The sequence below is a fragment of the Carlito syrichta genome, unplaced genomic scaffold, assembly GCF_000164805.1.
Source record: "Carlito syrichta isolate Samal-C Ts95f unplaced genomic scaffold, Tarsius_syrichta-2.0.1 Scaffold305719, whole genome shotgun sequence".
Lineage (NCBI taxonomy): Eukaryota > Metazoa > Chordata > Mammalia > Primates > Tarsiidae > Carlito > Carlito syrichta.
Genome location: NW_007249815.1, coordinates 786,270 through 858,358, shown reverse-complemented (window position 1 = coordinate 858,358; position 72,089 = coordinate 786,270). Strand labels below are relative to the sequence as shown.

The 72,089-nt window shown below is 33.7% G+C and overlaps 1 protein-coding gene and 1 pseudogene across 2 annotated transcripts; both read right to left on the bottom strand.

Moving 5' to 3' along the window:
• Positions 1-5,085: 5,085 nt before the first annotated feature.
• Positions 5,086-5,881, bottom strand: LOC103264771 (annotated as a pseudogene).
• Positions 5,882-14,357: 8,476 nt separating this feature from the next.
• Positions 14,358-67,307, bottom strand: GNAT3 (G protein subunit alpha transducin 3). Of its 2 annotated transcripts, XM_008062475.1 has the most exons (9): positions 67,107-67,224; positions 49,489-49,531; positions 43,941-44,064; positions 40,661-40,678; positions 35,783-35,940; positions 29,281-29,409; positions 17,989-18,118; positions 17,652-17,805; positions 14,393-14,583 (listed from the first exon to the last, which is right to left on the bottom strand). In XM_008062475.1, exons 1-9 carry the CDS (start codon positions 67,222-67,224, stop codon positions 14,393-14,395), a joined length of 1,065 nt encoding a protein of 354 aa, XP_008060666.1. The 2 variants fall into 2 exon arrangements, with proteins under 2 accessions (XP_008060665.1, XP_008060666.1); XM_008062474.1 differs by lacking the exon at positions 40,661-40,678 and having other exon boundaries at positions 14,358-14,583; positions 43,923-44,064; positions 67,107-67,307.
• Between the last annotated feature and the right edge of the window lie 4,782 nt (positions 67,308-72,089).

Genomic DNA, 72,089 nt, shown 5'->3' with positions numbered 1-72,089 from the left:
ATGTTCCAAGGAGTATTTGGGGGATCAAGAGCCTGATTTTGTTTAGGAAAAAAAATGAAGCAATGAAAGACTTAAGATGTCTCAGAATGTATAGAAAAATAAAATGGTCTATTAAATATTTTTAGCAATACTAAAATATACAGGGTGATCAGAGAAACTTGAGGAGAAGCAGCTTGAGAGATAAGACAAAAAAATAGGGAAGTGAAGTATGACATTCTGGAAGTCAAGAGAAAAGAAACTTTTCAAGAGAAATGGTAAACAATCATCAGTTCATTTGTTTATTAATTCACAGATATTCATTAAGTTTCCACTTTGTGTCAAGAGCAGTTATGGAAAACTCACATGTAGGCTTTGCTTTCAGGAAGTATATAGTAGAATAGAGAAGCAAATATAAATCAAATAATTAAACATTTTTTTGTAAACGTTAATAAGTCACAAAGAGTAAAATTATGAAGACTTATGAAAATCCATATAGGTGAACTTCTGTTAAGTTTGAGACTCTATCTTAGGAAGTCAACTCCGATCTAAGATTTGAGGACTGAGTAGGAGCCAACAAAGTTTGGGGTGGGAGAAGGCAGTATGGTAGATGAACCTACAACAACAAAGGAGTCAATGTTTGAAGGTCAGGGCCATGTGCCCTGAGTACTAGTATCTCTAACACTTTATTTTATCATAGGAATAAACACAGGAGTTTTAAAAAGTAAAATTTTGTTATTGCTTTTAGGCAACCAACCATGACGGTAGGGTAGACCTATATAAATAGGAACATTGAAACACTTCCATTTCAGACTGAGAGATTACTGCATAACATATAGACTCATTATTTATTAATTTATGGAATGTTTTTAATTCCATTACATATATGAGACACTATGGGGAAAGAATGACTGCCATGTATTCTTAAAAATCAACTCTATTGTGATTATTAATTTTGTTGGCTCACTTACACATTCATACATTTTGAATATGCAATCCGATGATGCTTGGTAACTGTACCAAGTTTCCACATTATTCTTTAATATTTTCCCTGCATTGGATAGCAAGGGGTGATCTACCAGGATTAACAGTTGAAATGTTAGCCGGGCTCGGTGGCTCAGCCTGTAATCCCGCGACTTTGGGAGGCTGAGGTGAGTGGATTGCCTGAGCCCGCGAGTTCGAGACCCACCTGGGCAGTGAGACCTCATCTCTACAATAGATCAAAATGAGCCAGGCGTGGTAGCGCGCGCCTGTAGTTCCAGCGACTTGGAAGGCTGAGGCAGAAGCATCGCCGGAGCCCAGCAGGTCGAGGCTGTGGTGGCCGGGAGCGGGCACTCCAGTCTGGGTGACAAGAGTGAGACAACAACTCAAAAAAAACCAAAACAAAACAACAATTGAAATGTTGCCCTTGTGAAATCTTTACTAGGAAATGTTAGGTTCTTTTTCCCAGGAATAAATAACACCTTTAATCCCTCAATTTATACCTAAAATGAAAAAAAGGAAAGCTTATTTTTTAAACTTTAGATTCATGGGTACTTTAGATTCATGCATGTTCGTTACATGGACGTATTGTGTAGTGGTGAAGATTGGGCCTCAGGTGGCCCATTCCCCAGGGAATGAACATTGTGCCCCATAGGTGGTTTCTGAACTCTAACCCTTTTCCCTGCCTTCCCTCTTATTTGTGTCCCCAGTCTACTATGTTTATCTTTATGACCATTTAGCTCCCACATATAAGTGAAGACATGTGGTTTGGGTTTTCTATTTCTGAGTTAGTTCACTAGGTTGATGATCTTCAGCTCCATCCATGCTCTTTTTTATAGCTGTGTAGTATTTCATGGTATATATGTACCACATTTTCTTTATCCAGTCAATTGTTGGTAGGCACTTAGGCTGGTTCCATGATTTTGCTATTGTGAATATTGTTGCAATGAACATATGAGTACAGGTTTGTTTTTTATATTGATATTTTTTTCCTTTGGTTAGATCCTTAGTAGTGGGATCACTGGCTTAAATGGTAATTCAGTTTAGTTCTTCAATAAATCTCCAGACTGTTTTTCATAGAGGTTGAACTGGTTTACAATCCTGCCAACCGCGGATGAGTGTCCCTTTTTCTCTTCAACTGCATAACATCTGTTGTCCTTTGACTTTCTAATAATGATCGCTCTGACTGGTGTGAGGTGATATCTCACTGTAATTTAAATTTGCATTTCTCTAAAGATTAGTGATGTTGAGCATTTTAAAATATATTTGTTGCCATTTGTGTCTTTTTTTGAAAAATGTCTATTCATGTCCTTTGCCCACTTTTTTGATATGGTTATTTGTTTTTTTCATGTCCAGTTGTTTTAGTTCCTTGTAGATTCTGAATATTTGTCCTTTGTCTGAGGTGTAATTTACAAATGTTTTCTCCCATTAAGCAGGTTTCTATTAACTCTGTTGATTATTTCTTTTGCTGTGCAGAAGCTTTTTAGATTTAGTCCCATTTGTCTATTTTAGTTTTTGTTGCAATTTATTTTGGGGGTTTTTGCCATAAATTCTTTCCCTAGGTCAATGTTTAGCAGAGTGTTTCCTAAGTTTTCTTTTAGGATTTTTATAGTTTCAGGTCTTATACTTAAGTCTTTGATCCATCCTGAGTTAATTTTTGTATATGTTGAGAGGCAACAGTTCAGTTTCATTCTTTTGCATATAGCTAGCCAACTTTGCCAGCACAATTTATTGAATAGGGTGTTATTTCTCCATTGTTTGTTTCTTTTCTTTTCTTTTCTTTCTTTTTTTTTTTGAGTTGGAGTCTCACTCTGTCACCCAGACTGCAGTGCAGTGGCTGCTCCCAGCCACTGCAACCTCGACCCACTGGGCTCCGGCGATCCTTCCACCTCAGCCTTCCGAGTAGCCGGAATTACAGGCATGCGCTACCATGCCCGGCTGATTTTTTTATTTATTGTAGAGATGAGGTCTCACCAAGTTGCCCAGGCGGGTCTCGAACCCGCAGGCTCAGTCAATCCACTCACCTCAGCCTCCCAAGGTGCGGGATTACAGGCTGAGCCACCAAGCCCAGCTCATTGCTTGTTTCCATAGGCTTTGTTAAAGGTCAGTTGATTGTAGAAATATGGTTTTATTTCTGGATTCTCTTTTCTGTTCCATTAATCAATTTGTCTGTTCTTGTATCAGTACCATGATATTTAGTTACTACAGTTTTATAGTATATTTTGAAGTCAGTCAGTGTGATGCCTCCATAATTATTCAATTTACTTAGAATTACTTTGGCTCTTTGGGTTCTTTTTTGATTCCATATAAACTTTAGGATTGTTTTTTTCTCGTTCTGTGAAGAATGAAGTTGGTATTTTGATTGGGAGTGTATTGAATCTATAGACTACTTTGGGTAGTAGGGTCATTTTAACAATATTGATTCTTCCAATTCACGAACATGGAATGTTTTTCTGTTCGTTTGTGTCATCTATGTTTTCTTTCATCCGTTATTGTAGTTCTCCTTGTAGAGGTATTTCACTTCCTTAGTTAGGTGTACTCATAAGTATTTTATTTATTTATTTGTGGCTACTGTGAATGGGATTAAACTCTTGATTAGGTTTTCAGCTTGAGCATAGTTAGGGTATAGAAATGCTACCCATTTTTGTACACTGATTTTGTATCCTAAGACTTTACTGAAGTCATTTATCAGGTCTAGAAGCTTCTTGGAGAAGTCTTTAGGGTTTTTTAGGTATACAAACATGTCATCTGTGATGGGATAGTTTGACTTTTTCCTTGCTGATTTGGATTCTTTATTTCTTTCTGTTACTCGATTGCTCTTGCTAAAACTATCAATATGATGTTGAATAAGAGTGGTGAGAGTGGTGATTTCTGGTTCCTGTTCTGGGGAGGAATGTTTTCAACTTTTCCTAGTTAAGTAAGGTGTTGGTTGTTGCTTTGTCATATATGGCAAATTTATTTTGGGATATATATATTTTAACCAGAAGTAAAAGATTTTTGTTGTTCTATGGACACTTCTGAAAAGAGATCTTATTGAGAAAATATACAAAGCATTTAGGAGGTTCATCCCCAGAGAGCACTTGAGTCTGACTGGAGGCATCACAGCCCTCCTCTTCAAGGCTCAGGGCTGAGAGCAGTTAGCATTTCCAATGATCAGTAAAAACATGCAAAAGTGAGAAGGAAAAGGAAAAAACAGTGCATTCCCTAAGCAGAGGGGGATGGAATTTCAGAAGAGGAGGCAGGGTGTGCAAGTAACATGTAGCTCTCTCCCATTCCTTCCATTTTATCTCTTAAAGCAGCAGCAAGCTTGGAGAAAGCAATGAACTCCACCTACTCCACAGAACCAACAGCTCATCTCCCGTGGACAGGACTCACTCCTCTGTGGCCCACCCTGCTGCCCCAGCCTTGGCTGCAGGGACCCTACTTACACTTCTCCTGGGGGCCAGGGCTGGGGGCCCTGGTTCTTTGCTTTTTTGGTTCCTCTCAGAGAACGATTGTACATGACTGACTTAGCTCCACCCCGCAAATTCCAAACTTCTGCTGGTGAACTGAGGGCACTGACAGGAGACCTGATGAGACCCCCAGGACAGCCACCTTCCCTTGTGTTCTGGTGGGTCCATCCCTGGGCACATCCCCTAAATTCTTAGCCCAAATCCCAGGGCTAGGAAAGGAGACAGCGGAAGAAATGTACCATCCAAGGAAAAAGCCTTTGGGGACCTTCCCAACTGTGCAGATCTTCCTGAAGTCCATGACACTCCTCTCCCAACCTCTCCCATCCTCTCACTCAGGGTCCTCATGTGCGGCCACCCATCCCATGCTTCCCCTTGGGCTGCCAGTGCAGCTGTGGTCCTGAACCTCCACAGACCCAACTCCAAGACAATGGGTCACAGAAACCATCTTGGGGCATCCTCCTTCCCTCCCCCACACCCAGGAGGTCAGCAGAGGTGGGGGTCTCGAGAGGTCACGGCTCTGGTACAGGGAGGGGCTGGAAAGGAACAGAGAGACATGTCACATCTATAGAAAACTTCCAAAGTACAAGCTAAGCAAGAGGAAGGAGGAGGGCCAGAGAGCAGCCAGAAAGAAGAAGAAAGGAAGACGGCAGAGTTGGGGCCTGGGAGGAGAAGGGCTTCACACTGCTCCGCAGATGAGTGTCTCCACCACGGTGTTCTTGCAGTGCTGGATAGCCTTGCAGTTCTTGGCTCCACGCTTGTGGATCCGCCTATCTGTTGCCCGGCGTCGCAGCCGATAGGTGTCCTTCCCGTTAGGGCACAGGTGGTAGATGAAGGAGCCTAGGGACTCCTTGTCACTGACATGCTCCATGACCACCATGTCCTCCTGGACGATGTACGTCTGTGGGAGGGAGGTCCCTCTGTTCATGAGGAGCTCCCAGAAGTTACGAAGGGGCAGCAAGATGGTGGTGCTGAGCTCGATGACATAGCACTTGTCCAGGGAGATGTCGTGGTAGGCGACCAGACCCCGCTGGAAGTCATGGATGATGTCTGCAGGGTCGCCGCCGCCACCCTGGGGCACGGGGACTTTGATGCGTTCATAGTTCTCTTCAAGGTAGCTTTCCACGTCTTCCTCCAGTTGCGTCTGAGTCCGGACTTGGGAGGACAGGGAGTCCTTGTAGAGCACGCCCCAGCGGAAGAATTTATCTCGGGCCAGCTGCACAAGGAAGAAGTATCTGTAGATGTAGACCGAGGCAAACACCTGGCCTATGAGCAGCACGACCAAGTCCATCGACAGGTAACACACGCCACCCGTTGAGCCCCCATTCTTGGAGCGATGGGGGAGGGGCTGCTCCTTCCTAGCCGGCGTCGGCAGGATCTCAGTGGCCAGGGCAGGCACCTGGCCAGGACCCAGGCGTGTCGGCCTTGTAGCCCTTGATGCCGGCCTCCGCGGGCTGGAAACTGATCTTCACCATGGCTGCGCAAGTCTGAGCGTCGGCCCTGCAGCCTCTGAGTTTGCAGCCTCTGCCGGTGCAGCCTTTTGCTGTGCAGCCCGAAATATGTTTTTTCAATGCCCAGTTTGTTGAGGGTTTTTATCATGAAGGGATATTGGATTTTGTCGAATGTTTTTTCTGCATCTATTGATGTGATCATATGGTTTTTATTTTTGCTTTTGTTTGTGTAGTGTTTCAATGTGTATTGATATGTGAATATTGAACCATCTTTGCATCCTTGGAAAAAAAGCCACTTGGTCATGATGGATAGTTTTTCTAATACGTAGTTGAATTTACTTTGCTAGTATTTTGGCCTGTAGTTTTATTTTTTTCATTGTGTCCTTGCCTGGTTTTGGTACCACTGTGATACTGTTTCAGAGAATGAGTTAGGGAGGAATCTCTCCTCCTCAGTGTTCTGAAATAGTTTCAGTGAAGTTTGTACCAGCTCTTCTTCGTACATCTGATAAAATTTGGCTGTGAATCTCGCATCCTGGGTTTTTTTGTTTGTTTGTTTGGAGATTTTTTTTTTTTTAATTACTGATTCAATTTTATTGCCTGCTATTGGTCTACTCAGGGTATCTATTTCTTCTTGGTTAAGTCTTGGGAGGTTGTATGTTTCCAGGGATTTATCCATTTCCTCTAGGTATTCCAGTTGTTTTCATAGAGGTGTTCATCGTAGTCCCTATGATCTTTTTTATTTCCGTGCTATCTGTTATGTCTGTTCTGTTGTTTCTGATTGAATTTGAGTTTTCTCTTTTTTCTTGATTTGTCTAGCTAGTGGACTGTCAATTGTGTTTATCCTTAAAAAAAAAAAAACTTTTTGATTCATGGATTCTTTGAACCATTTTGTTAGTCTCAGTGTCCTCTAAGTTTTGGGCAATCTTTGTTATTTCTTTTCTTCTGCTAGCTTTAGGTTTAGTTTGTTCTGGTTTTTCTAGTTCTTTGAGGTGAAAAGTTAAGCTGTTAATTTCTAATATCTCTATCTTTTTGATGTAGACATTTAATGTCATAAACTTTCCTCTGAGGACTGTTTTGCTGTGTCCCAGAGGTTTTGGTATGTTGTATCACTTTTTCATTTGTTTCAACAATTGTTTTTTTATTTGTTTTAATTTCATTGTTTACCCAAGGGTCATTCAACAGTAAGTTGTTCAGTTTCTATGCAGTGGTATAGTTTGAGGAACTCCTCTTAGTGTTGATTTCTAATTTTATTCCTCTGGGGTCTGAAGAGATGCTTAGTATAATTTTGATGTTTTTGAGTTTATTGAAACTTGATGGCGGCCTAATTTTTCAATATAGAATTTATATTTAAAATGTTCATTAAAAATCCTTTGCATGCAATTTCTCTTTCTGTTTTTTATGTTTGTTTCATTTTAATAATAATTAAGACAGCCGCCTCTAAAACTGGTTTTCTTTTTCTTTTCTTTCTTTTTTTTTTTTTTTTGAGTTGCCCAGGCTGGAATGCAGTGGCATGCTCACAGCAACCTCAGCCTCGACCTGCCAGGCTCACACAATTCTTCCACCTCAGCTTTCCAAGTAGCTGAAACTACAGGCATGTGACACCATACCCAACTAATTTTTTGATTTATTGTAGAGATGAGGTCTCACCAAGTTGCCCAGGCTAGTCCCAAACCCTTGGGCTCAGACAATCCTCTTCCCTTGGCCTCCCAAGCTGCTAGAATGATAGGCTTAAGTCACTGCACCCAGCCTCAAACTGGTTTTCAAAATAAATTGCTGACTCAGAAGCTTACTCTACACTAGTCTGTGGTGGTTGTTTACTCTATTCTTTCATGGGTAAGAAAAATTACCACCTAAAATAAATAAACAACTGTTCACTGTGCTGCAGGGGGTTGATGCTTGAACTGGAACTTAAAATCAAGTCCTCAAGCACAGCCTGGGGTTCCCTACAGTGATTAAGTCTCCTGTTCCAAGGGGGGAAATACAGTTTAGGAAAACTTTTTATCACATATTTACAATGAAGTACCTGATTACTAATTTGCTGTTGAAATCTCACCGTTTAATGTAACCTTCAAAGAATGCAGAGCCCAAAACATAACTTTCCAGATACTTTGCTACTATTTTAAGGTAAAAACATCCCAGGAAAAGTATAGTGGAGCAGCATGGCTCGTGCTTCAGGTTATCAAGCAATTGGGGGGGGAATAATATATTTTCCTCACCCATCCTTAAGTTCAAGGCAAGACCTTTACAACAAATGACAAGTTAACAAAAGAAAGATGTACAAATTTAGTACACATTTTATGTGACACAGAACCTTTGGCAATGAAGACACAAGGAAGCAAGGGAAACTATATTTGTGTGCTTAGATTTAAAGATGACTGACCAGTCACCTAGAAGTATGATGGAGTAAAACAGGTTATGATCTAATTGTAACCCGGAGGCGGGGGGGTGCTTAGTAAAGCCGGTTTGCTCAGATTCTTTTGGAATCTCTAGGACTTCATTTCTTTCCTTTTGATCTAGGAAGGCACCCTCTGGAAAGAGCGTTTTATGACCTGCTTTACAGGAAGGTCAGATAACTCTCTTATTGCCTGTTTCAAGGGAGAATGGTGAGAAAAGGTCGAGGAGACCTTCCTATTACTGCTGTGTTCTCAAATGCCAAGGTTCCACAATTTGGGATACTGAACACTGTCAAAGTATTCCTTTTCATATTTTCAAAAGAACATAGTTATGAAAAAAGAATAAGCATTTGTATCTATTTTTTGTGTAATGTAAAAGGTTTATATTATAATGTTAATAATGAAACTCTCTAGTTTTGGTTTCAAATGGGAAAGATAAATATGCTACCGGCCACAGGTGTCACTGGAGGTGAATCAAAATGTTAAGCGACTGTTTCCTGAATCTAGTAGAGACTAAGCATTTGTAGCCTCATGTGGACTGACAGACTCACTGACCCCTAACTCCTAAGAAAATAAAATTGTTCCTTTTGTTGGTAAATGATTTTATATACCTTGTGTTTTATATAAATGTATACTTGTACACCATTTTTTTATTTTAAAATATGGTATTTGATCTTTATCTTATTCTTTTAATTTTCTGCTTTACATATTTCATAATGCATACGGTGTAGGACAGGCATATAAATCATAAATATATATAATAAAGTTGTATCTTTGACAATATTTTACATATTCATGTATGTCTATATGTATAGGGAGGGTCAAAAAAATGAAATTATTTTTTAGAGGGTGGTGCCCTTGTAGTACAAGCTTCCCAGTAAGTAAGCGTTTCAGGAATCCATTGGTATCAGTGTACCAGCTAGTGGTTGTGAAAGGCTATGTTTGTTGTCAGTTATTTTTAATTTTTTTGGGAGAATCTTTCAACACATTTGCCCATTTCGTGATGGGTGATTTACGAGTACACTTGCCCACACTATGCTGAGTGTTCAGTAGTTTTGGACCAAAAATGGTATGACCTCCAGCCCCACCTGCCCTAGTCACCCAATCTCACCCCAAGCGAAATTTTATGTGGTAGACAAACAAAAGAACAAAAAAACCCTAAAAGGCATCAAAATTGATGAATTTACAAACTGATTTGAGCAGTTTGAGTAGAGGAAAAATTGTCTCGATAGATGTATTGCATCAAACGGGGACTACTTTGAAGGTGACAAGTTTAAACAAATAAGAATAGATACACAGTTTTTTTACACATAAATTCTGGGAACTTTTTGGAGTTCCCCTCATATTTTTTTACAAATAGAGATATTCAACAAAAATATTTTTATTTTTGGCAAATGATATTTTTGGAGCTCAACTTTTTAAAAACTCCTTTTTTGTATAGTTATCCAGTTCTACTTTACTGAATGACCAATGATTGATTCAAAATACCAAGAATTATGCCACAAATCCAATAATTGATCAGAGATGATTTCACTAAAAATTAGGTACATTTTCTAAACTAATCATTTTAAAGTAACATATAAAGAAGTTATATATAAGCTTATTTTAAAGTATCATATAACTGTAATTTAAAATGTTCTTAGAAATCAAAACTCTTATTTTCTATTTATATTTTGTTTATTTCCTAGCAGTGAAATCTCAAGACAATAATCTATTTTATATATAAAATATATCAAATCACATAGCTGATTGGAATATTTATGTCTATGTCAGATGCATAGATTATGAATATTTTCTCCCATCCCATATGTTGTTCTATTTACTCTGCTAATAGTTTCTTTAATAGTTTAATTTGCTGTGCATACCAATATTTTATCTGTAATAACATATTCAGAGTTTAAAGAGTATGATATTTGTAATGTAGATCATCTTTTTCCCTGGCACTTAGGGTGGGAAGCTTTTTATGATAAACTTCATTATGCTAACTCTAAGAGCAATAATTTTGTTCTTTTCTCCAGCATAAGGTTCTTAAAGTGTTAAATATAAATATTTTCCATTGGTGTTATTATTATAATTGCAATTAACATTTGACCATTTTTCTTTTTTAAAAGAGAAAATTCATAGCAATATACTTTGAAAAAAATGATTTTCAGTTACATGTATGTGTTTGGTTTGGTTTCAATCTGACCACTTTGCAAAAATATGAATGTCTTTCACATAAAATAATGACTCTGCCTGTGTGTCTCATATATTATTCCTATCCTTAAAGTGTAATAATTAGAGGATCATTACTGTTCCTATGAGGAAAATTAGGGTCTTTTTATTTCATTTTTCTTTCATTTGACTCTATTTATTACTTAACTGGTGTGAAAAATATGGCTTAAAATAAAAATGGTGTTATTACTAAAGAAAAATGTGTTGACAGCAGAAGTGGTGGTAAAGGGAAATGTCACAGAAAAATTGTAATAAGCAAGATAATGGAATGGTTAGTGTTTTAGAAGAATGGAATTTTACTTTGGTTTACTGAAAGGTTACACATTAATAAGCAGTCAATTGATTACAACTCACAAAACACAATAGTTGTCTGGCATCAAATTATATTTCTTCTACTTTTCATTGTGAGCTAATCAAGATTTTAAACACCATACAGACTAATGGAAAGACATGGTTTACAAAATTCATGGTTACTTAGAATTAAACAACAGTTTGATAATGACAAAAAAACAACAAGAGCGTGAGAAGAAACTACATATCTGTGTAACATTCTGCAAATTCAGAGCTGTTTCAAGAGCTTTATTAATCATGAATTTGACTAAAATATTACATATTATAATTATCAGAAGATTAACACAAACTACTGAGCTAGAAGCAAAAAATGAACTATAATTCTTAATAGGATTTTAAAAATCCATTTTGTTAAAGTTATTGATAACCCAAGTATATTATATTTTTAACATTTGGGTAGAAATCTCATGATGTAAGTGTGCCCCCATGTGGCTTTAGATTGATTTGTGCAAGCAGAGAGTTATATTTTTAAGGTTCGTCTAAGATAGAAGATTCACAATTTTTCCCTATAATTCTTCCTAGTATTTTATTTTCAGTAGTTATAAATTTTAACCTATGTGTCTACCTCTAATTCTGAAGTGGTATAGATGACGGATCCAGTAAGCGATATTGTATTAGAAAATGCCTGTGTCCTGAAAAAATAGTTTGCCCACTTACATGATGTATGTGAAGACTATTATTTGCACAGATATTTTATTAACAATCAGATATTGCATACTTCAAATAAATATTGAAGATTTCACAGAATTTGAAATCCCTTTTCCATAAAGCTTCTTTGTAGAGTTGACCACTTTCATAATATTTTGACACAAAGATATTGCTCAGTTAATATTCTTCATGTAACTTTATAGTCATTAGTCTCAGCATACAAAGTCTATTGATATTTCTAGAAAATCTCTGTGAGGACTGACTGTTAATGACCCCATTGGATATAAGCCCACATCTTATCTCAGAAGTAGTGGTAGTGTGATGTGTCAGCATTGGACAAACTTTAGAAATGAATGAGTTGGGAGTGGTAAAACTTGAAACGCAGGACTGAAAAACATTTGGAGGCAGGAAGAGAACTGTCAAACAGAAGAGGACAATATCAGTATAATCACGTTTGAGTGGCAATCATTTTTTGTTTGAACATATTTCATTTGTTTGAACATGTGATGGAGCAGCAACAACAAAAGTTGCCTTTTAGGGATATTGTAAAAGCAAGGGCACTGACTGTACAGGTAGAAACCCGAATTTCTCTTGAAATATGTATTTTAATTTGAACCAACATTGCTGGTCTCAGTGGGAGTTTCTTTAGGTTAAAAGCAAATCTTCCCATATTTTCATTTTGTTACTTTTAAAAATTGGCCCCAATTGCTTTGCCTCTACTCCAACTTTTTACATTAAAAATTAAAAACAGAAATAGATTAAATTTTAAGGATTGAAATCATTACAAAATTAATACAAACATCAATTTCATTTTTTCTCTACTAATTCTCTCCCTAACTAAAAATGATTGTTTAGCATGGCAACATATCTGATTGTGAAGATTTCTTTTGACATCAAATCATAGTATGGAAAGGCATTTAACAGTGTTTTTAATTTTTTTGTTAGTAATCTAAACTAACTTTTATTTTTAGTTTGGTCATTTAACATAATTTTTAAAGTTCTCAGATTGCAATATTTCATAAACAAATAGTTATGCCTTTCACTTTTGCTTAGGTCAACATGAGTTATACATTTTTTAAAGGCAAACAGAGTCATTTCAGACTCTACCCTTTTCACCTACATCATCTAGAAAAGGAACTCTAAAGTTAAGTCAGATTAATTTTTCAAATAATATCACCTTCTTTTATGGAAAATTTTTCTCACACCTATGTAGAAAAACAGATTAATGTTGAGTAGGGGGAAAGACAAAGCAATGGGTGAAGTTATAGTATTTGTAATCTTAACTTAAAATCTCATAGCGTCCAATGTCTCATAGCAAAATGTTGGATTGTTGTCATATAGATATTGTTTTCAGTTATAGAACTTTATCGGGTACCTGAACTAAATGATTGCTCATGCTTTTATCTGTGCTTGATATCTTAGGGTCCTTAATAGTTTACATTCTACAAATAAATTTTAAATTAACTTTTTAATGATTTATTTTTTATTTGACCATACTTGTTGATAATTCTTTTGTGTTTTTGAAAAGAATTCATGAGTGCTCTAGTAAAGGTTACTTATTGAATTAAATCATTCTTATGTGCTTTGTATGAAAATGTGTTATAGAACAATGATGTAACAACATTGAGAAGCAAAACGACCTCAATCCACCTGAACTGCAGATGAGCCAACTGATTAATTTATATTCCTAGCATCTCTCCTCACTTAAAACAGCCTAATTAAATCTCCTTTAAGAATCATTATAAATCTTACACACTGACGCAATATTCTGACTACATATAACTCTCCTCAAGTGTAGAAGGATAATCTTGAGACATGCTTTAAGAATGTATTTAACAAATGATAGGTACTTTTTAAAATGAAAAAGGTCACCTTTTTCTCTTCATAAATAACATGATTTCGTTTGTAAAAGTATCAAGTTAGCTTTTAAAATGTAGACTTTGACCATTCAAATTCTAAATGATGAATGGACCATGCGGTACTAATAGAGGAGCTCAGTATTTTACTTCTAAAAATATTTCTACTTGTTCTGACTTGCTGTTTCTTAGTCACAAATTGCAAAACATACTAGTGTTAAAACATAAAATTGTTTTCCCTCTTGCAGTATAAAATTGTTTTACCAATGCCCATGTGGCCATCAGATGTCATAATGTTCCATGCCACTGTAGAATAAAATGTGGGGAATGAGTACTCCATTGAAGACCATATTCAGCTGAGAAAGCCTTATATTGTGTGTTTGACCACATGCTTTCCCCTCTCTTCAACCGGGATGGTGCAAAAATGATATATTATTAAAATTTTCAACTCTAAGAGTAAATTCTTCTTTAATCATCTTTTAAGAAAACAATGCAACAGATAGAAGTGTGTATATGTATTTTCCATATATAATTTCATATCAACAAGAACATGTATAGTGAAAATTTCCTTTGTACCTGCCAAATAGATGGGTAATTGACCAATAAAATGCCTCATACTAATTTGAAATAGTTTGTAAAGTACAAAGCACAGTTACATTATTGGCAAAAATGAAAAATGAATGTTGCTCAAAATCTGGTCAATGAAAATAGTATGGAATTATTAGTTCATATTTTTTCATTATTTCATGGTTTAAAATAGGCTACATGCAAAAGTTTATTTCCAAGAAAATCCAGTGTCACTAATATATACTTTTACTGTTACCAAATATATCAGTTTTTAGATGTGAAACCATCAAAGCCATCCCTCATTCTCTGTGTTTCAGAGAAATTTGAACTTATTCAGATACAAATAACAACATATTAAAATTTTTGTGTGAAAACTTTTTTCTTTACAAAGCTGGTTATATTTTTAGGTAAGTTAATATCTACTCAAACTAAACACATCACAGAGCACCTTTTCTTTTATATCTTGAAAAACATTCATGAGCAAGAGTGGAAGAGAAAACGATTGATTAGAAAAGCCCACAGTCTTTCAGATTCTCTTTGATTATTATATCTGTAACAGCATCAAATACAAACTTGACATTTTGGGTATCAGTAGCACAGGTCATGTGGGTATAAATTTCTTTATCTTCTTTTTTTAAATTCAGGTCAAGAAACTGGTTCTTGATGTAGTTCCCCGCATCTTCAAATGTGTTTGGTCCTTGTTAAACAAACATTTTAAAGAGGTAAACATTGATAGCATGTTAAAGGGAATCAAATTATAAATAATATCAGTAAACTTTGGGATTGTGCTTTGACATGCTAAGCACTGCAAACTCATAGAGATGAGGGTCAATCATCAGGGATTTATGAAGCATCAACTTGGTGTTGGGAACTATGCTTATCACACTGGAGCCTCCTGGTGGCTAAAGAGTAACTTTTGCATAAAAAAACAATACAGTAGAAATACCAAAATATCTATACAAGAAAGTAAATAACACAAACTTATATGCACATCAAATGCTGTGCATGTTTGGGTTTATGGGTGTGTGTGGGTGTGTGTGTGTGTTTTAATGAGAACTAAAAGAGAAAAATAATATGGATGAGAGATGACTAGAGTGCAGAAGGAGGTGGTGTTTGAGCTGCACCTTGAGAGGTAGCTACGAGAGTGAAAAGTACAAGTGAAAGCAATAAATAAATAAACAAACAAACAAATAAATATATTAATTAATTGATTGATTGATTTTTAAAAAGCGAAAGTGAGTGTGGCCTGTATCAGGAAACTTGAGAATAGAGTTGAGAAATAGATTGATCTTTGAAGAATTCAAAGATTTTTGTACAGGAATTATAGGAAAAGAGGGAGAATAGATGTTGTGGTGTAGACTATAGATTATGCTACTAACTAAACAAAGGATCTGAGATAAAGTCTGTAGAGAGCTCTTCTTGATTGATGTTTTAGCACATTAGTTATATGATAAAGACTGTGCTTTAAAAAGTGTAGATTAGTAGCAGGACCTACAATGAAGCAATGGTAAAAAGACAGAAACAAAATAGGTAGACCAACAAATATAGGACAACTGCAAATGATCTATTGACTGACTTTACCATAGAGTATACTTTGTGGGGACTTGACAGTAGCATAAGGCAGTAGCATACAGATTTTCCAAGGAGATAAGATTTCCCCCCAATTTATTGTTACTAGAACAAAAATTCTGTGATGGGAAATCTTTAAAATCATACAACATGGCTAAAATCCAAAACCCTGGCAATACCAAATGCTGGCAAGGATATGGAATCACAGGAGTTCATTGCTTGTGGGAATGCAAAATGGTACAGTCACTTTGGAAGGCAGTTTGGCAGTCTCTTACAAAACTTGATAATCTTGCCATACAATCCAGCAAGATAATCTTACCATACAATCTAGCAATCATACTTCTAGGTATTTACCTAAAAACTTATGTTCACACAAAAGCCTGCAAATGGATGTTTATAGCAGCTCTTTCATAACTGTCAAAAATTGGGAGCCACCAAGATGTCCCTCAATGGGTGAAAGGATAAACAAACTGTGGTTTGCTTATAGAATGAAATATCATGCAAGAATAAAAAGAAAAGCACTACCAATCCATAAAAAGACACAGAGTACACCAAATGCTGTACTCTGTGAAAGAAACCAGTGAGAAAATGCTACATAGTGTATGATTCTAGCTATATGATATTCTAGAAAAGACAACCTTATAAAAACAATAAAAAGATCAGTCATTGCCAGCAGTTGTATAGGAGGGAGAAGACATGACTAGGTAGAATATAAAAAATTTGGACAGTGAGACTATTCTGTATAATACCATAAATTGTGTATACATGACCTGCATTTGGCATAAACACAGAATTACACAACACTGAGAGTGAACCCTAATTAAACCGTGAACTTTAGTTAATAACTATCAATATCAGTTCATTGATTGTAACACATGTACCACACCAATGTAAGACATTAAATAATAAGGATACTGTGTGAGGGAATGGGAAAGGAAGTACATGGAACTTTTTGTTTTTTGAGTCAGGGTCTCCCTCTGTTGTCCAGGCTGGAGTGTAGTGGCATGATCATGACAATCCCAGCTCACCACAGCCTCGATCTCATGAGCTCAGGTCATCCTTCTGCATCAGCATCCCAAGTAGCTGGGAATACGTGTGCAGGCTATCACACACCCATCTAAATTTTTGATTCTTTTTTTATAGAGACAAAATTTCACTATGTTGCCCAGGGCTGGTCTTGAACTCTAGGGCTCAAGCAATCTGCCTGCCTCATCTTCTCAGTTTGCTAGGATTACAGGTGTGAGCCACTGCACTTAGTCTAAACTCTTTGTGCTTTGTGTCCAAACAGTTCATTTCTTGGTAAAATAAAATATGCTCTAAGAAATAAATCCTAATATATATCCCTGAATTTTGAGTCAGTATTTAATTTTTAATATTCAGTGTAGAATCATGCTTATATTTAATCACATGACAAATGTTTAAACATAGTATAAATGTTTATAATTATGGAAGAAAAATATAAGCATTAATTATAGATTAACTAACATAAATATCTATTTTGACAGAATGCAATGTTCCTATTAACATCTGGGCTACCCCACATACCAAGGGGTAAAACTGAATTTGACATTTTGTTTAAATCATAAATATTTCCTTCTTACATAATTTTATTAACAACAAAGAATCCCACGATTTACCAAAAATTTTTTTCTGAAGGGAAAAAACCCTATCTGTGGAACTTGACATTTATAATCAGTGACTAATGGGATCAGCATTAAAATCCTAAGACTCAGGAAAACCAAAACAAGATAAAATGCCAATATTTGTCAGCTCATTCATGCTATCCCTCTGGAAACAATTCAGACATTGAAGAGCTAATGTGATCTAATATAGTATTACAAGATTTCATTAGGAAATACATAAAAAATGTCAATTTGGAATAAAATTTACATTTCTATTATAATGTTGATGACAATACAATTTGCAATATCATTTGATACATTATATAGAGTAGTAACTCTGGTTCGGGTCTTACCTCTTCCTGTTTACTCACTAGAGCCTTGCTTTAGTGTAAGCAGTGTGGAAAGGGTTCCTCTTTATTTGTAAGATTCTTTTCAATTTAGATCATGTACTTGACTCAAAAAATAATTATAACCTTCACCCTCATAAATACTAAGTGTCAAGATTTGGATAGAAAAAGATATGTTTATACAAGAATTTATTACTATGGAAATAAAAAAAAAAAAAGAATCTTACCAGTGTATTCTGGAAAGCAGATGCTAAGATGTACCTTGGATACTTTTTCTTGAAAGAGATCTTTTTTATTGAGGAACAGGACAATGGAGGTAGTTGCAAAATATTTGTGATTACAGATACTGTTGAACAGGTGAAGGCTTTCATGCATTCTGTTCTGTTAGGTGTAAGAAATGAGAGTATGTAGAGTTATCCTTTGCAAAGTGTGAATATTGGGCATCACAAACAAGAATCTAGAAATAGCATCCAACTTTGGAAGGCTTTCATTGAGTTGGACAGTGTGGTAATACTATAGGTAAGCATAAGCTTTGTTTTTTTACCTTTTTAATTTTTGACTTACCACTTGTTCATCTTCCACTAGGACCATGTCATAGGCACTGAGTGCGGCACAAAATATAATGCACGTAACTCCTTCAAAGCAATGAATCCACTTTTTTCTCTCTGATCTCTGTCCACCTACATCAAACATTCTTTAAGAAAACATCAATGAATAATAAATCTTACAAACACTCATCAAAATTTGCACTGAGCTTATTGTTTAGAGTTATAAATGGATGCTCCCATATCTTTAAATGGTTACTTCTCTGATTTTTATTGATTATAAAATAAGTCTTAGTTGGTCAATTTATAATTTAAGAACTATAGAAAAATATAACATTAACTTATAAAATTGTCTTCATATAGACTTTAGTAAAATGATTCCCACATTGACTTTGAGAAACTGAGAAGTCTAAAGAAATTTGGAGTTTTGATAAAAAAATTAGCCTTAGAAGGTTTGAATCAAGGTTTATACATATTCTTTTGAATGAACAGAAACTACAAGAAGATTGGACATTACTATCATTCTAATACTATGATTCTTCCTTGTTCTCTTAGGTCTTTCTACATTCATTTGTTTATTCAAACAATTACTCTTTGCATTCTATGACGAGACACTGTGCTAGCTCTACTGACACAATGATGAAAAGACAGAGTCACTATCTTAAAATAATTTTCTTTCTGATAGGAAGAAAAACAATTAAGTTATCTTAATATTGTATAATAAATATTCTAATATACAAGGTGAAATGTGAACACACAGGAAGATTTAAGTCAGCCAGGGGGATTGCGAAACTTAGAGAAGAGAAAGTGTTCGAAAACTCAGGCTTCCCTCTATTTCTTATGTCTTAGTAAAAGGCACCATTGTGGAGAGAGGAACATAGTAAAAAACTAGAAGTCATTCTTAATACCTTGCTTTCCATTATCTATATATACTAGACATCCAAAATACATTTCTTCTTTTTTTAACTACTGTGACAGATTTTTTAAAATGCAGTTTCTAACTTTTCTATTTCTTTCCTTATCCTCTCCTCTTGTCCAGGCCACCAACATTTCTCACCAGGGCCACTGCAAGTGTCTCAACTGGTCTCTTGTTTCTACTTTTACAGCCTCAACATCAACTTTCATACCACTAAGAAGTTCATTTTAATGTATTTAATCTAATGTTTAATGCATTTAATACATTTCGTATTATACAATTCTCTGGCTTACAACTATTAAATGGGTTCTGTTTCCCTTAGAATAAAATACACACTTGTTGTGATGACCTATGAAGCTCTAACTGTTCTGGTTACTGCCTATTTCCCAAGTTTATTTCATACCACTTTTCTCTTTTTAATATAGTCTAATAACAAGACCATTCTTTTCACTCTTTTGATATAAACCTTTTTGCTATCTCAGGACTTTGACGCAGGCCTTTTCATTTTCCTGTAATGCCAATTTTTTTTTCTTGCATGACTGTTTAAGACTTTCAAGTCTTAATATCTGTATCTTCTCCAAAAAGGAGACTCCTTGAGCATCAATGTAAATTGTATCTCCCTCTGTCCTCCATTTGCCTTCTACGGTATTTCTTTCCTTTATAGTAATTATCACAATGAATAATTAACTGTTTTTTTTTTACTTTTTACTTTTTTTTTTTTTTTTTGAGTTGGAGTCTCACTCTGTCGCCCAGACTGGAGTGCAGTGGCCGCTCTTGGCCACTGCAACCTTGACCTGCTGGGCTCTGGCAATCCTTCTGCCTCAGCCTTCCAAGTAGCTGGAATTACAGGCACGCGCTACCATGCCCGGCTGATTTTTTATTTATTGTAGAGATGAGGGCTCGCCAAGTTGCCCTGGCGGGTCTCGAACCCACAGGCTCAGGCAATCCACTCACCTCAGCCTCCCATAGCACGGGATACAGGCTGAGCCACCGAGGCTGGCTTTTTTACATGTTTAACAACTATCATCTCCCTAATGAAACAGCAATTTCATGAGGGCAGGAACATTGTCTGTATTAGCATCTGCCAAATCTGCCAAATCTGTATTAGCATCTGCCAGTGCTTGCCATCATGCCCAACATGTAACAGACATGTAATGAATATTTGCTAAATAAGTGAATAGATTCCATGTTAACTGAATGGAGAGGCAAGAATTTATATAAAGAGCATGTACCAATAATGAGGGCATGAGAGAAAATGGTATGTTTGGGTTAAGCAGGTAATTTATATTTTTGGACACATGAAACGTAAGATAAAAACATTGAGCTATATGACCTAATAAGTATCCATTTACCAAATCATGCAACATTTATTTAACAAATATTTCTTAAGCACTTATTATATGCCAGGTATCAAAGATTTAGCCTCAAGAAGCTTCTAGTGGGCTGGTGGTGTTGGTGATGTGGTGTATATGTGTAAAAATAGACTTAAGAGCCCATATAGGATAGGGAGTGTAGGGGATGGGTTGTAATTTGAAATGGAGTGAACAGAAACTGTAGAAGATGACAAATGTGTAAAAACCTAAGGAGATGAGAAATTGAGCCAAGTAGATGTCTGGGGCAATAAGTGTTCCAGGCAAAGACAACAGAAGAAACAGCAAAAGCAAAGGATTTAAGGAGGCAGGATTAAGCATCAAGAGACCAGCTAGCAACAGATTCACTTGGTCTTTCATGTTACTCAAGAAATTTAGATTTTATGTTGCAAACAATAGGGAACCATGGGAGATTTATAGGTAGGGAATTGACATTTTTGTTGATTGTTGTACTAGATCACTTTGATGCAAGTTCAGAAGGTAGATTTAATGAAGAAGAGATTAGAAGCAAAGAAAAAATTATGAAGCTATCATAGTAGTTAAAGCCCAAGGTATTAAGTACCAAAAAGCATCCAAGTTGTACAAATTTCAAGGGTAATAAATATACTTGGAGTAATACATGTCAACCAGTCTACTTACTGAAAATAATCAAAGGTAAAAACACATTATACTTCATATTTTGCATATGAACCAAGTAGAGAAATAGAACTAAAATTCCTCAAATATGTATAATGTATGTATGTGTACTTGCACATCTATATACCAATGCAAAATCACTCCATTTAGTAGTAGATTAAAAGAGAATATTTATATAAGAGTTATAAGAGTTCAATAGTCAGTGGCTTGGAAATTTAATATATATAAGAGTTCAATAGTCAGTGGCTTGGAAATTTAAATCCAGAATCAATGAAGAATATTACCAAAACCTCTGCAGTTTCAGACTTGCAAAATAAATGGAGGAAACACAAAGAATTTTGACTTCAAGGTTACATGATGTACAAATTAACCAACAAACTTAATTTCTAAAAATCAATCAACATTCTTATGGAAGCAAGGATAATAAGTGTGCACTCAGACATTTAGATTTTTAGTCAAATGCTTTAATACATGAAAACATTCGTGTTTTTTCAGACTTTGCAAAATAGTTTTATCTATTCCTTTATTGAAATACCTAAACTATAAAAAGTGGGATACATAGAAATAGTTTAGATAATGACTTTTATTTCCTCCTTAAATTTCATTTCACCAATTGTAATGGATTGATCTTAACACACCTAATACAGGCTTACTGTTTGCCAAGCATTACACGAAAGCACTTTATATTTCATTCATTTAAACCTCACTATGAACACTATGGATACATTTATTATTTTTATTTTTCAGATGAAACTTTAAGCAGTTTTCCTAAGGTTTATTAATTCAACTGATATTTGTTGAGGTTGCTATGTACCAGACACCATGACTAGGTATAAGTCTATTTACTTAGACCAGAGGTGTACACCTAGTACCAGTGCCTATAGTTAGCTCTCAAATTCTTGCGACCAAATTGGAATTATCTTCATTGTGGAGCCTACCCTTCTTCCCCCAGCCCAGGCAGTTGTTCTATCTTGTCAAACACATCACTATGCAAAAAATTTTACAATTTAAACAAATCCCCTCTTCTGGGTGATATTTTTCATTCTTTTAATTAATATAAAATTACTTGCCACATCGTAGATATAATATCCTCCATTTGATCATATGTGAATACATTATGGATCATTTGTTGGCAAAGAAATGTGATACTGTGGTTGGAAAAAGATACATTAATTTGTGGATTTTGGTGAGTTGAGAGTGGGCTTTTCTAATTAAAATCAAACCTCTTATTCCCACCCACTAGATTTTTAACATGGGAGAAGCTCCATAGTCCTAGCTTCCTTTTGTGCTGAGCACTTTCCATTGCTTAAGGGAAAACTAATCATGGAACAAGTACAAAGGTAATCAGATGAATGGAACATATGTACTAAAAGAGACTAAATATTTTATTTCAATTGTAGGAATGGCAATGCTGTAGATATGAACTTCTAGGACAACTTGGTTACGTTTTGTCTTCTAATCAGTTCTTGAATTAGCCTTGTGAGCATTTGTGTTTAGTTTCCTTTTATCTGCTTTTATGCCCAACTATCCCATTTCCCTTAATTTTATTGATACTTTCTTTTATTAATCACATTTATATTTTCAGTTAGAGTATACTCAAATATTAAAAGTCTGAGATAATCCTTTTCTCCATACAATGACTTTGTATAATTGCTCAGATTCCCTGCACAGTGACCAAATATTTTACCTTAGGGAAAATAATCTTAGTTTGCTCATGTTAATAATTTTGTTTTGTTTTTGGCAGGGGATTTATAATAATACAAACAATAACAAACATTATCAAGATAGGGGAATTCAGTTTGTGGGTTCTAGGGAGGACATAAACTCCCCAAGAGAAGGGGGAAAAAGAACTTCATAGACTTCCTATATATTTATTTTCTACAACATAATATTCTCAAATGGCTTTTCCCTAAATTTGAAACATCTGAAGAATTTCTGTGATGAATATCAGATTCGGTAAGCCCAGCAAACTCACTGGCTATGTCTTGTCTTTCTCTGATGGTTCAGCTTCTTTGCATCCTACTGGCAGTATATTAATGCCAGGTGTAAGAGGTAGCTGTTCTCCTTTTCTGGTGAATATATACAACTGATAAATAAAAATCATGAAAATAATACCTTACAGTTGCATATAAGTCATTTTTGAGTTGTGTGCTCTTTCTGAAAAATAAACTCTCATCTATGGTTTTATTTTATCCCCATAATAATTCTTTATGTCAAAGGGGAAAATAGTATTATACTCATTTTTTCCCCAAGTGAAAAAAAACAAAGGCTTTGAGAGTCTAAGTGGTTTATTCCCAAACTCATGATTAGTAGAACTTATGTAATATGACCCTTAGCCCAGTGTTCTTTCAGCATATCATGCAGCTTCCAATAAACATGTTTTAATAGGCATAGCTTTCTTTCAAGGAAGAGAGGACAAAGATTACTCAGTGTTTTATTCACATTGATAAAATGGCTTCCAAAAGTCTATCTTAGATTGAATGCTTATAATCTTCTCATTTTATGACTCACTTGATAAACAATATTTTTTTCTGTGCAGATTGACGTAGGAGACATAGGTCCAGAGAACATTGAATATTTCTCTAATGCCATCTGCTATTATTGAACTGAAATGTTCATTAGAAATCAGGCCAATGGCCAGAGTTTTGCTTTTTTATTGATTATCCTGGACATTGTGCTAGCTCTAAGAATAGTTACATTTTGTTTTGCTATTATTGTAGAAATTTGTTTTTCATATATCTCTTTTTAATTTTGACCTTTCCTCTATTTCAGTTTAGGTCATATTTTACAGAGGTATAAACTATTACAAACAACTAAAACAATTTAGAAATTCCCGAAGTATTTATGTTTTTGACCAATGAAGTATTATTCCGTATGTTAAAAAAAAAACCCGAAAAACTCCATTATGAACATTCTGTAAAAATCAAAACTAAAATCAGAGAAGAACATGTATATTTGCTGACTGAAAAGCGGGATTGGTCAAATATAATGGATAATTAATGAAGAGAATCCATGTGCTTTAATACCTTTAATTCCCTGAATAGTTAAAGTAACCAGAGACTTAATGATGTTGAATGGAACTTACAGTTCTCATTTTTTGGTTTTATTTATTTAATTTGTAATACATATGTATTTGTTAAGTATGATATTAAAGTTAGGATTCTTAAAGTTAAAAAAATGCCTTAAAATAATGAATATTTATCATGTAGCTAAAAATTGACAGGCCAGGCTTTTAAATGACAGCTGAACATTGATTATTTGTTAAATTGCCCATGACATTAATATAGGGTAAGCCACTGGCGTTTTATGGCTTTATACCTACCGGCTGACTGAAAAGTTGAGTTTTATACTTCTATTTTAGGCAATTGGCAAAGCTTTGAGTTTTATGGGATTATGTTAAACAGTAGGCTAAATATTTGACCACACAGGATCATTCACACTTCATATCAGAATAGATTATTATTACATAATTGCCCTTTATAATTCTTGCAACATTATTACATAATCTAGGATAGCTAAAAATCAGTATTGCTACTGCAGCTAATTTACTATTTGTTAGCTGTCTTTGCTAATTCTATAAACATGTGGCTATCTTTGAAAAATCAGTTTCTGACATCTGCTATATGTTTGACTACATAAAAATAGAATTTAATCTGAGTAGAAATTTATTTAGACTATTCTGTTGAATGAGATTTATTCAAGATGTTTGACTCTAATCACAGTTGGTATAACTTTTTCAGATAGCTGTATCTGAGGGTCACCAGGTGAATCTGTGTCATCACTACACATCTATAGCAAAATGGTCTAACCAAGTCTTTCCCTCATGTCTAGTTTCAAAAATTGAGAAAGGTTGATAATTGCAGACATGAATATGCATAGAAGTCTCTCATAATTCCTTAATTGCTTATGGTCAAGAAACAGAATCAAAAGAATTTATAGCCATAAGGGAGTCATGATCTTCAAATTCTCAGAATTATTAATACCATTATATTTTCAACTAAATATGTGTGTGTGTGCAATTGAAAATTTAAATGCCAATCAGGTAATTATGGTTATTGAATAGTATAATTCATAAAGCCAATAAAATGAATTCTGTCATTAAAATCAATTAGATATCACATTATATAACATTATTTTGGCAATATTAATCAAGAACATACCTGAAACAAATATATAGAATACACGAGTTCTTTCTCTATGAGATCTAATAAAAAAATAACAAAGCTAAATTGAGATATAACTGGTGGGTGGACAACCAGACTCACTTCTAAGCTGAGAGGATTCATACTCCACATAAATGAACACATTGTACACAGTTCAACTTCATATCTTAAGGAAACTGTAATTAGTTTTATACCATAGGTCTATTAAACATTCTTGAAAATAGTTCTGTTAAATTTACAAAATCTAAATCTCAATGTTATATTAGTTGTTAATCTTTTCCCTTGGCTCCCATATAGTTTTATATCTGTTTTTAAATCATGGAACAAGTAGGGAGAAAGTTTCTTCTTTTTAATTGTTGGTAAGTCCTTATAAATCTATTTCTAAGTCACTTGCTCCGAGGAACTGTTATATGACAATAGAAGAGTTCACAATTTCATTGCATTTCATTTTCCACTTACATAGTACTTTAATGTCCGTAAAATAATTAATTTTATCAGTTTGACAGTTGAAGTGCTGGTTGGAGAACTCTGGAGTAATTTCCATTAAATTAGATGATACACAAAGATGATCCAGAACATTGGCAGAGATAATTTTTCATTTTGATGTTACTGTTTAAAAATCTAGAGTTCTCTAATTTAATATGTAAATTAAGCCTTTAGTTTTAAATAGTCATAGGATGATTTATGCTATGTGAATACAAATCAATGCTAATGTAATATATTTTATTAGCTGAAATGAAGTAGGAAGATACATTATTTTTATACTTCCTATCTTGAAATACTACAGAATTTTACACTACAAAAGCCTGTGCACTTTTAGGCAATCCTATTTAGCAATTGAAAGAAAAGTGATTCAACTATGAGGATTTATTAAAATAATAATATCGCAATTGTGACTAAACTTAAAATTTTATTTAAATGATTTTATATAGCTCCTTAAGAGAAAAATCTTATTTTAAAACGCTTTGTAGCAAAATTTAAATATTTTAAGAATTTCATTGTTTAAATAAAGATTTTTTGTTAGAGAAATTCCTTGCATTTGAATGAGGAGCTAGTGTATTTTTCATCCTCTTCCTCATCAAAAATACCTTTGATGACAAGTTGTCCTGACTCAGGAGAAAACAAAAATTCTTAAGAAAACGAAACAGCTCAATACCTGTCTTAGTGGATGGCAAAGAGGTAGTAGTTGCACAATAGAGATAATGTTATATCAAAATAATTCCTGACTGAGTTTCACAATTCAGTTCACAAACACCTTATATTTTAGCATTGATACTGATATTTTAAAAGAGAATTAACAAGTCTCGCTTCATTCTCTCTTAAGGGTCAGCAATATATGAAAGTAGAACAGATGACTTTCCTCAATGACTTAATTAAGATAAATACTTCACAGAATTAACCATAGAACTACAAAAGGACTGAGGAAAATGATTATGTGCCAACAGCAGTCTGGAGGCCTATTACTAGAAAAATATATCTTTCAAGAAATATTTTACTTTAAAAAAATAAATGCAAATGCTGTATTCTGCTCAAAATATACTTACGTTTTAAAAATGTATGACTCTATCACTTGGTACTGAATGAAACAGATGTTTCAGGAAATGAACATAATTTTCTGAGGGTTTGTGTTTTTATTGGCAATTGTCTTGTACCCTGGTTTTAGGAGCCCTAACTTGTGAAGTACAGGGATGCTGCTAACTCAAATATATCTTTCCAACATGCTGTCATTTTATCCTTTTCCCCCCATTCTCTCCAAAAGGGATTATAAATGACCAACAACACTTAAAAAAAAAACACTTACTCTACAGAAAAAGGATGATTTCCACCTCAAATTATGTAATCAGTACTGTACATTGTAAGGAGTGTTGTCTTTGAAGACAGAAAGATGTGTATTTTAATCCCATTTCTAGCACTTCTGGTAAGTGTGATTTTCCTTGGGGAAACTGCTCATCTCATTTTAGCCTCCATTTCTTAATTTTTATTCTACATAAGGATAGCAATACCCAGCTCATCATGTTGCTATGAATGTGTAAAGACTGTGTACATGGAGTGCTTGCAATAGTACATTTACTCCTTCAGTAAAAATTAGTTATATTCTTACTCCATTGCTAGCCACTATAAGCGGTAGAGTTGTCAATAGCCATGGTCCCTGGCCTCCTGGAGCGCAAGGCATGGGAGCCAGAAACAAAAACAAAAGAGCAAAGTAATATAGAAACAAGCGATCTCCTATATTGGTCATTTTAAACAAAGAGGAAAGTAGCGTGGTGTTTCAATATTGTAATGGAGATGGCATGGCCAGTGAGGGCTGTTTATTTGCATTTGTCCTCAACTCTGCATTTAGTGCCATAAACTTTGGTGAATTGAATTTGGCCACAATGAGTGAATTTATACCAGAAAAATCATCAAGGGCTGCAAATCACTCCCCACCATCATCTCACTGCCCCATAAATCTTGTTGTGAATGTTTATCAGTGCGCTGCTGGGTGTAATAGGGGCAGGGACATGCAGCGGTGGTAAATAGGTAGGATGGCCAAAGCTCCATGAGGAGATGGCATATGGTTTGGGGACGATAGGAAGGAGATGCTACTTGCAGAGATCCAGGGGCAGAGTACTTTAGTCAAAGAGGTGAGCAGGTGCAAAGGCCCTAAGGCTTGACACGTTAGAGAACAGGTAACGTTAATGGCCAAAACTGACTTTTGATCCAGACCAACTAGGATCCAGAAAATTCCGTTGGCTTATAAAAGGTAAGCTACATCAAGCTGTAACTCTCTGCTAGGACTTCATTTTATCTAATCTTTACCACAGACTTACCAGGCAAATAAATGAAAAGTAACTCTTGTTACTCCTGCTGCTAATTCTTGGAGAAACTGAAATTGGAACTTTGGTCTGAGCAGTCTTAAGACCACACTCAGATCTAGTCTGTTTCAGCGAGACATTTGGAGGAAAGAAAAAAAGAGTGAGACAGTAAAAAGACTGTGTCAAAAATCCTTTTACTGGGGTAGGAGGGTCAGAGGAGAAAAGCACTTGGACTCGGGCTCCCAAAGGAAAATGCAGAAACTGAGTCAAAGATCAGGAGTCCAAAGAAAGTAACTGCCAAAGAGGAACTGTAAAATAGCGATGCCAAGATTGACGACAAACTTTTCTGACATTTGCCAAGAGAGGATGTTGATCCCAATCTGCGCAGTCCCTTCCCCCTAGTTGAATCTTTGGCTCATCTTCCAAAAATTAACTATTTGTGGGCCTGAAATTTAGGTATGAATTTTGAAGCAATTTCTTTCATATTAATTGAAAATATTCTATCTACCTAGCAACTATTTTAAATGAGATATTATGTATATCTCATACTTTAAAACTTTAAAAGCATTTATTCCACTAAAACAAATTTTGTGATGTTGACTAATTACCATTCTCTTAGTTTTTTCCCCACAAATGGATATGAATAATACATGTCACGTTTTCTCTAGTTTTTCTACCCTTTAAAAATGTTCATGTTGGATTGCACAAATTATCAGATTAATCATATTTTTATTGATTTGTTTAATTACTAAAGGTATACAGCTAGAACCTGATATTATGTTTAATCTTCTGTCTTGTCCACAATCCATAGGGAAAGATGCTTAAGTTCCAAGGGATATTTTCTAACATAATGGGTTTTCATGTTTTGGTGCAGTAAAGGAGTATTTTGCATAGAACTTATAGGAAACTCTTGAGAATGCAACAGCAGTGAAAAATAATGACTCATTTTCGTACTCAAAACATGCTTATAAAATATGCTTTGTTATTATAGTAAATAGCATCTCATTCAAATAATTCTCTTCCTAATTATTTGCTTTTCTTTAAGTTAAGGAAACATGAATTAGGATTACTTCAAACAAATAGGAAGCTAGACAGGCAAAGGAAATAGGATTCTGGGCACCTATTGCTTAAATAGTGTTTAAATATATTTTCTCTCCCCTGCCTGCAATTTCCAAAGTATGATGTAAGGTTTAAATATGAGGAAAGAAAATCTGGCCCCACCTGATTAAACCAGAGGAATTTTCACCTGGAAGGAGTGGTGAGGGACTGCAGGAGGGCAATAAAGGACAGCAGCAGCACTGAAAGTAAAATAGGCCTAGTGAGCACGTTCAAACATTACTGCACCTGAGCATGGATTAGAGCGTTTCTACATGAAGAAATATCAAGCCCAATGCATTCTTTTGTCTATAGTTAAGAGACATTTGATCATACCTGAACTGCAAGTCTTTAAAGGAGAATTGAGTTTCAATGATTCCAGTTGTTTTCACTCGAGAATGTAGAACATCTTGCTCATTTGGCACATATGCAGGAGCTGTTATTCTATCTAAATCATTAAGATAGCTAATAAGAAAAAAAAATACAAAACTTAGAATAACCTTTTTTTTAAACTTTGCATTTGAAGACATTAGGATGCAGTACAAATGAGTTTTTAGTTTAGTGTCTATTAAAAATAATAAAATCCAGACTGGTGTTTTTCAAACTCTGCTCATTGGAATGAGTAAATTTGGAAGCTGGGATGTAGCAGATCTGCAGAGTGCTAACTATGGCACACAGCTGACCCCAGGGAGCCTCTTCAAAAGGCAGCTAAGTCAATGCTGCCTTAGCCTGTATTTTATGTCTTCTGTGATAAATTTGCTAGTAGAGAGATAGGAGAATGAACGAACATCTCTCTTTGTAGGGCTTAGACCATTAAAAAAAAAAAAGCTGCCTTATAAGTTGTTGCTAGACTATTCTCAAACTTCTGTAGTTTGAACTTAGGCACTGTGGATTTTAAGAGAATTATTAGTTTAATGTCATAATTTGAAAGTTGTTTGTTATTTTTGCATGGATTACCTAGTTAGGACTCAGGCATTTGCATTAAAGGCCATGGTGCTGTCTAGTTAGCTCAGTAAAAGAACTGTCCTTTTTCTCTCTTGCTGGCATGCTGGAACTAACTCATGAAACTGCAGACTCACTCCTAACCGAGGCTGAATTTACTCAGTATTCCCACTCCCACCTCTTCTTTTTTTTTTTTTTTTTTTTTTTTTTTTTTTGAGTTGGAGTCTCACTCTGTCGCCCAGACTGGAGTGCAGTGGCCGCTTCCGGCCACCGCAGCCTCGACCTGCTGGAGCTCCAGCGATCCTTCCGCCTCAGCCTTCCAAGTAGCCGGAATTACAGGTATGCGCTACCACGCCCGGCTAATTTTTTGATTTACTGTAGAGATGAGGTCTCGCTGCCCAGGCGGGTCTCGAACCCGCCGGCTCAGGCAATCCACTCACCTCAGCCTCCCAAAGGCGCGGGATTACAGGCTGAGCCACCGAGCCCGGCTTCCACCTCTTCTTCTATCAGCTCATTGATGTACCCTAAACTCTTCCAGGAAGCCATATCAAAAAATCCCATTTTATCAGGTTGAATACTGTCTTCTCTCTAGCAGAATCTAAGGCTAGGAATCAGCAGAAGTAAGTCTAATTAAGCTGTGTGCTCTATACGTCTGTTAGACAAAGAACTTGCTCTTAGCTTCTTCATCCTTGAAACTAGATCATGTCCTTAGACTAAAAGGGTTTTGTTGCCTAATCTTTTTTTTTTTTTTTTGAAAACCACTGCTCTAGACTTTTGATACTAAGACTTGAGTAGGTTAGTAATATAACAACTTCTGAAAAAATTTTAAATACAAAATAGATAAGAAGGGAGCACTTCTATTAAGACAGAATTTGAGAGGTAGAATCCAGATGAATGTTAGAATGTTAGTGTTCAAAAGTTGAAGTTGTCTAGGAATAGCATTGAGGAGCTATTGTGCCTTAGCATCCAGCACAGTGCCCTAACAAAGTTATTTTATCATTTAAAAAATAAATTCAGTAGTTATAGAAATTTATTGTTGGAGAATCTTTTTACTTTTAAGCTAAAACAAATTAAAGGTAGGCAAATGTTCCAAAGGGATTTTGGTCAAGAGTAAAAAGAAAATCATCACACCGCTGAAACACAGATTAGGTACAATATGAAAATGTATTACCATTGTTTTATTCTATCAAAGATCATGTTTTTTAAATGAATGATAAATCAAGATATAAATATATTGAAGAAAGTACTGACATAATTTGTGAGCTTATTTTCTATTTTAGCAAGCAAATCCCTTTTGAATTTTCTATTGATTAAATCTGCATATGTGATAAATATACTATTGACCAGTTGATTCATGCAGGAGTAAAAACAAAGCAAAACAAAATCTACCAAAATAAAGCTTGAATTCATTTTAATGAGAGCTAAATGAAAGCCTTGGTAAAGACACATTTTAATGTACTTTTATTTGCATGTATAAATGATTTGAAGCAAAGCAGAGGCAATAGCAGACTGACAAATTTGCATTCAAAATGCTTGTTTAAATAAACAAATATAGAATTTGAATGATATGATCAAACCTGTACTCTAAAGCTTAGAGCAAACAGATGCTATTAGTACATATGAGGGGAGATTCCCAAAAAACCCAGAATTTAGAGCAAACAGATGCTCTTAGTACATATGAGGGGAGATCCCCCCCAAAAACCAGATTTTATTTATAAAAAATATATATATTTATTCTTAAATGTTTAAACTTCAGTCACCTTCAAAGCATTCTCCATTTGATGCAATATACCTATTGAGATGCTTTTTCCAATGCTCAAAACAGTTTTTGAACTTGTCAACTTTGATGCCTTTCAGTGCTTCTACCATTTTTGTTTCACCTCTTCTGCATTGGCAAAATATTTCCTTTTGAGGAATTTTTCATCAGGGAAACAGACAAAAAGTAACTTAGGGTGAGATCCAGCAGTAGGGAGGGTGGGGCACAGGCGTCATGCCGTTTTTGGTTGAAAATTGCTGAGCACTCAGTGCAATGTGGGAAGGTGTGCTCAAATCATCCATCATGAAGTGGATAAGCATGTTGAAATAATCTCCAACCCCCAAAATTCACTTAAGCCAAATGTGGCCCCTCACAATGCTAGCTAGTCCACTGATGCAGTTGGGTTCCTGGAACACTTACCTAGTGAGAAAAGTCTGTACTACCAGGGCCCCACCCTCCAAAAGATAATCCCATTTTTGGAGGGTTCCCCCTCCTATGCCTCAAATCACCTAAAAATACTCAATTCTTTTCCAAGTCATTTAAATAACAGTATTTTTCCTGATGAAGTCTTATTAATTCTTAAAGCATACAGAATTTAAAAGGCATATTAAATGGCCAAAACCAGTAAACCACAGAGTTTTAACTAAAATCTTTCCTCTGGTTGCCACTGTCATGCCACCCCTCTCCTTTTTTGTTCAGTTTGCTAAAACGGATGGAATTGTTATGTTGCCAACTGCAGCATTTCTTTCCTTTATTCTAATTACATTTATCTTTTTGTTAGCCTTAAATTAAAAGATCTCTAGATTTGAGAAAATAGCAAGTACCTTACTTTCACCAAAGGAAAAAAAAAAGAAAGAAAAGAAATGTTAGAGACCTTGCAATCTGATTTTATATTCAGTTAAACAATGTCATTCGTTATATTTTTTTAAATGCTGCTCTTAATTTCTGGAAGAAAGCAATGGTCTTTTAACTATCTTTCTTAGCAAGCTTTTATTTAACTTTTCTTCTAAAGACACCTAAGAGCAGAAAAAGAAATAAGATTGTTTGTTTATTTGTTTGTTTGTTTATATTTGAAATTTTCCTGAAACATAGGGAAAATTTGACTTTCCTGTTGTTATTCTACTGCCCTGCAAATTAATCTGGGTAGTCAAAAGCTATTACGATGTGGGCCACTCGCAAAATGAATGAAGTTTAATATTGTTTTATTGTATTTAACTTGAACACATAAAAAATTAATATGAATCTATAATGTGGTAGATAGTCCCAGTGTAAAATATTTTTAAGTATTTAAGGAAAGAAAAAGCTAAAATCAAAGATTGGAAAGTATAATAAAATGTCATTTATTTGCCTATTTTAACTATGAGTTTGGTATATAGCTTAATACTAACAAAGAACTAATAATTTTAGTAAATACAATAATAATATAATTGCAAGTAAATTTCTTTTAATATTAAGCATAACATTTAATCAATATCATGTATCCAAGACTAAATATATTAATGATGGCTCACCTTTATCTGTCTTTCTCTCTCATTCCCTCCCCAGAACTTTATTAAGCAACATTTTTTTAATGGAAATACTCCATAATTTAGTTTCTTACTCATTGTGACTGTCTTTACCAATGATTAGTGTAGGAAAGCAATGTTTTACTACACTACAGAGATTCCTTTTACTAATAAAATGTGGTAGGCACTGAGACACTTATGAAAGCAGTTTTTCAAGTTTATGTAAGCACAAAATGACACCCATTCTCTCCTTCATCAGAGAGATAAGAGCACCTTTTTCCTCCAAAGGCAACATACCCTTTGAAATTGAGATATAAAATAAAGATAAATGAATAATTACAGAAGACTTTTTTCCCTAGAATTTATATGGTTTATTTTCACTCCATAATATGCTGTCCATCACTGGTTAAAAATCTGATCTGTGCCAGGCTTGATGGCTCAGCCTATATAATCCCAGCACTTTGGGAGGCCGAGGCAAGTGGATTGCCTGAGCCCACAGGTTTGAGACCAGCCTGGGCAACTTGGTGAGACCTCGTCTCTACAATAAATTAAAAAAAAAAAAATAGCCAGGTGTGGTAGCGTGTGTCTGTATTTCCAGTTACTGGGAAGGCTGAGGTGGAAGGATCGCCTGAGCTCAGCAGGTCGACGCTGAGCATGCATGCCACTGCACTTCAGCCTGGGTGAAGAAGTGAGACTCCCACTCAAAAAAAAAAAAAAATCTGATCTGTCAACCATCAGAGAAATGCAAATTAAAACCACAATGAAATATCACCTTACACCAGTCAGAATAGCTATTATAAAAACTCAAAGACCAATAGATATTGGCATGAATGTGGAGAAAAGGGACACTGTTACTGGGAATGTAAGCCAGTTCAACCTTTATGGAAAACAGCATGGTGATTTCTCAAAAAAAAAAAATAGATCTACCATTCAACTTAGAAATCCTACTGCTGGGTATCTACCCAAAGGAAAATAATTCATTATATAAAAAGGACATCTGCACTCCTATGTTCATTACGGGACTATTCACCATAGCAAAGTCATGGAACCAACATAAGTGTCCATCAGCAATTGGTTGGATAAATACAATATGGCATATATACCCCATGGGATATTATGCAGTCATAAAAAAGAATGAAATCATGTCCTTGACAGCATCATGGATGGAGCTAGAGAACATTATTTTAAGTGAACTAACTCAGAAATAGAAAACCAAATACCACATGTTCTCACTTATATGTCGGAGTTAAATGATCATAAAGATGGAAATATTAGACACTGGGAACACTAAAAGTGGGGAGGTAGGGAAGGATGTTAGGGTTCAGACGTTATCTGTTGGGTATAATGTTCACTATCTGGGTAGTGGGGTCACCTGAAGCCCAATCCCTGCCAGTATACAATATGCCCATGCAAAAAACATGCATTGTACCCCCGGAGCCTAAAATTAAAAAAAAAAATTTAATCTGAAGTGTTGTGCATGCTTCATTGTGCTATCCTCAAATGATCTTTCATTTACTTTACTTTTACATTTTTTTTTTTTTGTTTTGCTTTTGTTTAAGTAAGTGCTGTTAGCATGTTCTGTTGAGGGGTTATTAAAAGAACCATATACATTTTCACATATATGCATGAATAGAAATATAAAATGAAGCCGGGCTCGGTGGCTCAGCCTGTAATCTCATGCCTTGGGAGGCTGAGGTGAGTGCATTGCCTAAGCCTGCGAGTTCGAGACCCGCCTGGGCAACTTGGAGAGACCTCATCTCTACAATAAATCAAAAATTAGCCGGGCGTAGTAGTGTATGCTTGTAGTTCCAGCTACTTGGAAGGCTGAGGCGGAAGCATCGCCGGAGCCCAGCAGGTTGAGGCTGCGGTGGCCGAGAGCGGCCACTGCACTCCAGTCTGGGTGACAAGAGTGAGACTCCAACTCAAAAAAAAATAAAATGAGTAATTAGATTTTATTTACATACATGCACACACATTCTTGCTGGAATATAATGGTGAGTTGAGTTAAATCCCTTTGATAATGAAATTAGAAATAGTGTCACAAATTCCTAATTTCCATATGGTTATTTAATGCTAAGTGAATGATATCAGCAGTGAAAATTGTATAATCTTTCTTGAGACTCCAAAAGAATTCCAGGGTGTACAAATGTCTTGGAAACCAATATATTGTTTTCTTCTAGAATTTTGTGGCATGGCTATCAATCTAATCAGACTAGGATTGTATCGTTAATAAAATTATTCTAAGAGATGATTTCAGTAACACGAATATGGATGAAATGAATAACCCAAAACATCAGTATTTAGGACACCAGTTTTGTGCTAGTGTTGAGCCCTATGAATAATGCCTAATTCTTTTCATGAAGAGAAAATATTTGCAACGTATGTATCTTCTCATGTGAAGAGTTTCAAAGCCAGTTATATAAAATTTCCCATGGTTTTATATGTATATAAATATTCCATCTGTCTCATTTTTATTACCCTGTTCTTTTCAGTTGGTTGCTTTTAATTTTGCTACAATAAAATGTAAAGCCATTTACTTTCCTCATTTGTGTTTACAAGTGCACAGTATGCAGATTATAGTTCTTAATTTTAAATGTTTTAGTTACAATTTCTGTTTTAAAATAAATTCACTTACTAAGCTGCTGAATCGTTGAGCTGATATTCAGATGCCCTTTCAAAGCAGGCCTGAATTCCTGGATCTCTCCACAGTCTTTTTATTACCTCTACCAGCTGAGGTGTCATGACACCATCTTCCAGAGTATTTGCCATCTCACAAAGTTGTCGTTGGTCTTCCTATGACGTTTTGGTGAGAAGGGTAAAAATGTGTTATTTGGAATCAGATGCTCTGTTTTAATAAAGTATTTTAATTTGGTAATGTTTATCTTATTCCTTTAGCTAATGATTCTGTGGAACAGCTTTTCAAAATATATTAAGGTCAATCAAAATAAACATAAGGCTGGCTAATGCCCAGAAGAATTCTCTTTTGCAAAAAACTATAACATAATATATAGAGAAATTAGAATATTCTGGCTTGTATCACTGACCTCTGAATATGATATCAAAATGAATAATACTTTGGTATACATCCACTGAGTTTGTGGAGGGTCAACATAATAAGATAAAAGAGTAATTAATCTGATCTAATCTGGTATTTTTTCTTATTTTGATCACAGTCATATATTTTTCAAGGAAAAAAAAAAGCCAAGTAAGAATTAAATTATAAGTGGTAAATCAATTCTTAAATCTAAAATTGTATTGTATATAAATAAATTGTATTGTATATTCATTATATATATATATATATACACACACATTATAGGTATAAAATATTGTTTGCCATCAGCTGCTTCTTTGTAATCATATAATAGGCCTGGTAAACATTTATATCCACACAAAGTTTTTTTTTTTTTAATTGTTTTGAGTTGGAGTCTCACTCTTGTCACCCAGTTTGGAATGCAGTGGTCATAAGCATGCCACTGCATCCTCAACCTGCTGGGCTTAGGTAATCCTTCCACCTCAACCTTCCAAGTAACTGGAACTACAGATGTATGCCACCATGCCTGACTAGTTTTTTTTTTTTTTTTTTAATTGTAGAGACGAAGTCTCACCAAGTTTCCCAGGTTGATCTCGAACTCCTGAACTCAGGTAATCTTGCCTCAGCCTCCCAAAATGCTGGGATTATAGGCTGAGCCACCACACCTGGACTCACACGAAGTTTTTTTTAACATCCCTACAGGTGTTAATTGCATCCCTTTGGAGTTCACCAATAGGGCAGAGGCGGGAATTCACTAAGCAAAGCAAAGAGGAAGTATTACGTTAATGCTTTTGAGCTATTTGGAGGTTACAAGAGAAGAAGGAAATTGTTGAATAAACTCTGTAGTACACAATTTATTTACACTAATAGTCAAAACTGTTTTTATGATAAAATACCTTTTTAAAAGACTAAGAATTTGAGTTTCAGAGTGATTAAATGAACTGTGATAATAGTTCAGGTAATTGGGAAGTCTGGGCTAAGCCTTGCTATCAGCCTTCAAAGCTCATATTCTTTCTAGCTCATATCCTTCTAGAGCATATTATTACAGCATTTTACAAGATAGCAACACAGTATATCACATTGTTCTTACAACAGTGAGATTGACACTATATTTTCTCCATTTTACATGTGAGAACTCTACAGCTCTTAAAGTTTAATTTGTCAAACCAGTGAATACAGCAAACATTAGAAGAGGTGTTAAGCCCAAGTACATTTTGTGCAGTGTCACACCACTACTGATGAAATCTGTCCAAGAAGAACCTGCTGCTTTTCTGATGAGATTCAGTTTATTATTATTTTAAATTGACTACGGTCTTTTTTTTTTCCCACCATTTTATCAAGATGTGTTCTTTGTATGAACAATTAAGGACCTGTCACTTATTGGTAGAGATTCTATTAAGACTAAAAAATCTTATTCCATCTTTCTTCTTAATCAGATATTCTTGTTGAAACCAATTGATCAGATGACCATTGGTCATTTGTTAAGGGGCCTAATCTAGACTCCATTTTTTTTGAATCGACACAGGATAAATTTTTAAAATCCTGCCCTATTAAATGAATGTGAGAGAAAGCTGCGAACCCAGTGAAAAATGCTAGGCCCACTGTTGCTGCACCCTATTTGACAGCATCCTATTTGGCTCCTTCCACTATTAAAGTACCATTTAGAACAAACATTGCAATGAAACAATTGCTACACAGTTTTATACATAAAGGGGAAAAATACATGTCAGTATATCTTTATAAACCAAACTAAAACACTGTTTCATTTCTTTGAAATGATTCCATTTTTAACTTAAATACTGTTTATTTGTATAGATTTCATGAATATAGTATCACTTTAAACATATAGATGTTACAAAGTCTTCCTGGACCACCTCTTAAATCCTAGTGCTTCCTCAAAGGCAAGTCATCCTATCAGGTTGGTTTTGTTTCTCCAGACTTTTTACTTTTTAGATAATTATATGCATAAGTAGAACCCATGGTGATGATCTGCAATCTAGACTGTATAAGCATGTCATGGAGCACCTAAAAAAAATACTGAAAACAGAGTCCTAACCCACACAAAATGAGTCAGAATGTCTGGGTGTCATGCTCTGCAAAAGTTTTTTTTTTCTTTGTAAGTGTCCAGATGACTCAACTTTTCTGCCTGAGTTAAAAAAAAATCTCTGACAATATACAGCTGTTAATTTTTAATAATAAACAACCTTTTATTGTTGCTTTTCAAAACCATAAATAATATTTTACTAAATATAGTGTATCTCAATTCTTGATGTTATTCTGTACTTATTGAAAAGCTAATGTAATTTAAAGAATTAAAATTCAGGTTTTTAAGGGATTGGACCTACCAATCAAATTTGAATTTTTAAAATATGTGGCACCGACATTTACAGGTATTATAAAACTTTATCTTCCTCGTAGCAGCCAAATTGATTGAAAACTTAACTTCTATTGATTATTTACTCTTATATTTTAAAAACTCCAGTTACTTCCCATTAAACTCAAAACACATATCCTTTAGTCTATGTCATGGCTCTGCATGTTTTGATGCTTCTCTCCTAACACCTCCTCAAATCTCTAAATTCATCGGACCAAACCTCATGTTAGAGTATTTGAATGATTGTGCCCAACATGTCCTTCCTGTGGTTCATTTCCTATTTTGCTCAAAATAGGACCACCCTTTCTAAATTAACCACCCTTTCTCCCACATTTTAAAATAGCACCTTGTGGGTTTGAGTGGCATCCCAAATACATTTTATTTTATTTTATGTATTTGGAAAAGCATGGAATTACAGTGGTCCTGGAATGGCTCATTCTCTCAAGGTTATGTAGCTCTGGAAATATATTGCAGAGAAAAAAAAAAGTGTTTTCTTTACAAATTACTCAGACCTTATTCATCAGTATTAGGAATCTCAGGTGGTTTTAGAAATGTGTGGAACTCATTCTGAACCCTGGAGTCAGATTTCCAAAGATCATGGAAAAACATCAAAGGAAGGAAAGGATATATAGTCTAGTAATTTTGAGAAATGCTAGATTAAAAATGTCATGTATTGTTGATACTGGATTTTCAGAATATTTGAGCACTAATATTGGTTGAAAATTTCCACGCCTTTGTAATACACAATATCCCAAACTTATTGATGACAGAACTTTAATTGTGGAACATCTTGAGGAATCAGTGTTTTTTGGTTCATATTGTTGACTTCATTTTACAGGGTTCTATGTCAATGATGGTTACAACAACACGCAAATCATGTAGTAAAAGTGTTATAATTTTCAACATTTTTTGTGTCAGTTTAGTGTTTTATATATGCTCTAAAATTCAATATAATAATATTCAGAGAAGATCAGTAGCAATTTACTAAATAACTTTAATTTTCCCTCTTCCTGTTTCTTTATTTTAACCCTCTTTACAATTCAATACTCATGAAATTATAGTCTTTTATGCCCTATAGACTATCATATACTAACCAAAACAAAAAATGCCCCATATAGCTGCTTCCCACTTTAACTATGAGGGGGAATCCTGCAGTAACTGGAATTATCTTTTGGAGGGCAGGCTCCTTGTAGTATACTCAGAATTTGTTCCTTCAGTTCATATGGTCAAGCAAAGTTTTTAGCTAGAAGTTTTTTTTTTTTAAATGTTAACTGTGAACTTTATTTAATAATAATGTATTTTTAAATATATTTTTTTTAATTTTTGAAGATGTAGGGTACAACTCAGGATTAGGTATACGAGTGGTCATTGTACAGGTAAAGTTTGGACCTCCCTTTGGTCCCCACCTCGCCTAGTTTGAGATCAGTTACTCTTATTATGTTGTATCCCCTCCTCACTCCTGGACAGTTTCCTACTACTGCCAATCCCTTTCTTACAATATTATGGTACATGTTCAGGGTCCACTTATCTGGAAGTTTTGAGAAGGTTGTCTCATGATTTGTGGAAAAAACATTGTGAGTTGTGACAAATAGGTGACTAGTTCTTCCACCATGACAATGCACCTCCCGCACTGTGCTGAGTGTTCAGCAGTGTTTGAGCAAAAATGGCATGACCCCATCCATGCCCTACTCTCCCTATTCACCCAATCTTAACTTGAGCGATGTTTTTCCCCCCAAATGAAAACTGGCCTCCAAAGGAAAAGTTTTGCAGATGTGGAGGAGGTGAAACAAAAAATGGCAGAAGCACTAAAAGGTATCAAAATCGATGAGTTCAAAAACTGTTTTGAGCAGTGGAAAAAGGATCTTAGTAGGTGTGTTGCATCAAATGGAGAATACTTTGAAGGTGACTGATGTTTAAACTGTACAAATAAATACACAATTTTTTATAAGCAAATTCTGGTTTTGGTGGGGAGTCGCCTCTTATATAGATCACATCTGTATCCTACCCATTAGCAATAGTTCTCCAAAATGATGTCTTTAATATTACCATGGTCTCGTCTCATTTCTCTGCATACCTCATTGGCGAGTCTACCACCCTTCTGAAACTTCTCTCATTGTATCCCCCTGTAACTCCATTATTGCTAAAGCCAATAGATTCTCTTTATTCTTCTTCTTTCTTGACCTCTTAAGACCTTTCAGTCTGGATAATCTTTCTCTGGAACACTTCCCTCAATTTCTGTGATTTCAATATCTCTAATTTGCCTTTTACTTCCACCCTGTCCTCTGAAGTTTCCTTTCCTTAACAAATGACCAGACACTGTTAGAGTTTTTTTTCTTTAACACTCTTCCCTAGGCTTTATTATCTTTACTACCTTTCTCTTCTCAATCTAAGCACTTGACTTATTCCATCCTATTCACTTTTTTATTGTAAATTATTTGCCATAGTGTAATAGTATGTCAATAACACCTGGATTTAGATCTCTATCCCAAGTATCGCTTTCTAGCATCTTTTGAGCAATTTTCAATTGCTTACATACGTAGGTAGTCCCATAGAACTTAAAAACTCAGCATTTCCAAAACCAAACTAATTAGTTCCTCTGCAACCCCATTTTAATATGTGTTCCCTTTCTTAGTAATCCTTTCTACAAATAAGGACTATTAAGGATCTAGCTCACATTCAGCTTTTGAGACCCAAGGTGCTTTGTAATTATTTGTTCAACATCAGGCTTTCCTCTCCTGACGACAAATGTTATTTCCATCTCAGTTATTACTGAGTCCCCCATATAGCCCAGTATCTGACCAAACATCTGCCACATAGATCATAGTTTAAAAAGATATTTTTTCAAATAATATTGGACATACAGATTTCAATACTCACATTTTAGTGAGCCTATATTCAAAATGATTATTGAGAAACAAAAATATCTAATATTTACTAGAAACTTACATTCTACAATATTCTCTGTATTGCAGTGAATTACTTATATTTTGGCTTTCTTTTTTAGTAGTCATTGTAATTCACAGAGGAAAGCACTAAACACTGTGAATGAAGACACACTGAAACGTAGAGAGGTTAAGTAACTTGTCCAAACTTACAGACCCAGTGACAAATAAGGCTTCCATAAATTTTCATCAGAAATTTCTCTCTTTGAGTGGCAATCTGTGTGATGACATGCAATTGGTTATGTAAAATTATGTACACTTGTATAAATAAACAACTGAGAGCTAATCAGAAATCTATAAGCCATACATAGAAAGTGTTTAGCAATTAATCTGTTAAATAAGCAGTTTAAACCAGGTAGAGATTATATTAATCTTAAAACAAAATACTGAAATGTGGTTGAAACTGCTGGAGTTTACATCAGTTAAAATCAAAATTTGAATGTGTAGTTCCTGACAACCATGACAATATGATATTTAAGGACACAAACACTCCTGAGATGCTATGGCAATAGCTTAGGCTGCTCAAGTTGCTCGATTTATACCATTCCACGTACAGCTTGAATAAATTGTACTTTTTTATTTTTAGTCAGCATAATGGCAGCCATGTGTAGAGGCTATTATTTTCACTCCACCTGTATGTCGCATCATGATGACTCTTGCCAATAGATCTCAGATCTTTAATGATGACTGGCATCACCGATTGGCAGACACTGGGCTGTATGAAGCCCACAGTATACTTAAATAAATAGCAATAGGCAAGGTTGAGATTTCCAACGTCTTCCAACAATATAGGATTCCATGACACAAATACATGGAATCCTATATTGTACATACACATTCAAACATCATTAAATCATTCTCAAGGGAATTCAGATGGTACACCTGTTTCCGTTACTATTATAGCCTAAAAGAAAAATAAATAAGTATTTCTATTCGTTAAATCCCTGCAGAGGGAAAAGCACCACAATGAAAGCCAGGGGAAGTGGGGTTTGCCCCAAACTTTGGCTACTTAGCATAAAATAATCCTGCTTGGGCCTTCATTTTCTCATCTTTAATTTAAGGGGTTTTTATACTAGTTTGTCTCAAAAGAGGCAGTTTAAAATCCTATGTCCTTAGCCAGGGTCAGAGAGATATCTGAACTACACTCAAATAAGAACACAATCACTAAGTCATAGAACAGTGAAGAATGAAAGGATCTTGTAGTTCAACTCCTTCAGATTCCTCTTTTCACATGAGAGGGAAATTGGAGCCAGGGAAGTAGACTGGAGCCAAGTTGTGGGGAGGCTGGAAATGGAAGGAGTCAGTGGAATCCCTGACTCTCTGCTTTACAAACTATCTGCCTAAGGGCATACTTTGCATTCATTCTTCCTTGGAAAAAAATGACAGAAGGAAATATTTACCCTTTTCTTTAAAATTAACAGCATGGAAAAGCTAATTTTTTTCTTTCATGCTAGTGATCTCCAGTGACCATTTACATAGTCTAACCCTAAACTGAGTGAGGGAGTACAGATGCCATTTTATTTTTCTATCCTAACTATCCTGTTCCTTTCTATTTTTATTGTCCCTATAGCAAGGCATCTAAGAATCATGTTGGGACGAGTTCAATTGACATCCTCTGGAGCTAACCAGTTGCTCAGCTGCTCCTGGAGGGAGCATATGGAAATAGATAAGTTCTTACTGTGGTCTGTACTGTTACTCTTTTTTTTGGGTGGGGTCAACTGTGGTCCTTTGGATAATGCTATAAGTTTCATTTGCCACCTGAAATAGTTTTATATGTTTGCATATAAATTGCTTTAAAGCAAGTGGATTTATAATATATTTTAGTCAATCATAATATTACAAAATATAAAATAGAGAAAAAATAAAATTTAGAAGCTACATTATAAACAAAACTATGCCTACTTAAATAAATTTAGTATACAAACATTTTACTTATACAATCTGTATTATATTTTTAAAAAGTTAACATTAACATTATAAAATAATGATTTTTCTGTTGCCACAGAGTTTTTGTAATCATCAACCATTAGCTATAATTTCAGTGGTATTATTAAAAACTTTTTTTGTCTCTGTAAAATAACTTATAAAGTAAAAAAGTAGTGATATTAGATTGTGTTTATGCAATAAACTCTTTTGTATTTAGCAATCATAAACAATATTTTCTTTATTATAGTGTATTATTTAATATCAAGTTTGATACTTAGGAAAACAATTGATATTGAAGAATAATGCAACACACAGTAAAAAAAAGGTTTCACTAAAGAAAAATAAGAACTCTTATACTAAACTGAATTCATTTTTCCAAAATTCAAACTTTATATTCTAAATTTTTGTTATAAATTAGTTTTAAAGACTCATGAATTCTGCTCTTTTATGGCTTAAACTCTATTGTGGAACCTAAAATTATCATTATTCACATACTTACTGTACTTCTTGGATTTACATAATCAATCCCAAGGATAGCCATGGCTTTCACAATAGCTAGGATGGATTGCAATGTATTACTGTAAATTACTGCTTTGAACTCCATGCATTCTTGCTCACTGTAACCATTCTTATGGATGATCCTACAATTTAAACATTAAAAGCTTTTGTGAGTTGAATAATTGATTATAACACTAAAGCAATTCAAAATAATTGCTTGAATAAAATTACAGTATATATTCATTAATAAAGGAAGGATTTTTATTACACACATATGCCAAATCTGAACTTCTGTGCCTTTAATGTTTATTATCATTGTTGTTTATATTTTCTTCCTGGGCTACCCATAATAAATATAAAAGAACATAGAAATTATTCTAAATGAAATACTTTTAAAAATGAAAAAATCATGAGCATTTTACTTAGAAAGCTTATCCCTTTTCAAGAGAAAAATTCCCAGATTCCCAGCATGAAGATATATACACAGTTCTGAAACTTGGTGTTGTGTTTACAATCTGATGTCTAGAGGAAGTTAAGTAATTTTGTAGAGCAGTCATGACTTTTCCTATTATTGAAGACATGCTGGAAAATAGGAGTGCCTACCTTCTATTTACAGCATTAACAAAGGCAACATTTTTAAAATGTAGGTAATTGCACTCTGTTAAATCCCTTGTCACTTCTCCATCTGTGTACGTGCGACTAAGTCCTCCCAGTTGAAATGTCCAGACATTGTATTTGGCTGAACTCTTCTCTTCCTTCCACTCATTCAGTCAGAAGTCAAGGTTTTACTAACAGTTTTAGAATAATAGCTTAAAATAGACTTACTTATTAAAGCTAAAATCTTTGCGTGTGCTAATTACCTATTTTTGCATTTTTGTTACATAATATGTTTTTGTTCCTTTCTGTTGTTTTTTCCTATAGCTTTTGAAGTGTTTTGGGCTCATTAGGCATTTTTTTGGATGTCATATTACTAAAGATTTATGCTGTGCCTGTACTCATACAGTCATAAGGCCTCTTTAATATCTTTGATATTAGAATATTGAAGCACAAGGATTCTGAACTAAAAGGATTAAAGACAGTGCCTGTATTTGTTATTTTTAAATACCAGCAATTGCTGCAGTTCTACTTTAAACGTTATCATGTTTTTCTTGTAGCATTAAGCAAATAATTTAAATAAGTAAATAAAATAGAAAACGACTGTAGAAAAAATGCATTAAAATATATATTTTTATGAATAGATCAGAAATGAGACCATTAAAGAAGTCACAGTTTTCTTTCAAAATTGAAATTGGAAAATTATTTAATTATGAAATTTAAATGGTAATTATGAATATATTTGGGCCACTTAGATTTCAAACCCATTACACGGGTCCCTCCTTCCTGAAAACCTGTAGGCTAGAGCTCCACTGTAAAATATAGTAGTCACTAGCCAATTATTTAAAATGAAATAAAATAAAAAGTTTAATTTCTTAATCACACTGTATACATGTCAAGTGACCTAAGATACGCATTGCTAGTAGCTACCATATTGGAGAGCACAGTTAGAGAAATTTTCTGCCATCACACTTCAAGAGTATAGTGTTATAGGAAGGAAGAGCTTATACACAGATATTTGAAAAGTTTGGTAATTTATGGGATGTAATGTATGAGAGCAATACCTGTATGTGTATGATGCACCAGGAAAGAAAAAGGGATAAACTGTGTGGGAGTGGGTATAAGGTATCAGGGAATACTTGCCAGAAGTTGTGCTGATTTTTCAAGGATAGTTATTTCTAGATGGTGAAAAGGAAAGAGAATATTCTAGACAGAAAGATTAGTATGTGAAAATAGATGCTTATCATTAGCAAATAGATGCCTTCAATGTGCCAAGCACTGTATATAAACACTTTTTATGTTTTATCTTATTTCTAACAATAAGCCCTCTAAAGTAGGTTAATTATCATCTACATTTTACAGGTAAGAAATATAGACATAGATATATTAAGCAAATACCCCCAACTTATTCAATTAGTGTGTAGTAGAGCTAGGGAACAAACACAATCTGATTTAGAGCCCATGATCTTGGCCAATAAGCTATATAGCGTTCCCTAGTCTGCTAGCTATGCACACCATGCACACAAACTCATCATGAATGAAGCAGAACATAGAAAAGGGAGAAAATATGGCACAAGAGTTTGAAGAGGCAGGCCATAACTGGATTCTGAAGTGTCTTGTGTGTCATGACAAGAAGATTGATCTTAGTAGCACAGGTGAAGAGTTCAATTCAGGAAGGGGATATAATAAATGTTAAAGGGATCGGTTGGTGGCAGTGTGGATAATGCAATGAAAAAAAAGAGTAGGGAGGAAGGAACTATTTGGAAAGATACTGAATTAACCAAAGCTGCAATGATGAGGTTTTGAACTAAAGCAATGGAGATAAATGATGTTTTGGGGGAGAAATTGTTTAGATGTGGCATGACTGGTAAGATTGTGAGGGCTCAACATAGCTACCTTGAGATTTATTGCTTGGGAGGCTGGTCTTGCTGCAATTAATTTTAGGTAAATAAAGGCCAGATGGGAGAAAAGTTTAACATTGTTTATTCTGATTCAAACATGGCCATAAAATATAAAGGTAGATTTATCTGTCTCCCTAGTTTAGACAAAATCAGTTTGAAATAAATATTCTGAGACAGTCAGCTTGAAGGTGCAAGTGAAAATCATTGTACTATAGCAGTTTTCATTGGATGAAGGTGCAGAGTCAGTAGAGAAGAATTAAAGACTAATGGAGATAGAGCTAGGAGGAGAACTGGGAAAGAGAGTTCTAGAAGCCAAAGGAAAAGTTTTAAGAGGGAAAAGTGGTATCATGTGGAACTAAGATAGAAACCTAAGATTAAAGACGTTGAACATTGCCTATTATGAGATCATAAGTGATCTTTGTGAGGACGAACTCTGTGATATGCCAGAGGCAGAAATGTGATGGAAATGACTGAAGGGTAATTAGAAAGTGACAATTAAGGAGAGCTAGTGCTGATTATTCTCTATAGAAATTATTCTGAGAAAAAGGAGGATGGATAAGGCAGAGAGATTCATTGTTTTTAAATAATTAAAACAATAAATGCTCATTATAGAAAATGTGAAAAGCCTAGCAATATTCAAAGCAAAGGTGCTTTGAATTTTAAATCCCACTATTGAGAGTAAATTTTTTTGAACACAGTATATGTACTTCCATTTTAAAATTTATCTATTTTGTCATAGTTGAGATAAAGGTGTTCATGTAATTTTGTATCCTGGTTTTCAGTTAACATAGTATTTTCTCATATACAAATAGTTTGTAATGATTGTATAGAATTATCATTGAAGAAAGAATAGTTCTGCAATTTTGCAGCCTATTTTTTTAATGGAATTTTAATTTATGGTATTTATTCCATCCTATATATAATTACTTTAATTATATATGATTAATTATATCATTTAAATAATGATATAAATTCTTTTGCACATACATTTTCATATTTTATACATTCAAATTATTTTATTTTCACTTTTTAAATATTTTAAATTGTTTTGTCATCAAAAAATCTCAGAACCATATTTAGAAGATTAATAATTATCATTTTCCTAGCTTACTATGTATATTGAAAAAATACTTCTTACAAATTTTCTGTAATATATAATTTTACAGGTAGTGATGAGAAATATTCTTTTCTCAAAACCTCATTTTTATTGGATAATGTTTTTAAATGTTTGTTTTGTAATTTTCTACAGTGAAAAAACACCTTCTTATTTAATTTTTTATTTTGTAATTAGTGAGATTAAAATACACTGTTTATCTATTCATTTAATTTTTTCATTGTGAACTGTCTGTTTATAGTCTCTCCCCATTTATTTATACTGGGCACTTAATGTTTTACTTAACAACTAATAGATCTTTATATATTAGTCAATTATTTACCTGCCATATTTATTATGAATTATCTTCTGGTTTTCTATTTGGGCTTAATTTTAATAATTTGCTATATTTAAAAGTTTTTTATTTTTATGTAGCTGAATAATTGGTCTTTTTTTTTTTTTTTTTGCATTTAACCTCATAGAGAATGGGGAGATAAAGCAGATAAAAGAGGCTCGTGCATGATTATAATCTGAAAAATAAAGCAATTCAAACAGCAGGCAGACATTGTATTAATGTTATAAATGAATGTGAGATGACTTGGGTGCAAGGATGACCTAAGAATTCCAAAGTAGTATGATGAAGGAAGAAGATAAAGAATCCCTGTTCTTCAGAGACAGAAGGAAAGGTCAACATTTGACTGAAAATAATTGAAGCTTAAATATCAGTTTATTTGGAACTTACGTGACGTTATCACACAGAAGAAAAATACAGTGGTTTATATTGAAACCAATTTCATCTGGGACTACTCCTGCATATAATATGCCCCAAATGACAAGATCCTTTAACATATAATATAAAAATAGGCTCAAAAATTGTTCTTCTTCGTCTTCTTCCTGTTCCTTTTCTTCTCCTTTTCCTTCTTCACAACAGTTATCCATTAAAATTCTCTAACAATGAGAAAGTCATGCTGTTTCACTCTTCACCTCTACTTACTGATCCCCGTGTTATTCATTTAGACATTGCATTCTTGAATTATAGCTCTTTTGAGTTCATTATTTCCTGATTAAGGAATTATAGTCTAGTTATTTCGGTACAAAAAGAAAAAAATAGAGAAAATAAAGGCAAAAATACACCACAATTTATGATAGTAACGATTGTGTTTATTTATTTAGTTAGTTTTTTTTTTTTTTTGAGTTGAATTCTCACTCTTGTTGCCCAGGCTGGAGTGCAGTGGTGCACTCACGGCCACTGCAGCCTCAACCCACTGGACTTAGGTGATTCTTTTGCCTCAGACTGGAACTACAGATACACACCACCATGCCTGACTTTTGTGTGTGTGTATGTGTGTATGTGTGTGTGTGTGCGTGTGTGCGTGTGCGTGTGTGTGTGTGTGTGTGTGTGTGTGTGTGTGTGTGTGTGTGATTTATTGTAGAGATGCAGTCTCACCAAGTTGCCCAGGATGGTCTAGAACCACTGGGCTCAGGCAGTCCTCTTTCCTTGGCCTCCCAAAGTGCTGGCATTACAGGCTGAGCCACTGCACCCAGCCATATAATAATGATTTTAAATATGCATTTTTATTCCCAGATAGGCAAAACAACAATGAAGCTGAAAATATCATTTCCTCAAAAATTTAAATGGATCATAGACTGACTTATTTTGAAATGTTTGATAAATTATGCCTACAATTTTAAAGCCCTTGATCATCTCCAAATTATATAATTCAAATATATTTTCTTTAATCATTTGTCTTGTCGAAAGACAAAGTTTTTCAAAAAGGGAAATGATAATATTACTCATCTGTGATGCTTTCTGCTAAAGAATAGAAATAATATTTGCACAGGAACTGTCACCACTGTGCCATGACCTGCGATTTAGAAAAACAACTATCAACCAATATTTGCAAAAGCAATTTTTAAAGAATGGCCAAATACATAAACAGACATCAAATATTAGACTCTTGAAATAGGTATGTACCTACTTCATTTGTTTAACGATAGTACTTTTTCCAGATTCTCCTGCTCCTGAAATAGAAAGAGGGAGATGTTATTAACTGGCAAACCAAATTTATATGGATACTAAAACTTGGCTATCATCTTTTCATGGGAAAAATTTTAACAGATACCTCTTCTAGTATAACATCTGAAACAAGCATTGTATACTATCAGAGAAAAAATCTATTGCATTTGAACACAATTTGGAAAGCTGTATCTCCTGGCTTTGAAACTACCCCCCACCCCACCAAATGGTCCCCAATTTCATAGTCTTGAGATCACTCTCATTTTCCTGGAATGTCTCTTTACATATGCTCTATGGTTAAACTGCAAGAGAAATGAAACAAAAAGAAAAATCAACTGGATAATAACCCTTTTTCCCTCAGCACAGTTCAAAGACTACTGAAGAATGAGTTCTTGTCTCCAGCATCACATTTATCTTGATATACAGGTATAACCTCTTCTGTTTTGACAAAATATGGTTGCTAACAACACTAAGACATCTTAAGGAGTCTATGGGTAAGAACAGACATGGGAGTGTCTCAAAATGGGTTCCACATTCTTGGGAGAGGAGCTGGGCCTGGGCAAAGGGGGAGCTGGCAGTATAATAGAGGGAAACCTGTTGCATTTTTCTGGAAAGTTGTTTTAGTGGATGTTTTACAATGTAACACTTTATTTTAGTATCTGGTCAACTCTGTAAACATTATGTAGGGTAGTGCCAAATGTACATAAATATTAATAGGAAAATCACTAGTGGTTGTTTCAGGCTGTCTCAAGTCCTTTGAGAATATTTAGAGTCTCCATTGATATTAAGGAAAATTTTTTTTAATTTTAATTTTTGGAAAATGAATACCAAGAAGTACTAAAGTATAATGACCTAGATTTGAGATTTTTTTTTTTTTTTTGCTGTCCCTGTACGTGTATATGTGTGTGTGTAAAACATCTTTAGTACGTTTTTTTTTTTTTACGTCTTAATTTCCTCATCTAAAAACTGAGAACACTTCACAAGATTATTATAAGACACTAATGACATAATAAGCATGAAATTGTTTACAAACCACAGTGAAAAATTAATCATAAAGCAATGTTATCTGATAATCCAATGCCTTAAAAACTTTGCAGTGTTTCATAAAGAGAAATCATGTTATGGTAGATAATATGTATTCTTCAAATGATGCTGAAGAAATTGGATGTCTATATAGAAAAAAATTGACGCATACTTATACTAAAAACTAATTTGAAATAGTTTATAAACTTTTATATAAAAAGTAAAACTAAAAAAGTTCCAGGGAAATACATAGTCAAAAAATCCTTGCAACCTTAAATTTGGCAAAATTATTCTTAGATAGATATAAAGAAATAAACCAACAAAAAGTAAAAATTTGATAAACTGTACCTGATCAAAGCAAAGTCAATAAAAAGTGACAAGACACTGACTAGGAGGAAACATTCACAACATGTGTATCAGACATAGAATAGGTATCTAGCAGCATAAATGCAAGTTTTAAGGGAGATTAATATAAGGTTGTTTAAAATGATTTGAGTATAGAGCTGCCATATAAAAAGATACTGAAGTGATTATGACTTTTGAGAGTGAAAATGAGGGAATTTGATGAAAATCATTGCAATATATAGGGTTTGGATAGAATATTAAAAAATTTAAAATTTATATTTATCTATGAATCTTATACCTGTAGGTGATAGGGAAGGAGAAGGAGAGAATTTAGGCAACTTCTTGAAGTTTGAATGTTTTAATTTTATAGATGGAAGAAAAACAGTCATCAAAAATCAGAAAAGTCTGGTGATACAAATTCATGAAATTTTTAAATAAAATCACTAATGAACAGTAAGCGTGTTGAGAAAAATGCAGCATTTTATAATTGATATGAAATCATATATTTTAGAATGTGTCCTCTGACTACAACCAACATTTATCAGTACAAATAGATTTTGAACTACATGAACCAAGGGCCTAAATTAAAATGTCAATTAGTAGATTTTAGACTTCAGATACTACTTCGTGTCTCTAGGACAAGCAAAGGCTTTAATAGATTACTGGCAGTTCCAAATTTGGGTCATAGGACATTTTCAAAGTACCAGTGTGCCTGTTAATTTTGGACAGGTTTCAAAGTAGCACAACTAAGACAATTTTGAGATTTCTTAGGAAAAATCAAAATTTAGGCAAACTGATAAATATAGATATATCTGTTATCAGTAGTGCAGCCAATGGCCCTATTTTACTAAAACTAGTATGATTTTATGTAAGCAAAAGTAATATAAATTTTTGTAACCCAAATTTTTATTCAAATTTTATTTAAATGTATATTGAATCACAGGACCTTGGTCACCCTATTTAAATTTCTAACTCAGCTCTCACCCACTCAATCTTTCTTTCCCCACTCTATTTCACTTTTATCCTGGCACTTTTCTTCTTCTACATGCTTACAATTTGTTCCTATATTGGTTTTATTTTCTCTGTCTGTCTTCCATCACTGCAAGGTAAACTTCACATAGGCAAGGATCTTTGTTTCATTCACTGATTTATTCAAAGTACTCAGAGCAATAGCTAATTTAGTAGGATCTCAATTAAATGCATACTTCAAAAATAAAATTTGTTATTTGTATTATATGTCTTTTTTTCTCATTGAAATGTTTCTGCATAATTTACAATGTTTTCTTAAGCCTTGATGAACAGATAGAGTGACACCAAAATTTAATTCTATTCACAGCAAATTTATTTTTATCCCAGGCATTTCTGTGTGTATCCAGTTTCTACAGTTGCCTGAAACAGCTGCCCACCTTATGTGATAGTGAGGAAACTAGAGTGGTAAGAGTAGGGGAAATAATGTTTTTTATTGCCTGGTGATTGAATATAGAATCTTCCTCTTGGGTAAACCTCTAGAATATTTCTCTTTATGATTTTATGCCAATATGTTCTACCCCACAAAGAGTAAAATATGACAACAAAGTTAATAAATGCAAAAATCAACCAAAGTAATTTGTTAATATTCATAGATTTACTTAACAATCAAACACAAACTGATAGATTAGGCATAGCCATCTAATTTAATAGAAGCTACAATGCCCAGGAATAAAGCAGTTGAGAATAAAGTAAAATCACATTAGAATAGTATTTCACTCTTTTGCATTGGACAACTGACTATATTATTTTACATGACTGAGAGTCATTTGTTTGTGAGAGTGTCAAGAGTAAATAAATGAGCTTTACATAATATTCTGGTTTGCAGGCTTTAAGTAATTTGCTGTTTTCCTGTAGAAAGTGAATCACTTTGAATGAATTCATCCTAAAAGACTATAAAATTGTCTTTGATAGGCTTTGTTTTAAAATATCTAATAAGAGAAGTGAGAATTAGAAATCGTAGCATCATCCTAAACAGGTGACAGGTTTGAAGATTGTCTCACTTTTCTAAATACATTTATTTTAACTGTCTTGAAAATTATAGAGTTATGGAGATGTGGGAGAAAAGCCAATAGTCTCAGTAGGAACTCTAGTCCTTGTTCTTGCAGGTGGATTTAGTGACTTATTTTGTTCAACAAGAGTGGAAATACTTGGGGGTGGGTGAGCCAACTTTAGAGAAAATCTGAAACTGAGGAAAAAATGTGTTCTTTCTGAAAGTCAATTATATTTCTTTAAACAATGATGTAATATGTCATATCTATAATTTCTACAATGAAGTGAAAATAACTTGGACAATTTCATTTAAATGAATTATCTACCTTGATAATAATAAGAAAAAAGTGTCAAGAATTTTCTTGAATTGTACCAGCATGTGTATGGTGAACAAATATTGTATCCATTAAGAACCACTTTTGTACAGATGAAAAAAAACACAAGCAAATTTCAGTTTATCACTCTGTAGTATTGACAAGTCAAAACTTCATCATAAATTTGGAAAAAAATTACTTATAGACTATGTCAGAGAGTTAGTACACATTCAGAATGGCCTTCTATACTTCATAAATTAGAACATTTGATAATCATACTGATGACACTTAGAACTGGCATTTCCAAAGTTATTTCTGAGGCTATAGGGCTTGTTTACAATATGACAATCCTTTGTAGCTTAGCTGATAATTCATGATGTATCTAAGGTAAGCAGAATAATCAATTACCTTTAAAAAATAGCATGTAGTTTTAAATGAAGCTATATGTTAAAAATTAATATTTTTCACATTGTGTGGTAGCTTTTACCTCCAATCCCTGCACCTTCGGAGGCTGAGTCAGGAGGACTGCTTGAGCCCAGGGGTTTGAGACCAGTCTGAGCAACATAGCAAGACCCTGTCTCTACAAAAGAAAAAAACAAACAAGCAAAAGAACAAAAATATTTAATACTTTTCCTTGAAAGTCTTGTAAAGTTTCCTTGGTCATCCTTGCTCTATATAGTTACTTCAGTATTCTATGCAAAGGTATAGAATAGTCAACTACAGAATTAACAGGAAAATTCCCAAAGAAAAGCCAATCTATCTAAAATCTCATCTATTAACTCCATTGCAAAGTTATTTCAGAAATAAATTATTGACTCTCACTCTCACAATGATTCTAAGTCTTAGTTCACAATAACCATTCCATTCTTGTAAGATTAGATCATATTACAAAGCAAAGTATAGACATAACAGCATGTTCACATATGCTGAGGGTGTCCTGAAATAATCTCTTCCTTTCATATTGTGGACATCACTAAAATTATTTTCTGGGTCAAGGGGTACCAAGGGAATTTTTAAAAATAGACAGTATTTCAAATAATTAAATATTTGCATTTATGCTTCATACTTTGTATCTCATAAATTATCTTATTTTTAATAAGAATAACCAGGAATCCTGTTCCACATTTCCATTTGCAAATATCAAAGCAATGTTAATGCTACCCTGTATATCTATGCCTGTAACTGAACTTCAGCTGAACTCACACAAGTTTGCTTTCTCATTTGGTACAACTTGTTAAATGGGCAAAGTGAGATTAAACACTTCAGCTTACAATCATAAGATTTTTTTGTAGGTGATCCTAAAAGTCACATAATTGTGTAGTAGAAACCTTAGAAATTATACATCTATGTACATCTCTTCATTCTTTGTATTAGAAAAATGAATTCAGTAGAGATTATTATAATCATCCAAAGTTCAGATCTTCCTTAAAACAAAGAAATTGCCTTCTGATTCCCATATTAATGCTATGTCATATTACTTTCCTTTTAGGTGCTTGCCAATAAAATCAGTGTCAAAATTATTTCATCACTTATAAAGTAAATTATTCTAATGCATTTATTGTAAATTATTATAAAAAGCAGTGTAATTTCATAGGCATATTGATATTACAGTGTCAGTTTGTCATCTATTGGTAGACTGTTAGTTCTTTTTTGAGATAACTTAATTTTGTACCATTCATTATTCTTCTTTCTTGTGAAGAAACATCAAAATTATCTGTCTCTTCTACATGACAGTCCTTCAGATAGTCTGAACTCAAGGTAAAAAAGTGGAACAGGCATAGCACCTTTTGGAATTAAATAGATACCAACTTGCACTTATTTTTGACTCTGACTAGGTGTCTTGGTCAAATTTAATCTCTCTGAGAGCCAATTTCCTCTATATACAATTGAATTATTAATATCCACCTCTTAAGGTTTGGGGAAATTATGGATATAAATTATCTAGAACATATTCTAGTGTATAGTGAGCACTCAACATTTTCTCTTATTTGAAGAATATGCTCACCGACAAAACCATGGGCTTCTCAGCAAATTGGATGGAATTGGAGACAATCATTCTTAGCTATCTATCACAGAAACTAAGAAACAAATACCGCATGTTCTCATTCATAAGTGGGACCTGAACATTAATCACAAAAGCACAAGGGAGGGATTCACTGTGCTGGGACACTGCCAGGAGAGAGAGGAAAGGTAGGGCACATAACATGAGGGGTATGTGATCCTAAACCAAGCAAAGTGAGGATCAGTTGGAGGCCCAAACTTCACCTGCATGCACGTTACTTATGAACTTAATCCTGACTTGTACCCAACATCTTTATAGTAAAATAAAGTTAATACATAAATTTTAAAAAAGTTGTTTCCAGTATAAAATGTTCCATTTTTTTGGTACATGATTGTTAATTCCCTTACCCTCTGAAACATACTCCATGCAAGAGCCAGTGTCCTTCTTAAATGCTGGTACTAAAAGCCATGCTGTAGATATCAGATTTATGAACAGCACTGACATTCTGATGCAGTAGGAGAGGGATGCAACCTAGATGGGTCTCACTCTTGGTGCTTGTATTTGAATAAAATACTTTTCTTAATCAGATCCATGAATAGTCTGCCGCCTTTTTTTTCTTGATAGGTTTATCAGATTCTTCACTTATATTGAATTTGTAATAAAGTTTTGCAACTTTTTTATATCAACTCTTAATACACAAATTCTTCCACAAACCACATGTATGCAGTTGATTTTGAAATTCTGTAAGCATATCTATTAAATTCAGTTTTCTTAGTTAGGGCAAGCATTGCTGCTAGTTGAGATCATTTGGAATTCTGACTTTGTTTTGTCAGAATATCCTTCCAAACTGGATCTCACTCAGGTTTGAAATGCCTGCCTTATCCACCTTCACCCAAATCCCTGGTAGAAGTTTTGAAGAGGAGAAGGTCAAGAGCAGGAAACTGTGTCATACCTTCAAGTCTATTTTGTTAACAGGAAACTCATTAATCATCATAAGTCCTTGTCTACTCTCTAATTAACAACGTTAAATGTTTACTTTTAAGTATGATAATTACTGAAGGTTTTGCACATATTATTTGTCTAGCTTAGGACATTCCCTTCTTTTTCTAGTTTGAGAAATGTTTGTTTTTTTTTAATTGAGAATTGAAGAATTGTATTTAATTAACATTCTTGCATTTCCTGACATCTTACAATTTTTCCTTTTGACTTGATAATGTGAATAATATTAACTGATGTTCTGACAGTATTTCACACATTCATTCTCGGGATAATTCCCACCCTCCAACGTTTTTCCTTTTTTGTTTTTTTCATTTTATACATTGCTGACATCAGTTGTTAATGTTATGCTTTGGGTTTTGTATCTATATCTGTGAGGATGATTGACCTATCATTGTCTTTGTTAAATTTTGTTGTCAAAGTTGTCAAATAATAAATAGAAAATTTAGAAATTCCCCAAAGACATTTACGTACTTTTGAAATGATCTGTCCATGGGCTATTTGGTAAAATTCACTTACAAAGAACATGAATAAATTTTCAGATAAATTTGTATTTGTTATTTTGTCAAACAAAATAATAGCACAATGTTTATTTTTCCCAAACATTTTATTTTGATAATTTGAAAATCTACAGCAGTTCAAGAAAATATTACTTTAGTAGTCTGTATTTAATATCTTCACCTTTACTAATTATTAATGCTTTGTTATATTTACCGTCTTTCTCATATATGAACATATATGTATATACTTACATATACATATATATGTACATTGTATATCCTTTGTTTTCTAGTCTTTATTGGATACTTTATCCATAAGTATTTCTGAATGCATCTTCCAAGAATAAGGCTGCTCTTCTGCACAACCAAAATGCAATTTTCATGTTTAAGAAAATTTATATTCAAAATGTTATCTAATAATATATGCTCTAGATTAATCAAATTTATCTGACTGTTCCAAAAAATGTTTTCCATACATTTTCTATTTCTTGGATTCAAGATCCAATCAAGTTTCATCCTTTTTTTGGTTGTTATACTATTTAAAGTCTTTTAATTTAGAACATTTCCCTTGTAATGTTGTTGTTTCATTTTCCTGACATTTTTCTAAAGTCTAGGACAATTTTACTATATTCTTATATTGTCCAATATTCTATATCGTCTGATAATTAGACTCAACGTAAATATTTTAGCGTAACTCATATAAATAATATTGTAGATTTCAGTAAACATATGGTGTCAAATATATTTGTATGACTATTAGTATGTCTGGGAACCTGTTTTTATGATATAGAAAAAATAAACATCATGAATCTGTAAAATCCATTATCAACCAAACTATCTAAGTATGTTTTATTTTTTAGAAGGAATATTGTGGCTATGTGCTATCTTTTCTTTTTAATGAACTTTTATTTGAATACTCCAATTTTATACTTGTTTTAAAAATATCTGATAATATTTTTAGTGTCTATAGTTAGCAATACTGTACTATGTACTTAAAAATTTGCTAAGGGGATAGATTTTATGTTGTGTTCTTACATAATAATAATTATTATTATAAATAAGAAGTTTGGAAGAAATTTTTAGAGGTAGTGGAAAGAATTATCATGTGGATTGCAATAATAGTTTTACAGGTTTATACTTTATCTTCAAACTCATCAAGTTATGTACATTAAATATGCTTAGCATTTAAATGTCACTCATTCTTCAATAAAGCAGATTAAAAGGTTATATGAGCTTTCTTGGATTTTGAGAAGTATTTTAACAAACATATCACCTTAATTTTCTTATTAATTTACCTTGTGGGCTAAAAAGTGACACTAAAATGCAGAAATATATAATTTTTTCCCACACCGGTCTATTTTAGATAGATATTTGTCTAAGTGTGTTCATTAACTGCAAGAATAGCCATGTATGCAATCTTTTATAAATTAATGTTTCCACAACAACAAAAGTCCTTGATTAATCACATTGTTGGCTTATTCACACCAGATATCTGGAAAACAGAAAATATCAATAAGGAAAATTGAAGATTGTCTATATCAAGTAGATAGCTCTCAATAGATTTGTGCCCCTAATTTCCAGACCCATATATTGATCTAATAGATATCTCCATTTGGTCCTGCTAAAAAAGACACAAAATATAGATTGGAATACTCCAAATTATTCTCTTCCTTGCCTTTTCCCCCAAGCTTCATATTTTCCTGCATTTCACATACTAATGAATAACATAATCACTATACCCAATTCTACCCCCATCACTCCTCTCACTGGCTACATACAGTCATCGAGTTCTGTTGCTTTTGTCTTCTAAGTCCTCTTAAATCTTATTTTCAGACTTGTAACTTCTGCCATAACTCAGAGTCACAAGCGTTTGCATAGTAGAAAGGTTTCCTCATTTTTCTACCTACCTCTATACTCCTCATTAAATTTTTGTGCCATAGTATAGTAAGGGTAGTCTTTGCCAAAAAAGAGGCCAAGTATTATTATTTTACTTACATACTTAAAATAAAATTGTCAATATCTTCCTATTAACTACAGATACAAAACAAACTGCTTATGTGATAACATGTCTATGGCTCTTTTCTAGCTCTTTCCAAAGGTATATCTAGCCACTGTGAACAACTCGCAGGAGTATTTTGTATTCCGATTCTGTCATTTCTGCATTCATCATGCATGCACATGTTTTTGTGCTAAGCTATAGGAATTCAACGAAAAGCAAAAGCAAACATGTGCTCTGTTCTCATGGAATGTAGAATGCAGACATTTACTTAAAACTGACACACATAAAAATATAAGACTTTTCTCTGCTGTAAACTAATTTTTGACCTTAAGAAACCAAATTACCTTCTCAAGTTCCCATTTTCTTCTTATCTATATCAAGAATGTAATATGTATTTCATAGAATTTTCTTGTAGATTAAAGCAATAACAGCAGTGGAAAAAAAGAAAAATATGCAATTTATGCCATTAATGGGCTAAAGTGAGACCTTGTGACAACACTGATGTTTGCACAGTTGTTAAGGAACAGTCACAAAGAAAAGAGCTAAAGAGGACTGAAAAATCAAGTTGATATTGTGGAAAAAAGCATAACAAGGGATCTTAGGGGGAACATAAACTTTGTGGATAAATGGGAAGTAAAATAAACTTAGGAAATTTTTTTGAGGTCTCCCAAAGTGTGATCAGGTCACTGACAGATACAAGAAATTTGCAAATATGGGTCAACAAATTGAGCAAAGTAAAGAATTTTATATGAAGTCCCCAAGAGATTACAGACTAAATTCCATCAAGGTATAAGTACAAACCTTGATGAGTGAATCAACTTTTGGATGGAAATAAGAAGCAAGCTTCAATTAAGTGAGGAATGAAGGAAAATAAAAAAATGAGAAGTTATTTTCAGTTCAGACAGAGAGAGAGAGAGAGAGAGAGAGAGAGAGAGAGAGAGAGAAAGATATTGCAGTATTATGGGAGCCAAGAGCCAAGAGAGGAGAGAGATTCAAAGTCACTGAGGTGTGAGTTTTGTGAATTGGGCATTATTAGCAGGACTCTGTGAAAGACAATTTTTTAGCAGAGAAGAGGATATACCAGTTAGATTTCACTAAAGAGATTGCAAAGGATAAGAAAATAGAAGCAGTAAGCATAGACTTATTTGAAAAGTATTTTACAATAAGATATTTTAAAAGATATTAGAGGACTGGATAAAAAATGTGTGGCATATATACATGATGGAATATTATGCAGCCATAAAGAAGGACAAAATTATAAACTTTGCAGCATCTTGAATGGACTTAGAGACTATAATACTGAGTGATGTATCACAGAAACAAAGAACTGAATACCACATGTTCTCACTCATAAGCAGACCTTGAACAATTATCATAATACTATAAAAAAGGGATTGGCAGTAGTGAGAAACTGCTGGGTGGGGCATACCTCATCAACAAGGTTAACTGCACAATGAACATTTGTATACTTAACCCTGAATTATACCCCACACCCTTAAGATAAAAAATAAATAACAACAAAAGATAGTCAATATAGAGTGAATTCAAGGAGGTTATAAAGTCAAATTTTATTAGATTAAATGAAAAAAATTCTTTATTTGCTAAGAAGAAAAAAACCAGTAGAGAATTTTGAAGGTGGCAAAGAGACAAAATAATTGTTAGAGTTAAAATTTTAAGATCTGAAGGGTGACATAATTTATAACACAAAAGCTCAAACTAACCTTAAATGAAATGGAATACCACTTCTTTAAGACTAGTGAAAATAGAAGAGAATAAATAAATATTCAGTGAAATTCAGAGAAGACTAATCTCTATTGTACATTAGGGGTTATCTAGGGTAACATAAAGGAAGGGAGTGTGAGATGAAACTGATGCTGGGAATGTAGAAGCAGCTGCCTTTTGGGGTATTTTAGGAGAAAACAAGGAATAAGTAAAATAATTATTAATCCAGGTGAAGTTAAAACATAAATTTGTCAGCCAGAAGACAGAAAAGTGATACATGTATTTTTCTGCAATGCCTGAGAATGAAGGAAATTGAGTTTACAGAGGGATCAGGGTTAGGTCAGCACTAAGGGCTGAAAAAAGATGTTAAACAGCATTACTTTGAAGGAAATCAGTTGGGAGCAGTATATAAGAACAATGGTAAATGGGGAACTTTGAGGGATAATTCAGGATCGAGGGTTCGAACGTCAAAACAGAAGATTGAGAAGAAAGAACAATCAATAATTTTAGGAGAAAAACAGATGAAATAGCTGCCTCTGGTTGATGGGAAGTTTGATGGAATCAAAACTAACTCAGTAAATATGGAAAAGTATGAGAATATAAGATGGTGGTTACAGAATGAAATTTCTAGATATTTTAAAGAATAAAGCAGTTCTAAGTATTAAATTTATTCATTGGTATAAAAAATATTGATGCAGAAATCAACCCATGACTTCTACTTTATTACCAATGGAAATCTAATATTTAAACAAAATGGAGTTTTAAAAATATATTTTGGATGATTAAATTTAGTTTCACCTTGAATTCTACTTCTTTAGGTTGTATTGATATAGTTGGGCATCAGTATTTAGAGGAAAATTAAAAAGTGGATGAATTCTGAACTTGAGTCTAATATCTTAAATAGAGGTATATTTTATTTTATGTAAACTATATCAGGGAGTTCTTACACTATTAGATGTTTCATTACCCTTCTTCCTAACAGCATAAAGGGGTAAATTACTTTTGTTAATTTCTCATGTTGCTTATTCAATTTTTTTTAAAAAAAGCAACAGTGTTGCTATGGAGTCAATAATTCAGACTTGAATAAAAAAAGTGAACATGAAAAATTCTGTGATATTACTGGAGAGGATCTATTTAATTGCTATCAGAGTCATTGTCAGCAAGACTGTATTTCCAATCTAATTAACAGATATCAAAAAATAAAAACAAAGAAACCAAATATCATCATTTGACTAAATGCAAAATGTTTTACTTAGTGATTTGAATCTTTATGTGAGTACCTGGTGAAGCTACATTTAAGGTGTACTAATCAATTGAGATAAATAAATCTAGAACACCCAACCAAATATATTCAAATGATTTGTCTAAGTGCTTTTTGCCTGTTGGAAAAGAGGGACATTATATAAAGCTATTGGATGCTACCATCCACCATTCTTTATACATAAATGCAACGTTGCAAATATTTGGTTTTGCCCATGGAACTTATTCATTTTTGTGGCACAAATAGTTCATTACATTTTGGAGAAAATTCGAAACTCTCCAAGGAGATCATTTCTGCCTAATGCTTTCTCTCTACTCTACTGAAAAGAAATTTTAAACATTTGCATTAAGAATATTCATGCATTGACAAGATTGAATACTTCTAGAAATACAAAATAATATAAATAAGTTTATTTATTTACCTAATTCAACAGACATGACGGTATGTGTTTATTGTGTACAACATGAATATGAGTATAAAGTATATAAATACTGTGAAATAGTTCAATTTAATTGACATGTGCATTATATTGCATAGTCATCATTCCTGTAGTGAGAATACTTACATCCACTCTCTTCGCAGTTTTCAAGAATACAGTATTGTGTCATTAATTATGGTGACCATGCTGCACAAAAATAATTTTATAATATTTTTAAATAAAAATATATAATTGTTGGAGGAAGAAAATAATGATTTTAATTTGTATAAATAAAACAAAACAAAAATTGGAAACGTTACTTGAAATGTGTTTTACATGTTGTTAGCAAGATTCTTATCACTGATGATCAGAAAGAGATCTATTGGCTAATCCTAACACAATTATTTTAGAGAATGTGTTTGTCTGATCACATCTGTAGACAGGCATTGACTATGTTGATGTAATAAAATTTCAAAATAGAATTTTTTAGATTTGATGAGCTTGCAATCTAACCAGAAACACCCCCAGTTTCCTGCAATCTCTTCTACTGAAACCTAGAGGTGTTTTTAAAAAATAAAAATAAAGACCTATTAGAAAATCACACACAAGGTAAAAATAATAACTTTGAGTTAATCTGAGTCTTGTGCCCACACTTGTCTAAGTTGTACATAAAAGGAAGATAAGAAGGAGAAAAATTGTACACATTTATTGATATTTGATTTATTTCAGGTTTGGGAATCCATTGAGCAAAAGAATAAACCACATTTGTCTAGATTTTCACAGTTTACAAAATAATTTGACATCCATCATTTTTCTGAGGTTATGTGGCTAGCCCAATGTCACTCTGCAAAGTAAAAAAACTTAATAATAGTAAGAGAAAATATTAATGATTTAATCTTATCTCAGATGGCTTAAAAGTACAATCTGTTCTACTAGTATGCTATATGGTTAAACCTATTTAGCTAATTCTGCCATGTACATTTATTTTAACAATTATTTTGTAACAAGCCTTTAGATAGTTTCAAAATTATTATAATTCTCCTACTACATAGCTTCCAAAATATGCATTTGTTGAATAAATGAAACTATTTGCAAAATTTGAAAACATTAATTAGCTACAATAAATATAATTGCATTTAAAGTAGATATTGGTTCATCTCTAGACTCCAATAAGAGTCATGTTTCTTAGAGCCAGATAATTGCAATAATATTTTAAAACAATAACACTCAAATGGCACCATTAAAACAATAATAGTATGATAATTGCAATATAGCACAAAGAAAAATTAAAAAAATAAAGGTTTTAGAACTAAAGGAAAGAATATTCATGGCGAATTTCCCATAGTAGTGCTGAAAACTCCTGACTAAAAACTAATGATAATACATAACTGAAAATTGTAGCATAGATGTTAATTATATATAAAATGTGGCAGAGAGTGTTTTGAATATGAAGAATAAAGAAAGCTAATTGTTTCCCTATACTTTCCATGCATGGGGTTCTAAATCTAACCAGCTCATGTGATGGAAACTTGTAAACACCAAGTAAAGTAATGCAGCAAAATAAATTCAAACTGGAATTTGAAGTAATAAATGTAAAGAGAGAAAAAAGCAAAAATGAAAACATGATTCATGTTGAGTTTACAATTAAATAGTAGGTATTTATTTTGAATAAAAATACCATTTGATCAAACACATACATAAATCTTAAACTAACTTAGACTACAAAAGAGAACACTTTATTCATTAGAATTTGTTTTTGCTTATTAAAATATAGTTTTTCTGGGATATCCTTAGGGGTTAATTTTTTTTTTAAGTTCCTGACATTATTGTCTTGATTGCATTTATCAGTGTTTCCTAAAAGCCTGCTTTGTGCAACAACAACAACAAAATCCACAGATTTGGCATCTTCTGTAATTTAACTGAAGGTCTGAAAGATGTAATAAAAAAGGCATCTGTCTGCAAGGTGATCCTTTAAAGCAGCACTTTGAAAGCTCTTCAGATTCAGTGAAATCTTGTGTTTAATAATGCCAAATGGTGACACCTACTTTACAGTACATGCTGAATTTGGAAAGTTGGTATTATGTGTTTGAGCACTTAGAAATTCACCAAATTATGAGGCAGCATAGAGAATACATTCTGTGAAAAGTATTTTTCAGATTTCTCATTTTTGTAAATGTAGATTTAGACTCTGGATCTGCTCACGATTAAGGTTAAACTGATTAGTCCCACGTGACACACACTCATGGCAAGCTTAAAAGGGTTGTTCAGACCACACTGATGAATGAGAACATTGTTTCAATGATGGGACAAGTTAAATGGATGTCATTGGTGAGGAGATTTGAGGGTGGGAGAGTGGGACGTTTTAGTTTAGTTCTACTGAACACTTTGCTTATGTCTTAGTGAGGACGAATTGAATATAAAAATATAGCTTAGAGAATTTGAATTCATTTCAAACATGAGAATAAAGGGGAATTATTGCAAGACTTTGTTGTATTGAATTTGGTAATTGAACCCATAGAATTCAAATAGAGTCCAGAAGGGAAACTTTGTCAAATGTTTGGAATATAATTGAAATAGAAACAACTTAAGAGAATTTGATTTATTTTGTAGAAATAAAATGTGACTGAGAAGTTCGATGTACATATTATTGCAGCTAAATAAATACAAGCATAGTACCACTAATGATTAGTTTATACTTCTAGTGCAAAGGCTATTTTTCTTAATTATGTAACCTACCACTTAAGTCTAAAAGTAATTGATATAATTTCTTTTTTGTTTGAAATCATTGTTTATAATAAGTTGGACCCTAATCAATAGCTCTGTGGAGCTGTGAAATGTGGAAGCCCATGTATATCAGTGATCTACTGATTTTCAGTCTAAAACTAAAAAATTTTCCATTTTCTCTATAATTATACTATATTTTTCACTCATTTTTCAGTAATTTATTTTCAGTGATTTATTATCTGTATATTTTTAATAATAAAATTTACTTTTCAAAATTGATAGAGAACATTGCATGCGTTTATTGTGTGCAACATGGTAATGTTTTAAAGTTCATATACATTGGAGAATAAGTAAATCTAGCTAAATAACAAATGCATTACCTCACAGTTTTCATTGTTGTGGTAAGCACACATAACACAATAGAGCTCTTGAAATTTATTCCTTCTGACTTGTACTTTGTATCCTTTGACCAGCATCTTCCCTTCATCTCCTTATCCCTAACCATCCCAGCCCCAGGGAATCACTATTCTACCTTACTCACACCAGCTCCAGGGAGTCCCTCTTCTATCTTTTTCTTTTATTTCACAAGAGAATCTTTAGTTTTGCTCTAATATGCTTATCTCAAGAGTCATTGCTTTGGCACATTTAATAGAATTTACCTTTGTCTAAATTGTGGCATTAGTCTTTTCATTTTTTGACTTTCCCCTTTTTTAAATAAAATAATAAAATTAATGGTAAAAAAATTAAAAATGGGATATTAAAAACATGCCAATTCTTGTAAATTGTTATTCAAACACAAGGATTTTTGATGCATTTTATCACGACTCTTACACTATTGTTCTTAGAATAAGAGGAATATCAAATGTGTCTTTCAGGAATGCTTGGGATTTCCTTCCATCTTTATTTGCTTTTTCCAGGTCCATATTACTTTCACTCTTAATCAGCGCCTCAGAGAATTCTCTGCAGTATTAGGGAAAGTATATTTCCTGGACTCATAAGCACGTACCCCACATCTTTCTAAGTCACCAATCTTTGGGTGGTTACTGGCAAGTGCTATGGGTCTGCGTGTAACCTCAGAACTTGCACATGATGGGAAAGAACGCTTCCTCTCCATTGAGGAGCGAGGACTTGAGATCACACTTGGCTTCTGAAACACTCTTGCCACTGGGAGCAAATTTGACACAGTTAAGGAACATTTAAAAAATGAGGAAATAAAAAATGAGGAAATGTATCTGTTCACCTGTTTATAGATCACTTTATGTACCTGATCCTGACTTGTACCCCACATCTTTAAAATAAAATAAAGAGAAAAAAAATAAGTAATAATAAAATAAAATAAAGAGGAAAAAAATGAGGAAATTTGTCATGTGAAAGATTCAGTTCTGAAATAAAATGAAGCCGTTTTGTGTATAACCAACATCAGGGAACGATACAACTCTGATTAAATTAAAACTCTTCTTTTGCATTCTTCTTTATATAGGTCTTTATTTTTACTTTAGAAACATATTTCTATTTTAGTGACCAATGTTTCATGTTTTATAAAATGTGTGGCATACAGATTATTTTCATTCTTTGAATTAATTGAACATTTAATTAACTTATTGTCATGGGAAAACATTGTGTTGAGTTTTGAGGGAATGAAAAAATAGAAGAGACATCATTCCTGACCTTAATTAATATATAAATATTCTAAAAGGATTTAGATGGAGTATTTTTCAATACAGGCAATATTCAGGAGCGTAAATAATATTATTAATATAAAGTGTCTTATCATTACTCTCTAAATAACATGAGACTAATTTTAAAAGCACAAGTAAATAAATAGCATATTAATTCTGATGTCAAACAACTCAACATATTTCTGTTCAAACAAAATAATATATCTTTTGATAACTATAATTAAAGGATTGTTTTCAGTATTAAAAAGCTGACATTTAGAAAATAATTAAGGTGTAATAAAATAATAAATGTATATGATTTTTCTTTTAATAAGAGTAAATCATATTATTGACATAAAGAAATTGAGTTATCTGATAAATATTTACCTCTTTGCTGAACAGAAACATGTAATAAAATACTAAACAGAAAAAGAGTGTTAAATATTTAGAGAGTGCAAATAAATTCTGCTTAAGCTTCCAAACACATCTTCATATAAATTTTCCATATGGTAATATACTTGAAATTAAAGTTTGAGAAAAGTAAATGAAACACATTTTTAAAAATTAAGTTTTTGAAAGCAAGAAGGAAAAAATATTACCTAATAGTAGTAACTTCACAGTTCTAGCATCTCGCTCAGCATCCTCCTGAAGCTTTTTCTCCAGTTCTTTTGATCTTTTGGCCGACTCCTTGTTCTCTGAACTAATACGGCTGCCCATCTTGTGGTGTTGGATACTTGTCAGTTTATTTGTTCCAACTTTTCAATCGTAGAGCACAGCTCTGACTTGGACATAGGATGCAAGAGCAATGCTCTGCTAAAGTATCCGACAACCCATTTACTCACACCCTAAGATTCTACTTTGACTAAGGAGTTGCTTTCTAATCTGTCACCTGATCAAGGGGTAAAACCATACAACCCTAATGGAAGCTAAAGTGGAAATTCATTGTTCTTTCAAATTAAATGACCACTTCTGGCACATCTTTGAAAACCTGCTTATCTGCCTTAAATAATAATATAAAATAACACAGAAAGTTGCCAAAATCTATACACAAAGATAATCTACAGTGAGCAATTCAAATGCAATGTTTGTCACTAACAGGAAATTTTTATTATTATGGTTAAAAGTTATTGTTAGTAGTTAACAATGCAATCATATATTCAGATATTTGGTTCTTCAAATTCTTCATAATCATTCTTGTGTCACAATCAGAATATATATTAAGTTATTCAAATTTTATGGTCTCCTTATGCTTAAATTATTACTTAAGACAACTGGACATCTGTTAGTATTTGTCAGTGAACAAGAAAATATCTTTCTCTAAGACAATGAAAACAAATACATATAGTTTTTATATTTATACATATTGTATTGCTATAAATACGAAATTCCACACATAGTTTTCTTAAATTATTAATTTTAGTCTCATGGGATCCATTTTTATAAATTGAGCTTTTACTGTCTGTGAGAAAGTCAATTTGTCAACACTAATTGAAGGCCCACTTGGTGTAGACACTGAACTGTGTTCAATTTAGGAAGCACATTAACTCTTTAGGGCCATTAAGCAACAGCTGCTGTGCTGGAGGAACTTTTATTGATTTGGTATCAAGGGAATAAAAACCAATGTTCTTTGAAACAGTAGGTAGTTTGTTCTTTTCTGAAAATAAAAATAGCAATTACATCTACATATATTTCATATATTTCAGCTACCCCAACAGATAATGTATTTTTGAAAATCTACAGGCTTGAGGGCAGAGATTTTGTTGCATAATTTTTGACTTATATGAAGCAGAATTCACTTGGTAGGTAGTCTGTTTTCCTTATAGAGTTTGGTTGCCTGTGGAAGTAGGTAAGCATTCCAATGTGCAATTTGATTTGTGAATGTGCTTGATCAAAAGATGCTAGAATACAGCCAGTCCATCAAACTGTCAGTGCTGTTCCTCTTGTGGAATCATGTGCAGTTTGAACAGGTGCGTTTTTGCATATTCATACAACAAGAAAATAAGCTTCCAGATTAAATACATGTTCCTGCTTTGTTTACTTTTTCACATTAAAACTATTAGGCCGAAGATATATAAACATAGTCAAAACTTCTTGGATTTAATCCCTCCATATTATGATAGTGTAAAGATGTGGAATGGCAGGTATGCAAGGATTTGTGTAAATAATGTGATATTGTTTTTACAATGCAAATGGCCTGTCCCAAAGGAAGAAGATTTGCAATGCCTAATGCTCACCCATGAGCACAAACTCCACACTGAAAGCAACACTTAGCACAACACTTTTGTTAAGTGTTGCTAATCTCCTTTTGCCTGTTGATTTTATTGTAAAAATGGAATATACATTGTACCCCAAGTAGGCAGGATTCTTGCATGTTCCATGACAGCAATGAGCTTACAGGTTACACTGTAAGATTTACACTCAAGAATAACTATAGCCCATAGCTTTTGAGCAGAAATATACCTTGGTTTTAAGAGGAGATGCATTTAATTAATTGGATTACTAATTAAAACTAACCAACTCTTTCAAGAGTAGATGTGGACATTTCCTGGACTGTATCAAATAATGAACTTCCACTTTTCTGTTCTAACCAATAATGTTCAGTCATCAACTTTATGAGATTGTTATTTTTTCATCAACAATTAAAATATTCTTGACGTAAAATTGTTAGTGGTATCTGTGTTATGGATAAGGAGGGTGGGGAGAGGCAGAAAGAAGAGAAAGCTTCCTCTCAGCTTTTCCCTGAGTGCCTGGGACATGGCATCATTAATTGGTTGGAGTAGTTAATATACATATTAGCTCATGTTGCTTCACTTAGAGACATAGCTTTCTGTACCTTAAGAAACGATAAAATTCAAAATATTAAATTCCATAGAGTGATAATATCTTACCAGTTTAAATGTCCTTCACAGTATTTGGCACAGTACTAACCATAGGAAACGTTCAAACTGTGTTCTGGATTTAAAAAGTGTAGTATATATACACCAAAGAAAACGACACAGTTATAAACAAGAACAAAATCATGTCCTTTGCAAAAACATAGATGCAGCTGGAGATCATCATTCTAAGTGAATGTTTATAGGAACAGAAAACTGAATACTGCATATTCTCATTTATAATGGGAGCCAAACGCTAAATACACATGGACATAAGGACTGGAACACCAGACATGGGCACTTCTAAAGGGGAGTGGGATGGATGAGGGTAATGAGTTGAAAACCACCATTGGATAACATGCTCACCATCTGAGTGATGGGGTCATAGAAGCCAAAACCTCACCATCACGCAGTACACCTGTTTAACAAACCTGCACATATACTCCTTTAATTAAAAATAAAATAATTAAAAATTGTTTATTTCTGACAAATTGATAGAGACCTGGAGCTCTCTTCTTTCTTGTGCTTAGTGACAGTATGGTTAGACTGTTTTTACTGAAATTGTAGAATGACTCAAAAACTCAATAAAAAAAGCCCAATTTTAGTTTCAAATGGTGTCAGTATACAATTGCAACTATTAATCCACCGTTCACATTTTTTTCCCCTTACCTTCAAAAATAATAGCAACATGCTCCCTTTCAATGGTTCAACCCTGCTCCACAGTGAAAGAAAATCAGTAGACGATAGTAGAAAAAGAAAACTAAATTATATATATACCATGACCATAAATTGAGTTTGCTCTTTAAAACAAGAAACATGAAAGTAGCCAAGATCAGGTTAGTTATATATAGGTGTGTGTATTTATATGTGGGGGTGGAGAGAGAGAGAGAGAGAGAGAGAGAGAGAGAGAGAGAGAGAGAGAGAGAGAAAGAGAGACAGGCCAATTAAGACATGAACACTGAGTGTACTGGGGTGCACACATATACGCAAGCCAATGCACACTCACAATAGCAAGAGGAATTGTGTTGGAATGCTATTGTCCTTTGGAATAATCATTGAGATTAATTTATAAATGCACTGTTTCTTTTCTTTTTGCATCATAGTAAAACTAACTCAGGAACGAATAAAAGGTGTGAACCTCCCTTGAGCTCTAGAAGTCACTGAAATATCACAAGTCTGGACAATGTGAATAAGTTTTCTCTTGATGTTTTTGGTTAGAGTCTGTGGAATCTTTAACAGGGATCATTAGCTTTAAAGCATATGAGTAATCCCTATTTCACGTTTATAATTAAACATAACTTGAGGGTGACTTGTAATTATTTGCTACTTGCTTTTAATAACCAGATTTCAACCGTTGCTTTGTTTGTTTGTGTTTTTGTTTTTTGAGGCTACAGCTTACAAAGCTGTAGTCTCAAAAGCTTACAAAGCTTTAGTCACAAAGCTGAATTTCTCTTGGGGATGTTCCATGTGACTGACTTCAATGGCTCATGCTGAAAATTGTTGAAAACAGGCTGGCATCAGTGATATTCTTTATTTTGTTTCTTTATCGTATAGGAGGTGTTGATTTCAGGCATTGAGTCCCTGGGTGGTTTGAGTCCTGGTTGCCTTAGCAATAACCTTTATCCTTGTATATTCCCATGAAATTTGAGGCAAACCATCCCTCCTTTGCTAATGGTAATCAAATGTACACTTTTGGGAGATGTAAGCATGGTATTCCCTTCAGAGATTTCATGCCTTTTGAGACTTCCTAAGAGCAATCTTTTGATCTTGAAGGAATAAAGCAAAACTTACTATTTCAAGTTAGTACATTTGAATGGTTCAATAAATTTTCATTGCCAGTATTAAATAGATCTTATTTATTGATAGGTAATACAACTATACATTTTTATTCATTGCAGTTGATTTCTGCCTTTGTTTCCATAATCTTTTTATTTTTTTTTTTTATTTTTTTATTTTTTGAGTTGGAGTCTCACTTGGTCACCCAGACTGGAGTGCAGTAGCCGCTCCCGGCCACTGCAGCCTCACCTGCTGGGCTCCGGCGAACCTTCCACCTCAGCCTTGGGAGTAGCCGAATTACAGGCATACGCTACCACGCCCGGTTGATTTTATTGTAGAGATGAGGTCTCGCTGCGCAGGCGGGTCTCGAACCCGCGGGCTCAGGCAATCCACTCACCTTAGCCTCCCAAAGGCGCGGGATTACAGGCTGAGCCACCGAGCCCGGCTCATAATCTTTTTAATGAATTAGGATAGGGTAGGGTGAGAACCACAATTGTTTTTCCAGGTGCCATTTTCTGTCCCAAATTCTCTTTTGAGATTTTTAAAACAAATGTCTTTAACATATTTCCATTACAAACTCTAAAATCTTATTTCTTAGTAACCTTAGCCCTGATCATCACAACAGTCTCTCCCTTAGGTTTCCTGAGTCTAGACTCGTTTTTAATCCAATCAAATATATCTGATTGTGCCAGACTAAATTCCATCAAACTCAAGTTTCACTATTAGTCTTTTCTTACTGAAAAAACAAATGGTTCTGTATTTATTACTGCCTTCTGTCTTACTCCTACTGCCATTCACTCAACAATATAGTTAGCACTACCCAACTATCCAAATGCGTCTCCAATACAGGTAGGCCTCAGGGATATTGCAGGTTTGGTTTAAGGCCACCATAAAGTGAATATCATAAAAATAGTGAGTCATATTTTTTTTTCA

What these genes read in the sequence shown, in the direction of transcription:
- GNAT3 (XM_008062474.1), bottom strand. Translation starts at nt 67,224, where the DNA reads ATGGGCAGCCGTATTAGTTCAGAGAACAAGGAGTCGGCCAAAAGATCA. An exon ending in ACTATCGTTAAACAAATGAA is followed by an intron (nt 44,065 to 49,488) that starts GTAGGTACATAC and finishes TTTAAATTGTAG; the next exon opens with GATCATCCATAAGAATGGTT. An exon ending in TAGTGGAAGATGAACAAGTG is followed by an intron (nt 17,806 to 17,988) that starts GTAAGTCAAAAA and finishes TACACCTAACAG; the next exon opens with AACAGAATGCATGAAAGCCT.